Genomic DNA, 72,089 nt, shown 5'->3' with positions numbered 1-72,089 from the left:
CTACTTCCCATTCTATAAATTGCAGTGCATTCGCAAAATTCAGCCGGCAGGATCCATATCATCATCCTTTGATAACTACATGCTTCGCAGACTCTAGAGGTACAAATGTATGATAGGGCGTGCATTGTTTGGTTGCTAGTTTCTGGAAACAGAAGACGTAAAAAAAAACCACAAAATTACAATGGGACATAGTATATTGATATTCTTTATGCAATATAGTGAACTATCAAACTAAAACAAAAAAGAGTTGAAGTCGCAATTATCTGATTGTTTTATGAAGGTTCGATAGTCCAGAGCATACACAAACTGAACAGCACAGCAGCATTCAGATTTGCCCAGTGTAAAGCATACAGATATAAAACAGAAGATGCATTTACTTAGGAAAGACCAATTTGCTATCAGTTGCACCGAAGCATGTAGGCTGCTGAAAGGGGAAAATAAAAGAGAGAGAGGTGAGGTGACTGATGCCTGGCACCTCACATACCTATTAACTCCTTCAACACAGTATCCCAACAGACGAACCAGATTCTTATGGCGTACATGGCCAATAGCCTCAACCTCCACTCTGAATTCCTTCTCAGCTTGCCCCCTGTAAACCCAACGATGACGCAAATGAGGCAAACAAGCATAAAGATGAGAGCAGTAGCTAAACGCTGAAAGTGAGCATACATATTGTTGAAGATCTTCTTGATGGCAACTTCAGTTCCATTGACTAGACGGCCACGATAAACCACCCCGTAGCCACCCTCTCCAAGCACATTCTCCTTTGAGAAACGGTTGGTTGCAAACTCAAGGTCACGGAGAGTAAACCAGTGTCCCCATCCAAGATGAGAGAACTCGGGCAGGCCGACCAGGGGCGACGCCGACACGAACGCCGCGGGAGAATACGGTTTCCTGGCATGCCCCGAGCTGCCATCCTCGCCGGAATGCACGCTGCCGACACGGTCCACATTGCAGACCGAGCTCCCCTGGCTCACGTTGTCATGATCCGAGGACTTGCTCAGCGCCACGTGCCCCGGCGTCTTCCCGGGCTCCCGGCTCGCGTGCTTGCTGTCCTGCGGCGGGAAGCTCGGGTGGTCGCGCTCGTGCATCGTCTGCGCGAGGCTGCGCCCGCCGCCGCCCACCCTGTCGACGGGGATCTCCTTGGAGTAGATGGGGATCTGCGTCTGGCTCAGGGTGTCCATGGTCCTCTTGGTCCTGCGACGGGACGCCGCCCAGATACATATCATGAGCAGGATGGCCACCAGGAGAGCGACCACGCCGATTGCGATCCAGACCCAGAGTGTCAGGCCAAGAACCTTCCTCAGCATCTCCGCACTCAGATCACTCATGGCGGCTGCTGTGTGCAGAACTTTCGGAGTATGATTCAGTGGCGCCGAGTGGAAGTAGATCCCCTGCTACGCATCAGCAGCAAGCGTCGATGAATTCTTCTCCCTGGAGAAGGACAGTGACGCAGTTAGATACCATTCTCGGTTGCTGATGCATTGAAGCAATCAACACATCTTGTGTATAAACAAACTGGTCTTTCCTAGCAAGAAGAAGAACAAGAAAAATCCGGCTCTGAACTACTACGCATGATTTCTGCTCCGTACCCCCAATAATTGCTCCCAAGAGAAAGGCACAAGTTTTTTTCTTTCCATGTATGTAAGTAAGATGCATCGAAATCGACAGCCAAGTGGGCTGGAAAGAAGATGTTTGATCCTAGCATGGCAGTGCCGCCACTTGAGAAGGAAATTAAGGCTCACCTGTTTCTGCAACAGAGCCTCCATCCGCTCATCCCTCAAGCAAAGAAGCTGAAAGAAAGGAAAGAACCAAGAACGGGGCGAAATTAAGACCCGTAACGTACAGCTGATGAAGCTAGAAACCTGAGATGTGAAAATGCAAGCAAAGAAAAAGCCAACCTGGAATCCAACCTGCAGCACCAATGGAGATGGGGAACCCCAGGGAGAGAGAAATGTGATGTGAGTAGAAGAGGGGAGGTGGAGGATGATGCAGGTTGTGGCATTGAAGGCTGGATCGGGAAGAAGAAGTGAGGGAAGAAACGGGTGAGGGAGGCAATTAAAGAAACGACGTGGTAGTAGTAGTAGAGTGGTGAAATGGTGAGAGCGAGAGGAGATGGAAGAAGATGGGTGAGATCAGCAGGCAGCGTGGTGGTCTGCAGGATAAGGTCAACTGACAGAATATAATAACTGCATGTATTGGCATGACAAAGAAACAGGGTTCGTGGATTCAGGCTGGCTCTGCGACAGCCTTGTCCACTATCTTTTGCTTCCCCGCCGGCCCACGCCGAGCTCTCGCCAAGTTCTGTGTTGTTTTGCGGAAAACTATTCCCGCCGGGTCTGCAAAATTCTTGGTGCATGCCGGGACACAGCTGTCGCTGCTCATCAAATTCTCCCCGGATCCTCTGCGGCGGCCTTTATTTAGCCTCGGTGTTGGAGTTCACATAAGACGTGCACTTATACAGAAAGGACCTGAAAATAAAATTAAAACACAACCCGGTCCTTCTTCACCGCAGCAATGAGATGACCTCCACGGCCGAGCCAACAATGGGTGTTGCCGGGAACAAACCACTTGGAGCGGCTCCTCCAAAATAGCCTGGAGACACGACGAGGAACAACCACCATCATGTGTATAAGGAGTGGCACCTCTCAGGCAGAAGAAGCATAGGAAAGAACACGCAGGGCTGTGAGGACTCAACTACAATGGAAAACCGATGAATACCTATAGCCAGAGATCCTGCAACACAGATCAAAGATCAAAGCTAGTGTTAGTTCCATCCCATTGGCCATTCTCCTCCAAAACGGTACCTCTCGAGCCGCACGCGAGGCAACTCGGGAGGTGATCACATCAGCGCCGCTAGGCATCTCTCTCTGGCACACATGTCGTCGTTGTCGATGGACCCATCAGCAATGGGGGCAGACCTAGCTCCCAAGGGAGGTGGGGACTCTCGATTGTTTTATAGTGGCCGATCTCGGGGAGACTGAAAGAATATTTTTCCTACGTTATGTTTTTGTGTGTTAGATAACAACATTAGTGATGATATAATGATATCTTAAGTGGTGCATGATGGGTGTATAAGTTTTTCTTGTCAGCATGGAACCTGAAAAATTCTGGAATTATATGTTCCTGATGAAAAGGGTGGGGATTTCAACTCCACACCAGATTATCCTGTTATTTGGAGGGCCGGATTATTTGCAATAACCCAGCCTTCGAAAAATGGCTAAGGACTTTAGCATGACGAAATGGGCGAGCCCAGTATACACCCAGGATATTTGGCCGATATTTTGTTTTGGGCCGGATTTTTTTAATAAGTCGGATTATCCACCTCCCTACTTGGGCTGGATAATCCGCCCCTGGTTTTCCCAACGGATTTATTTCTGGAGGCGTATATATCCCTCCCCTTTTCAACCCAGAGATGCTCAATTTGCTCAAGAAGAAACCCTAAAGTTGAGCCATAGAATTCACTAGATCTCCTCCCTCAACCACTAAATGCTCTTGATCTTTGGAGAATTGAAGGAGAAGACCAAGATCTACATCCTCACGAAAGCGGTTTGATTTTCCCCCTCATTCACTTGAGGGCCCTTTGGCTAGAGTTTCATTTTGAAACCCTAGTTGTTGTTTACTCCATTGATAACTTGTTATTCTGTTGTAACAGCCTTGGGAGCCTCCAATTTGGTCGTGGATGCATGCCCCAAGAACCTTCTAAAGACCTGGTTTCCATCTCGAGGAAATCCCTTACTGGACAAGTGAGCTAGGCCTTTGTGGCGGTGCTCACTTGAGAATAGGATGAGGCCTTCGTGGCATTGGTTAGGCCTTCATGGCATCGGTTAGGCCTTCGTGGCAACTACACCCCTCCAACGAAGACGTACTTCCCCTCAAAAGAAAGAACTATGGGAATCATCCCTTGTATCTCCGTGTGCTCCACTCTCGGTTACCTCTATCTTTTATTGTGTTTATTACATCTTGCTTAGTGGTAGCTTGCTTAGTTGTGTAGCTTGTAAGGTAAATGCACTTAGTTGCATATCTAGAGAATTTGCCTTTTCTACCAAGTGTAAATTGAAAAGGAATTAAAAACTTGGTTGCACCTATTCACCCCCTCTAGGTGCGGCGTACGATCCTTTCAACGACGACCCTGAATCAGCGGTTGTGACACGACTACCTTGTGGTAGTGTCTCGTATCCCTCGGCTATATCGTCGGCACTGTCGCTGTGTGGTGCTAGATGCATTTGTTGACTTTGGGCTTCTCCTATAGCGGTGGTGACAGTTTGCATCGAAGTCACGAGTCTCTGGGGAAACCCCATATCCTTCGGGCAATCGATGGTGGCGCACTGAGCGTCACTCCCCTCTATGGGGGCATCATCTAGGAGCTCGTATCTTAGTTGCATCTGATGCATCTCGTCTCCTTGCTCTGGATGCTCCTAGGGGAAAACCTATATCTCGTTCTCCCGGGTCAAATGATGACATCGCCTAGTGACGTTCTTCCTCCTTGGAAGTCAATTTGGAGAAGTTGTTGGCTAGAGGATCAAGAGGTGGTGTGGCGTGGCATCTACATCATAGATGACGTGTCTAGCTAGGCGACGTGGGGAGTCGGGGAAGCATAATCTCGTTCTCCCGGGTCAAATCATGACATCGCCTAGTGACGTGTGCAAGGAAGTGGGCTATCTAGAGTTGTGGCGATGTCTATCACAAGCCTAGGAAGGTCAACACGTTGATCCCTGTCTTGAAGATGGCTGGTGAAAGACGGCGGCGATTACTTCTGGAGAGTGGGCATGCCGTGCGCACCCAGTCTGCTGGACCGATTATGCTTCCAGCTCGCCATTGGGTGGCTTGGCAAGGCCTCCAAATTAAAATGATGTGTGTAGGTGTGAGGTCCTGATCATGGCCACTTGTTTATGAAGAGCTTGTAGGTGTTGCATTAGGTGTTGAGGATTGTGGCTTTGGGTTGATAAATATATTCGTTTTTGTTAGGTTCTCTTGAACATTATAATAAAGAAGACCGGGTACATCATTTTTATGTAGAGGTCGGGGGTTTCAAACTCCTTTTAAAAGTAGTTTTGGTAGTTATCATACAGTCGGATCCTAGACCATTAGATTTGCATTGTGATTCGTGTGTTCTATGACTTGCAGGTTTGGATGCAATTGGGATTATTTTTTTTGTCTCAATTGCAATTTGGTCTGCAATTGAAATTTTTCAGTTTCAAGTGGGTTTGTAGCTAAGTTATTTTTAGTTACAAGTTGAATTACAACAGTCTTTCAAGTTGCAAGTCAAGTTAGAACTGAGACTTTTAAATAGGAAAGTGACACCATTAATTCTATGTCAACCGAGAATTAATCACAGCTTCAAAAAATATCAAAGGCCAGATTCTTCATCGCCGCCAAGCTTATTCGGATTGCTATACCAAAGAGGGGAGCTGGCTAGCTGATACCTCCATGTCTAGACCACTACCGAGCTTATTTGGATTGTTGTCATCCAGTCCCACCCGCCGTCCAAGTGGATAAGAGCATCCCCACTCGTTGGCGCTCCCCACGTCCAAATCCGGCGAAATTTTCGTCCGGATTGGATGAAGTTTTGGCGTGGGGAGCGCTAGTTTCCCAGCCGCGTGCCCAGGCGAAGTCGACGATGCGAATTTAAAAAACGGAAACTTGACAAACTTCGGCTAAAATTCGGGTGAATATAGACTAAATTTAATGATATTTAGACTAAAACGGGCGGAGTTCATACATAGAGGCCGAATTCGACTATATTTCGAATTCGGCTAGGGGAATTCAAACGCTAATTTTAAAACACGGCGCTCTACATGCCCATACGGCGGTAGAACACCGTGTAGTCGTCGCCGCCGTCGTCGGAGCCGTCGTCCTCGACCTTCGGCACCTTCGGCTGCGCGGCCTGGCTGCTGCTGCCCTGGCCGGCGTCTCCCCACCCCGGGGATGGCTTGTACCAGTCGTCGTCGGAGGACTCGAGGTCGACGACGGGGACAGCGACGCCGGATGGAGGTGTCGCAGGACGGCGGTACCGCGCGACATCGTCGTTGGCGGTTGGAGCGGCGCGGGCGGCGAGTTGGCGTGCGGCGGCCGAGTCCGGCGGCCGCCGGCTGGCGCTCCGCCTCCCGGCGCCGCCGCGCGATCGCGCTGGCCCGATCCGATGCGGCGTCGTCCGCGCGCTTCTCCTCCTCCATGTCGGCAAGCGACCTGGCGATCGCCTCCGCCATCGCGGCCTCCTCCGCGCGCTTCGCCTCCTCCTCGGCGAGGCGGCTTGCGGCGGCCTCTTTCTTCGTCTTCTTCCGCCGCTCTGCGGCGCGGAGGCTGTTCTCGGATGACGAGGGCGCCGCCGCTGCGCCTACGGTCGCCGGCGGAGACGCCGGCTCCTTCTTGACGCGCACCGGCGTCGAAGGCGACGTCGCCTCCTCCTCTTCACCGGCGCCAAGGATGACCTTGACGCCGATCCGAAGACGACGAGCCGGCAGCCATGCGCCGTGGCTGCCGGGACGCTTCCCCGACGGCGGCTCGCCGATGCCCTCGATGCCGATAGAGGGGGCATCGTGAGCACCGGGGAGTTGCCGCCCTCGATGTGCTCGATGACGGCCTCGAGTGTCCGGCCGGCGCGCCCACCACCGTCGGCGGCCCGCGGCGTTGTTGCGCGCGCAGCGGAGGCGGCGGCCGTCGTAGGCCGCCAGCTCCCGCTCCCACCGCTGGAGGACGTAGGAGTTCCACCGCGGGTAGTGGTCGGGGTGGTGGCGCGGGTCGGCGCGCTCCTCGTCGGTCATCGTCATCCTCGCCTCCTCGATGGCGACGTCGAGGGCATGGCCCCGCGGCGGCGGCGGGATTGGAACGCCGCCAGCACTTAGCCGCCAGCCGCCTCCGGGAGGCCTCGTGTCCGGCGGGCAGGGGTACCCCGCCTGGTGGAGGAGGTGCCCCTCCCACGCGTGGAGAGACCGGCGGGCGAAGCCGTTGTTGGCTGCGCCGTCGTCGTCGTAGAACGCCATCTTGAGAGTAGAGGGAGAATGGAGGGAGAGTGGAGCACGGGGTACGCCTCGCGGCGAGCGGACCGGCGGATATAGGCTGGGCGGCGCGGGATTAAATGCCGCGTGGATCGCGGCGAGCCGACCGGCGGCGGCCTTTAGTGCGCGCGGAAGACGATGCGTGCGCGGAAGACGAAGACATTAACTCGCCGCGTGGCCGGCGGCGAATGCATGCCGGCGGCAGCTTTACGGCGCGCGGAAGACGACGACATTAACTCGCCGCGTGGCGGCGAATGCGGCACGGCGGCGAGCTTTACGAGCGCGCGGAAGACGATGCGATGAGGACGACGATCGGTTTCTCTCGCCGACAAGTTGGGGCCACCAGACGCGCGGGAAGTTTCCTCGCCGTTTCGCGCGCTTTCGTTTCGTCCGGAGTCCCCGAGCGCTCCCCGGGGCCGGGGGCGTGGGATCGCCGGATGAATTTAGGCCCAAATCCGGACGAAAACGAGGAACCGGGGGCGCGACTGGGCCGAATTTCGCCGTCCGGATGGAAAAAACGCTCGCCGGGGGCCTGTTCGGGGGGACGAGTGGAGATGCTCTAACTACCGGAAGAGAAAGAGAATAAGAATCTTACCCCACTAGAATATACAGTAATATAGTTGTTTTTACTTCGATGGCTCTCCCTGTGGACGGTTAGGATTTCGTGATACTCGTTTGTGGACTAACTTATTCCTCCAATTTTAATGGTGGGGAGCGGAGGGAAAACACTAAAGCACACCTCATATAATACATTTTCAGAAAAAAAAAAAGACAACGTATTATAACGAACAGAACGTAAATATTAAACTGTTCTAAGAAGAAGAAAATTGCTACCTGCACTGTGCACTCCCGCAGAAGAGTCACCTGAATTTGACTCCGTGAGAGTGGCAGCCCCTGGCAACATATAAATTTGTAAAAGAAAAACCTAGAGCTGGATGAGCAACCAATAAACAACTGTGTACCACAAGAACTGGTGAGCAGATATCTGCGCTAGATCGTGCATGCGCAAGGCAGAGAGAGATGCATCGCCGACCACCACCCCCGGAGCCGGAAAGCAGATCCGGCCTGGAGTGCGGGACCGTGGCTACCCGGGTAATAATGCGATCGTGCCAGACTTGCATGTCTACGGGCTACACCCAAGCAGAGCAGCTGGTACTGATAGCCGCGGCAGCATCGACGGTCGAACACAAGAGGCACGACGGAGAGCGTAGGCTCGCAGCATGAAGAAGAAAGTACGGCGCGGCGGGGTCGAGCCAGCAGCCCGAGGCACCCACGGCCACGGGACGGAACAGCGGCTGATCCCGAAATCATTGGCGCGGCCCGGGCGGCGCCCTCTCGGCCCGGCGGGCGGCCGTGGTCCAAGCGCAAGCGGCCTGAGCTCTGATTGAGATCGAGGCGGGCGCGCCGCTTTTGGGTTGGCTGGCTGTCTGGCGTTATCGCCTGCGACGGCGTGGGTCACCGCCTTGCCTGTTGTCGCCACTCCAAGATCCGCAGCAGCTTGCTTCCCAAGAACCCACCGTGCTAGAATTTGTAACTGTCCATGTCTCGACGCGTATATTTTTTCTGTGAAAATTACGCCCATCGGTTAATAACAATCATCATTGAGTTTTCATAATAGTAAAATAGACAAACGACTACATGAGCGGAATAAGCGCAGCCCTCCTCGCATCTCGATCACCGGAGCCAAAGCTTGTTGTTTAGGGCTTATTGTAGCCAATATATGAAAGTCGTCGTGCTAAGAACCTTAAGAACAAATGCACCGGAGCAGCAACCATATCAACCAGGACAACCGAAGAGGGGAGCAGATGGACTAAAGACCACGCCAACAAACACGATTTTCTTTGCTCAAGCCTTCTGTCTAAAAAAACAAACACGAATACCGACCGGATTCCAGGAGATACGCCGAACATGCAACTCCACACGCCCTTCGTTGGAGCTAGACGCACCATTAGAGAGAGGATAGGGGGCCTTATTTTGACTTTAGCATGTTGCAGTCGCATCACCATCCCCAAGAAGAAACTGAAAAACAACATAAAGAAAAAAAGCATAAATCCCCAATCCGAGGGGCCATGGTCCGCCACGACTGCACGATCACCGGAGGCGGAACAGACTGATAACGTCGTGAGTGAAGAGACGGAACCATGAAACCTAGATGGGTTTTGCCCGACCGCCTCCCGATGTGGCTCGCGAGCGTACATGTTCGGTTAGGTCTTTAGGGAGCATCCTTAGAATTGGCACCGCTAGTACCGAAATCTTAAGGGCCTATCTGATTTGCATGAGAGGAAATATGTTAGAACAAAAAAATGCAGAATTGTAATGACATACCAACTAATCCTATAGGAATTCATATGAATCAAAAGTTTGTTTGATTTCACAACAGAAAAGCAAAGAATTCTCAAAAAAGAAAAATGTAAAAGTGGGTGATTTCCTACGAAATCTGGTGCAAAGGATTGCTTAGAAAAAATTCCTATGAAAATCAATACTGCCAATCAAACAACCATCATAGAATTTATTTCTTATACAATTTAATCCTACACATTTTCCATGCAAACTCTTTGAATCAAACATGTCCTACTTAAAAGAAATAAAATATATTTTAAATTCTATATAATTCAACTGGTCGTGACATTCTAATCTGCAGTTTTCCATTACTGCATTCTAAAATCCTACGAATCAAAATAGGTCCTAGCTCAACGAAGACTTAGCAGCGGGTACAAATCAAGGGCCGCTGTGAGCCTGTGACCTCGCCGCGGTGTCATGTCCATGTGCTGGCTGGCCGCGGCACGATGCTGGAGCGAACAGTATCGGCTGCCTGTGGACGGTGGTACTCCGTACCACGTATGTATAGTGCCGTCCGAGTGGTTGCGGGACAATTTGGTCATAGGGCATCTCGAGGGGCGCGATGGCGATCGTTTGCGTCCGCTTTGACCGAAAATGCGTCTGGTCCCTTCTCCAGCGGCGCGACGCAAAGTGACCGAACCGTCCGTGGAGACGCAAACTTGGTCCAAATATGCGCCAGGTTTGCGTCTCGGCGGACGTTCAGCGGACGCGCAAAGTGTCCGCTCGCTTCCCCACCGGCCCCGCCTGGCAGCGAGTCTGCATCGAGGGCATCGATTCAGGCGGTCAGTGCTTCCGCGTCTGCGCCGCAGCTTTCGCCATCAATGGCGCGACTTCCTGTTCTGCACGCGCACTGGCAGGCGGCGGCTGGGCTTCTGCGGCGCCTTCAATGGCATCGTATCCCGCGCGCGGCCGCCCTTAAAAGTCCACCGGCCGCGTCGCTCCTTCGCCCACACCTCCACTCGCACCACCACTGCCGCAGCGCCATGGGGAAAAATAATGACTTCGAGGCCTTCGGCTGCGGCAGCAAGAAGATCCCGCTCCCCATCTCGGTGGGGAGGCTTATGCACGGCAAATGGATGTCGTGCGGCGACGCTCTGATCCCGTGCGTGCGTGCACTGGCGGCTCGGCTGCCGCCGGGTGCCCATCCCTCCAGTACCTGCGCGCGAGCCTGATCGCACCGCGGAAATCCGGCGCAGGAGGCGGTATCTGCTGGCGGACCTCCGCGCCGATCCGGCGTACGCCATCGACTCAGAGCTTTGGCGTACGTACCTGACCACGGAGACGGACAGGAGACGAAGGGCTGGCTTCATGGGCGACAGGGATTATCCCTTCGGCCCTGCACCGCCGGCTCGTCGTCAGCAGGCGCCGACGCGTCGTCAGCAGGCGTCGACGCGACGTTAGCAGACGCAGCACAACGACGTCGACGACCGCGAGGATATGATGACGAATCCTACGCCGCGTTCGACGACGATGACTACATCGAGGCGCTCGCGTACCATAGCGAGGAGGTGAAGGATGACAGTGTAATGTCCCAGGTTTAGAGACGATCGAGGGGTAGATTTTAGAAAGGGATGTGCATTTCCTAGTAAATTCTGGGGAAATTTCGCGCTTTTAAACAAAAACTGCATCGAAGGGGAACAAGTTTCTCTCTCGACACCTTACAGGGTTAGGGTTTCGAGAGTGCGACAAACTTGCAACTCACCTAATTAAATTAGGGTTTTGAGAAGAGAGGAGAGTATTGCATTACAACTTAAGTTGCATGATTGAATTCAAACACAAGAACTTTTGAATTTCAAATTTAAACATCATATGAATATCTCATAATTCAAAATTGAGGTAATTCATTAAACAAATATTAATAATCAAGAATATAAACATTACATTTATTTAGTAAAGCTCATTAAGGAAACTTTGAGCTTTATTAATAATCACACAAGATACATTGTCTTTACAATATCCAGAATTGAAATCTAAAATATTACAACACATCACAAGAATTGAATAAATAAAAAAATAGAAAATGAAAATTACAAAGATATTGTAAATGGCTAAACTAGATAAGAAAATCTTCATGATTTTCTTGGACATCACTTGATTGAACTTCTTGAACATTTCCTTAAACCTGCATAGTAAGACAACAAAGACAAGAAAATAGGGATTATGCCAAGTGGTAAAACCACTTGGCAGGTTAGCAAATATGATCAAATTGAGAGGATAACTCAAACACTGCCGGGGTGTCAAGCCAAAGGACCAAGTCCCAACCTATGAAGCACACAGGCAGCTCACGAGGATAGCTGCATGTCTCACAACACACACAGACCGGGGAGAGTCACCTAAGTGACATGGTTGTCTTGTCGACCAATGAAGCGAAGTCTTGGATGGTATAAAAGCTTTTCCACCAGCAAACCCTAGCTGATCATCGGCAGAATCTCCCAGGGTAAGAACTCAAGAACAGGAAGAACACATAGCTAGCCAAAACCACCAGAGACAGTTCCACCAAGAACTGCTTACTGCTAAGCAACAAATCATGGAATAGATCAAGCATCAGCTAGCCAGGAGGAGCAGGGCAAGCAACTCAACCAGCAGATCAACATCAAGAAAAACCTCTACACCAACATCATAATCTAGGAGCTGGTGTGAGGTCTACAACTAAACATGAACAACCCGGATGGTGTTGTTCATATATCAGCATGTGCATCAAACACACGAAGCAAAAGGGTGTGAGTACCCTGTTTGTGTCATCATCTGGCTACTAAGCCATATGGTGCAAGCTAGAGTAGAGAGGCCACTGGTTAATCATCTAAAGGGAACAACAGCTATGACACTTATTGCATAACTGAAGGAATCCAGCAAGAGATGAGAGCACAAGTTAGCCTAGATACACACTTAGCACCTACAGCTATTCAAAGCCATCGAGACTTAGACAAATCATTGTCTAATTTTGATTTCAACATCAAGAGCTACGGTAATAATCCACTAAATGGATCACCCAGAAAGCATTTGGTGAGCCACGGCAAGCCAACAAGAGGGGAGCTACCACAGGGCAGCACATGACTACTGCCAGGGTCACCTCAAACCCTAAAACAGCCAAACCATCAAGTCAAGCACAAATATCATCACCCAGAATGGGTTCAAAGTGGAGCTAGGGTCCCCAACTAATGTTGGCATCCCTCTAGCTCAATTAAACAAATTATAAGAGTCATCACTGCAAGCAGTTCATCTCATTTATCCAATAAACAAGGATAAGCTTTACAGATAAATGAAAGAGATAGATCACCAGTAACTGGAACACTTACTCATGATCCAATAGATCACTGGAAGCAACAACAATTGCTTGAGCCAACCACAGCACACACCAGCACAAGGCCTAGTGATGCACAGTCACCAGACTAAGCCAGACAGGCAGAGGTAGTAAATAAAGCAAGCATTGATCAAGCAGCTGTTGATCACTGGATCACCAGAGCTTGCTAACGCATGCTAGAACCCAATTCTAAGCATTATATTGACCATATAAAATAAACAGACACATTGCCTAAGGAATTGTATCACAGATAATCAATCAATAACCTTATAATTGTATCCAGAAGCACATCAAAGGTTTGATGAACCACCTGGATCATAATAAACAAATAAACCACTTAGTGCTCATCCTTTAATCATACCGATGTAAGCCAACAAAGAATGCCCAGATGAGTATGCTCATGAATTTGAGCACAAGAATTAGCCACGATGGCTCGTGCACTTGCAATTATGCAAGAACTATACACTATAATCAAGCCATAGCAATTGAAATTAACACACTTGAGGATCCGGCAAGATTATCAACAAGAACAGAGGCACAAGAATGGAATTAAGCAAGCAGTACTAGCACAGCAAGTGCTTAGGCTAGAAATTCTTACACAGAGATAGCAGTAGCACTTAGCAGCATGTGCATCGCAACCGCAAGCACAGCTAGCTAGGCGCAGCAGCAGCGCAGCAGCCATCTCCACGAGATGGAGTAGCCGTGGCCAGAGCTAGAGGATGGAGAAGAAGGACAGTAGAGAGAGAAAGATAGAGAGAGAGAGAGAGTGGCGCACGTACCCGAGGCGAGCAGACAATAATCGCGGCCATGGCGGCCACGGCGGCGCGTGCCGAGTGCACGGTAGCACCTGGCCAGGCCAGGCCACGCTCAGACAAGCGCCGCAGCACCCCGCACCACTGCGGCGAGGCCCACGGCGGCGCCATCACGCCTGGAACCTCTGGAAGCAGCGAGATCGCCACGGAGCCCGTAACCCTAGCCACGGCGAGGGGGTCGGGGACGAGCTGGAGCAACGCCAGTTCCAGATCGACGCGGATGAGAAAGACCGGCGTCACGAGGCGGTTCGATCGCGCCCCATGGCGAGGGCCATGACGGTCGGAGTTCGCCGGAATCAGCCGGCGGCGACGGCGAGGGCGACACAGTCGCCGAGAGAGAAGGGATTAGGGTTCGTCGAGGCGGCGTGGTGGGAAAGGGAGTGAGCGACCGCTCGGGTCGGTTGGACCCGAGCTGGTCGAACCCAACCCACCGGGCTCCAGCGACAGTGGGCCCGGGGGCAAATTTGGTATTTCACAAATTCTATAAATACCGAAACTTTGAAAATTCATACTAAATGTTTAAAAGCTCCAAAAAAATAATTAAAAATATGAAAACCACTCAGTATAAAAATCTCTATCATAATAAAATATGAAATAGAATTTTTGAAGTTAAACAAGAATAAGTTCAAATTTGATGATTTAAATAATCATTTAAATCACACCTTTTATTTTCAATAATGAAAATAAGTACATAAAGTATTTTGGACTAGAAAAACACCTTGACAACATTTCAAGGTTGTATTTACTCTAAATATAATATCTCCCAATTATTCTTAGTATTAACCTCTCACATGAAATAATAACGACATCGGAAGGGGGGAACAAACCCTAAAAATGGAATCATGCATAATTGCTTCTTTAACCATTGCCCTTATCGGACAATGATACTATTTTTCAGAACAAGAGGACAAGGGTCAGTCCATACCTTCCAAAGCTGCCAGAACTTTGCGGTGTTCGTGCAAGTTCATCACTTGCTCATGTCATTTGAGTATTTTTATCAAATTACTTGCAAAGTATTATGGTTATCACTATTGCACAAAAATCAAAACCACTACTTTCATAACTATGAATATGACTATGTGGTGGGCAATGGAACCATGGATTGTGTTGATATGGTGGAGGTTCCATTGCATGGGCTTATATCCATCTAGGATTAAACAACAAATGTCGCCAGTGATTCTTGTGCCGTAATATCCGTGTTAACCATAAGATCCGGAGTGGGACGGAGTAGTCAAAAGTGTTTCCACCTCTCGTTCATCAACGGATGCGCTTTACCGTAGACACTTGTATCTGTCAGGGCAAGCGGTAGGCTGGGGAAGCCTTAAGTCCCCACGGCATAGTCCGTAGACACTTGTCGCTCGAAGTACAAGCGGTGGGCTGGGGAAGCCTTAAGTCCCCACGGTATTGCGGTCTATGATGGGTTGCAGCTACCGGCGAAGGAGTTTGGTTAACGAGTCCCAAACTGTTGTCGTGGTCGGGGTCCATCCTTAAGTGGTATAAGAGGACCGACGAGGACCCAGGGTCGGGGTATGCAACAAAGGGTGGGTGTTCGAGGTAGCGGAGGAACATGATTGGCTAGACCTTATACCGGGCCTCACACCTAAGGAAGTGTGGACGGGAAAGCTGCCCGGTTGGCACCAAGGTTAAGATCTCTTATGGGTAAAGCAACACACCTCTGCAGAGCGTAAGAACTGTGACCTGTCACTCCCTGTTCCGGGATTAAGGAACTGCGAACGCGGCCGGAAAGGAGCTCCATGAAGTTCTAGTAAACCGGTGAAGGCTGACGGACATAGCTCTTTGAAATAAAAGCAATCTCTTGAAGAAATGTTTATCAAAATTTGCATTGGTATTAGACTTTCTGGTTTAATATCGTAGCTAGTGCATAAAACACCTCTTATCTATAATGAACTTGTTGAGTACGCTCGTACTCATACCACTCTTAAATCCCATGCTTAGATTGTCTGAACCATCTGGAGGAGGACAACGACAACCATGATGGAGCCGAGATCATCGGCTACGAGGAACCAGACCTCTCAGGAGGTGTTGAAGGCGTAGACTACATCATAGTCTACGGATCCGGGGAGGCTTCCGGAGGAGAACAAGCCTAAGGATATCAGGAGGAGTAGTAGTAGCCGAGCAGCGCGAACTCTTACTATTTAGCTGCTCGTTTAAATAAATGTTTAGTTTAATGAGACAATGGTATTGTAAGTTAAGTTGGGTTCGCCTCGAACCCAGGAGTTATCCTCTCAGAACCCAAGAGGAGCTCCGAGACGACTTGTGTATGATGATTGTAATAATATGTGAATGAGTTATGGACCCTGCTATGTTCTGTTGTACTACTCTGAGAGATGTAATATTTGCGGAATGGTACTTCGCGAATGTTATATCAACGACTGACATACTACAACATGCAGTGGTATGCAGGGTCACCACAGTTGGTATCAGAGCAAAAGCTTTGACCTTAGGTTGGAACCTAGTAAATGGGACTAAACGTTAGGAGTCAAATAGGATTAGTAAAGAATTCTCTAAAAATATGGTGTATATTCAATTGAGAATACAACAATCATATCTTTTAGTGCGATAATTCTTTATTATCTCTATTATGATGCATTATTACTAATCTTATAATCTTTCTATTTCTACAGCCAACATGGCAAGTGCACGACCGGGAAGAAACGTGAAAGTTATGGATTCCACACTGAACGAATACCAAGGAGGACTTGCTGATATCCTACGAGCCATGTTGCTGGAATTTGGGTGTGATCCCCAGATTCCAGTAAAGAAGTACATGTTCTATGATGGACCGGTGTTGGCCAAGTGCAGAGTAGGACTGCGACTTCCCGAATCTTTGGGAATGAGCGTAGTCATGCCAGCTGGAGAAGCTAGGACAACCAACACAGCCTATCATATAGCTGTTATGAGAGCCATAACCGACATACGGGAACATAAGACAAAAGAGCTTATGGATTCCGAGTTCTCCCATATTCCCCATAATCAGGAGGAAGAAGATCCCATGCTCAACCACTACAAATACGCCAAACGCAAACCCATAGCAGCGGCAAAATATATGGATAATAGCCGTAACTTCATATCACTACTCTTTCATTGAACCATCATCTGATAGGAGCTATTGATACGATGCTAGAGGAATTTACCGAACCCAAGGAGGAGAGTAGGGGGAAAGAACCTATGGAGAATGTAGTGCACACACCAGTTTATTCAGCTGGTGACTACATCAGCTTTGATCCACTTGCACGTGAACCTACACTGCTACACAGGAACTACCTGAATAGTTCCTATGGGGGATACGAAGGCGGAGCGGAATCCGGAAACAACCAGCATTCCGAGACTCCGATCGAGAATTCTAGGGGTTGGCGTTGGGGTAGTGATACTGGAACCCATAGTACTACTGAGTACTATGATGGAGAGATGAACGATGATGCAACAACCCAGAACCAGAGCTACCCTAGTAATGAAGGAGTGGATGGAGGATATCCGACACAGGTTGAGTCGGGTATGGGTTTTGGTAACCCTTATGGTGGGGCTACAGGAGAGTACACCCGATGGGTGGACTATGATGCACTCAACGATCAGTTTGTGAATACTGATTTCTCCTTAGGGTCATCATCGGATTCGGACTACAAGCCAACGGGGAGACCCTATGTTCCAGGGTCTATCAGGAGGACGACACGTTCGACCGGATGGAAGCCTGGAATGTATCGGGAGTGAAGACCGATTAGAAGTCCACCAAGGGAGGCGTAGCTATAATACACAAGTACCACGTGTATTATAGTTTGTAATATCTGTATAAATTTGTACATATACTTTAATAAGTGAGTTTGCATACTCACATCGACTCGAGTATTGTAATAAGACCACTTATGTATGTATATACAGGGTATATGTTTTGTATGATTTGGATTTGCTTCTTGATTTCCATTGCGTGACTAGTTCTGTGCACAAAGTTGAGCTCAGAAAACTTGCGCATGGAGTAATTATGAGAATCATCTTGTGTTGCAGAACTAGGGGGATTATGTCGGGAACGTTAGGAAACGAGACGGAAGCACAGCGCATGGAGCGCGAAGCAAAGGAAAAGGAAGAGGCTGAGGGTGCAGCCAGAGATCAGTTTCCACCACCACCACCCCCCATGACGCAGCAAAATTTTATCCAGTACATGCAACTTGCGGAAGAGAGGCAGCGTGTAACACTGGAGCTGCAGAACAAATTCCTTCGAGGATCGATGCGACGAGAATAGGGTGGAGAGACCTGAGAACCAGGGAGTCACATTAGCAGACTTCCAAAACACCAAGCCGATATCTTTCGCATACGCGCCCGAGCCGATGGACGCGGAAGATTGGTTGATGGATACTGAGCGCAAGCTCAACACTGTTGGATGCAATGACCAAGAGAAGGTCCGATATGCTACCCATCTGCTATGTGGACCTGCCGCATCATGGTGGGACAACATTGTAGCCGTGTATCTGGCAGGAAAGGTATTCACCTGGGAGGAGTTTGCAAGGAAGTTCAGGGAATCCAATGTCCCTGAAAGTATTGTGGAGGCCCCGAAGCGTCGAGAGTTTGAGAGTCTCGAGCGAAGGATAAGGCAATCCCGACTTATGTCGGGAGTTTTCAAAGCTGTCCCGGTATCTTTGTTGAGGAAGTCAATACCGAGGACAAGAAGAAGAAGAGATTTCTGAGGGGGTTAAGTCCCCAGTTTAAGGTGCAGCTACGGATGATGAGAGCAACGGAATTCCAAGAGTTGGTGGATGCAGCCATCACTCTTGAAGATGACTTTAAACAACTGCAAGAAGAGAAGAGGAAGAAGGCCAAGTATGAGCCTAAGAGGTTTGTTAGTAACAAGCCCAATACCAGCTTGAGTTTCAAGCCACGGTATAACAACAACAACAACAACAACAAGAATCGAGAGGAGGAACCAAGGATATCGATCATAAATCAGATTATATGCCATTCTGTGGTTTAAAAGGACATGTCATGAAGGATTGTAAGAAACCCAAGATCATATGCTTTGGGTGTCGTCAGAGGGGCACATCTTGAAGGACTGCCCCAAGAAGAATAGTGGAGGAGGAGGAAATCGAGGAAACACCGGAGGGAATTGGAAGAATAAGAAGCCCTTCGGCAAGCTGAACTGGTACCCGGTCTGGAGGAGGTGGTCAACTCGACCAGGCGGTGATAGGTACGCTCAGGATACTCACTCATCCTGGCAAAGTACTTTTTGATACCGTGCAACCACATCATTCATTTCTCAACAATTCATCATCAAACATGGGATTAGTTGCACTAAGTTAGATACACCCATAACCATACTTTCTGCGGGGGGAACGATATTAGTAACCCATGCCAAACAAAAACAAGTCATTATGATCAATAAGTACGCGTTTGACGCGGACCTGTTCATTTTACCGATGAAAGACATTGATGTCATTCTTGGTATGAACTGGTTAGAAGCTAATGGAGCATTGATCGACTGTGTAAACAAGACGGTGTCATTAAAAAGTCCCGATGGAAGTAGAATGATCTACCAAGGCGACAAACATACACAGATTGAAGTGGAGCTACAGCTGAATAGCATGAAGGAGGTGAAGTTAGAAAATATACCTGTAGTAAATGAATTCCAGGATGTGTTTCCTGCGGAATTACCTGGTATGCCACCAGATAGGGAGATAGAATTCACTATCGACCTAATCCCAGGAACAGCTCCGATTGCTAAAGCACCATATAAAATGGGGCCTAAGGAACTGAAGGAACTTAAGGAGCAATTGGATGACTTAGAACAAAAGGGATTCATTCAGGAGAGTGTTTCACCATGGGGATCACCTGTGATCTTCGTAGATAAAAGGGATGGAGGAAGAAGGATGTGCGGAGACTACAGGAATCTAAACAACGTCACAATCAAGAACAAGTATCCACTTCCAAGGATACAAGATCTATTTGATCAGGTTAGAGGAGCGGGAGTCTTTTCCAAGATTGATCTAAGATCGGGTTATCACCAGATAAAGATCAAGAAGGAGGACGTTCCGAAAACTGCCTTTGTCTCAAGGTATGGACACCATGAATACCTTGTAGTACCTTTTGGATTGACCAATGCCCCAAAGAATATTCATGAATCTCATGAATAAGATTTTCATGCCATATCTAGACAAGTTTGTCATCGTATTCATCGATGATATCTTGATATATTCCAAGAACAAGGCAGAACATGCCGATCATTTGAGGTTAGTATTGCAAACACTAAGGGAACACCAACTTTATGCCAAACTCAGTAAGTGTGAATTTTGGCTAGATCAAGTGGAATTTCTTGGTCATGTCATTAGTAAAGATGGAATCGTCACAACCCGAGCAAGGTAGCAGCAGTTATAGAATGGGAAGCACCCAAGAATGTCAAGGAAATCCGAGGATTCCTTGGAATGGCAGGATATTATCGGAGATTCATTGAAGGATTCTCCAAGATAGCAGGACCAATGACAAAGCTGTTAAGAAAGAACACACCATTCGTGTGGTCAGAGGAATGTGAGAAGAGTTTTCAAACTCTGAAGGAGAAACTCACTACGGCACCGGTGTTAGCAGTTCCGGAAGTTGGCAAGGATTACACCGTGTACTGTGACGCATCCAAACATGGATTGGGTTGCGTACTCATGCAAGATCGGAAAGTGATATCCTATGGATCGAGGCAACTCAGACCTCATGAAGTGAACTATCCAACACATGACTTGGAATTAGCAGCGGTCGTGTTTGCATTAAAAACTTGGAGACATTTTCTCTATGGAGCTAAGTGTGAGCTCTATACAGATCATAAAAGCCTCAAATATTTCTTCACTCAGAAGGAACTCAACATGAGGCAGAAAAGATGGCTAGAATTGATCAAGGATTATGATCTGACAATCAATTACACACCAGGGAAGGCTAATGTAGTAGCAGATGCCCTGAGTAGGAAGAGTACCGGAGGAGTGGAACAAGAAATATCACCGGAGCTGAGGAAGGAAATAAGCCAAGCCCAAATACAACTTTGGGAGAAGGAAGCCCATGAAGGATTATCGGCGTTGCAAGTAGCCGATGAACTTAATGTTAACTTGAAGAATGAGATAATGATGGGTCAGATGGACGATCCATTCATTGTAGAGGAGATGAGGAGAATAGATGAGGGAAGACCATCAGAATTTCACCGTGGAGAATCTGGATCTTTGTGGTTCCAGAAGAGGATTTGCGTTCCGGATATTGCTGAAATTAAGGAAGTAATACTCCGGGAAGCTCATCAAACACCCTATTCCATACATCCGGGAAGTACAAAGATGTACATGGATTTAAAGGAACTATTTTGGTGGAATAACATGAAGAGGGAGGTAGCACAATATGTGGCAGAATGCCATACCTGTCAGAGAGTGAAAGCAGAACACCAGAGTCCGGCAGGGAAGTTACAACCTTTACCTATTCCAGAGTGGAAATGGGAAGAGATAGGGATGGATTTCATCACCGGACTACCCATGACTAATAAAAAGAAGGACATGATATGGGTAATCGTGGACCGGTTGACGAAAAGTGCACACTTTTTAGCGGTAAACCAGCAGGATAAAGGAGAGAAACTTATCGATCTTTACATCAAAGAGATCGTGAGTAAGCATGGAGTGCCTAAGAAGATAGTGTCGGATCAAGGATCCGTGTTCACATCAGCATTCTGGAAGCAACTTCACGAAGCTTTAGGATCCAAGTTGGATTATAGTACCGCGTATCATCCACAAACAGGTGGACAAACTGAGAGAACCAATCAGATCTTAGAAGATATGCTTAGGGCTTGTGCCCTAGACTTCGGAGGATCATGGGAGGAGCATCTACCTTTAGCAGAGTTTTCATACAACAATAGTTACCAAAGCAGCATCAAGATGGCACCATTTGAAGCTCTGTATGGGAGGAAGTGTAGATCACCAATATGTTGGTATGAAGCCGGAGCAAGCAAAGAGTTCAACCCTGATTATGTCAAGGAAAAACAACAAATCATTGACATTATCAGAGACAGGCTCAAGATAGCCTAGAGTCGGCAAAAGAGTTATGCCGATCAGAAGAGAAGGACATGGGAGCCACAAGTTGGAGACATGGTTTATCTTAAGGTAAGCCCGATGAAAGGACTCCAGAGGTTCGGAGTAAAAGGAAAGCTCAGTCCTAGATATATAGGACCTTTCAAGATACTGAGTCAGAATCGAGGTTTAGCCTTTGAATTGGATTTACCCGGAAGGCTAGATCAAGTTCATAATGTATTCCATGTGTCACAACTTCGGAAATGTTTGAAGACCCCAGATGAACCAATATCACATGAGGAGCTCGAGTTACAACCAGACTTGACATACATCGAGAAGCCAGCCAAGATTCTCGAGGAAAGCTGGAAACAACTCAGAAATAAGGCGATCAAGTATTGCAAGATACAATGGAAGCACCACCCCGAGAGGGAAGCCACCTGGGAAAAAGAGGAAGACCTGAGGAAAACATACCCCGAACTGTTCAGGTATTACAACCACAACTTCGGGACGAAGTTTTCTTTAAGGGGGAAAGGCTGTAATGTCCCAGGTTTAGAGACGATCGAGGGGTAGATTTTAGAAAGGGATGTGCATTTCCTAGTAAATTCTGGGGAAATTTCGCGCTTTTAAACAAAAACTGCATCGAAGGGGAACAAGTTTCTCTCTCGACACCTTACAGGGTTAGGGTTTCGAGAGTGCGACAAACTTGCAACTCACCTAATTAAATTAGGGTTTTGAGAAGAGAGGAGAGTATTGCATTACAACTTAAGTTGCATGATTGAATTCAAACACAAGAACTTTTGAATTTCAAATTTAAACATCATATGAATATCTCATAATTCAAAATTGAGGTAATTCATTAAACAAATATTAATAATCAAGAATATAAACATTACATTTATTTAGTAAAGCTCATTAAGGAAACTTTGAGCTTTATTAATAATCACACAAGATACATTGTCTTTACAATATCCAGAATTGAAATCTAAAATATTACAACACATCACAAGAATTGAATAAATAAAAAAATAGAAAATGAAAATTACAAAGATATTGTAAATGGCTAAACTAGATAAGAAAATCTTCATGATTTTCTTGGACATCACTTGATTGAACTTCTTGAACATTTCCTTAAACCTGCATAGTAAGACAACAAAGACAAGAAAATAGGGATTATGCCAAGTGGTAAAACCACTTGGCAGGTTAGCAAATATGATCAAATTGAGAGGATAACTCAAACACTGCCGGGTGTCAAGCCAAAGGACCAAGTCCCAACCTATGAAGCACACAGCAGCTCACGGGGATAGCCGCATGTCTCACAACACACACAGACCGGGGAGAGTCACCTAAGTGACATGGTTGTGCTTTGTCGACCAATGAAGCGAGGTCTTGGATGGTATAAAAGCTTTTCCACCGACAAACCCTAGCTGATCATCGGCGAGAATCTCCCGGGGTAAGAACTCAAGAACAGGAAGAACACATAGCTAGCCAAAACCACCAGAGACAGTTCCACCAAGAACTGCCATCGCTAAGCAACAAATCATGGAATAGATCAAGCATCGACTAGCCGGGAGGAGCAGGCAAGCAACTCAACCAGCAGATCAACACTGAAGAAAAACCTCTACACCAACATCAAAATCTAGGAGCTGGAGTGAGGTATACAACTCAACATGAACAAACCAGATGGTTTTGTTCATAAATAAGCATGTGCATCAAACACACAGAAGCAAAAGGGTGTGAGTACCCTGTTTGTGTCATCATCTGGCTACTAAGCCATATGGTGCAAGCTAGAGTAGAGAGGCCACCTTAATCATCTAAAGGGAACAACAGCTATGACACTTATTGCATAACTGAAGGAATCCAGCAAGAGATGAGAGCACAAGTTAGCCTAGATACACACTTAGCACCTACAGCTATTCAGGCCATCAGACTTAGACAAATCATTGTCTAATTTTGATTTCAACATCAAGAGCTACTGGTAATAATCCACTAAATGGATCACCCAGAAAGCATTTGGTGAGCCACAGCAAGCCAACAAGAGGGGAGCTACCCTGGGCAGCACATGACTACTGCCAGGGTCACCTCAAACCCTAAAACAGCCAAACCATCAAGTCAAGCACAAATATCATCACCCAGAATGGGTTCAAAGTGGAGCTAGGGTCCCCAACTAATGTTGGCATCCCTCTAGCTCAATTAAACAAATTATAAGAGTCATCATCGCAGCGGTTCATCTCATTTATCCAATAAACAAGGATAAGCTTTACAGATAAATGAAAGAGATAGATCACCAGTAACTGGAACACTTACTCATGATCCAATAGATCACTGGAAGCAACAACAATTGCTTGAGCCAACCACAGCACACACCAGCACAAGGCCTGGTGATGCACAGTCACCAGACTAAGCCAGACAGGCAGAGGCAGTAAATAAAGCAAGCATTGATCAAGCAGCTGTTGATCACTGGATCACCAGAGCTTGCTAACGCATGCTAGAACCCAATTCTAAGCATTATATTGACCATATAAAATAAACAGACACATTGCCTAAGGAATTGTATCACAGATAATCAATCAATAACCTTATAATTGTATCCAGAAGCACATCAAAGGTTTGATGAACCACTGGATCATAATAAACAAATAAACCACTTAGTGCTCATCCTTTAATCATACCAGTAAGCCAACAGCAATGCCCAGATGAGTATGCTCATGAATTTGAGCACAAGAATTAGCCACGATGGCTCGTGCACTTGCAATTATGCAAGAACTATACACTATAATCAAGCCATAGCAATTGAAATTAACACACTTGAGGATCTGGCAAGATTATCAACAAGAACAGAGGCACAAGAATGGAATTAAGCAAGCAGTACTAGCACAGCAAGTGCTTAGGCTAGAAATTCTTACACAGAGATAGCGATGGCACTTAGCAGCATGTGCATCGCAACCGCAAGCACAGCTAGCTAGGCGCAGCAGCAGCGCAGCAGCACGGCAGGCATCTCCACGAGATGGAGTAGCCGTGGCCAGAGCTAGAGGATGGAGAAGAAGGACAGTAGAGAGAGAAAGATAGAGAGAGAGAGAGAGTGGCGCACGTACCCGAGGCGAGCAGACAATAGTCGCGGCCATGGCGGCCACTGCGGCGCGTGCCGAGTGCACGGTAGCACCTGGCCAGGCCAGGCCACGCTCAGACAAGCGCCGCAGCACCCCGCACCACTGCGGCGAGGCCCACGGCGGCGCCATCACGCCCTGGAACCTCAGAAGCAGCGAGATCGCCACGGAGCCCGTAACCCTAGCCACGGCGAGGGGGTCGGGGACGAGCTGGAGCAACGCCAGTTCCAGATCGACGCGGATGAGAAAGAGCGGCGTCACGAGGCGGTTCGATCGCGCCCCATGGCGAGGGCCATGACGGTCGGAGTTCGCCGGAATCGGCCCGGCGGCAGCGAGGCGACACAGTCGCCAGAGAGAAGGGGATTAGGGTTCGTCGAGGCGGCGTGGTGGGAAAGGGAGTGAGCCACCGCGCGGGTCGGTCGGCCCCGAGCGGGTCGAACGAACCCACCGGGCTCCACCGAGGTGGGCCCGGGGCAAATTTGGTATTTCACAAATTCTATAAATACTGAAACTTTGAAAATTCATACTAAATGTTTAAAAGCTCCAAAAAAATAATTAAAAATATGAAAACCACTCAGTATAAAAATCTCTATCATAATAAAATATGAAATAGAATTTTTGAAGTTAAACAAGAATAAGTTCAAATTTGATGATTTAAATAATCATTTAAATCACACCTTTTATTTTCAATAATGAAAATAAGTACATAAAGTATTTTGGACTAGAAAAACACCTTGACAACATTTCAAGGTTGTATTTACTCTAAATATAATATCTCCCAATTATTCTTAGTATTAACCTCTCACATGAAATAATAACGACATCGGAAGGGGGGAACAAACCCTAAAAATGGAATCATGCATAATTGCTTCTTTAACCATTGCCCTTATCGGACAATGATACTATTTTTCAGAACAAGAGGACAAGGGTCAGTCCATACCTTCCAACCGCTGAGAACTTTGCAGTGTTCAGGCAAGTTCATCACTTGCTCATGTCATTTGAGTATTTTTATCAAATTACTTGCAAAGTATTATGGTTATCACTATTGCACAAAAATCAAAACCACTACTTTCATAACTATGAATATGACTATGTGGTGGGCAATGGAACCATGGATTGTGTTGATATGGTGGAGGTTCCATTGCATGGGCTTATATCCATCTAGGATTAAACAACAAATGTCGCCAGTGATTCTTGTGCCGTAATATCCGTGTTAACCATAAGATCCGGAGTGGGACGGAGTAGTCAAAAGTGTTTCCACCTCTCGTTCATCAACGGATGCGCTTTACCGTAGACACTTGTATCTGTCAGGGCAAGCGGTAGGCTGGGGAAGCCTTAAGTCCCCACGGCATAGTCCGTAGACACTTGTCGCTCGAAGTACAAGCGGTGGGCTGGGGAAGCCTTAAGTCCCCACGGTATTGCGGTCTATGATGGGTTGCAGCTACCGGCGAAGGAGTTTGGTTAACGAGTCCCAAACTGTTGTCGTGGTCGGGGTCCATCCTTAAGTGGTATAAGAGGACCGACGAGGACCCAGGGTCGGGGTATGCAACAAAGGGTGGGTGTTCGAGGTAGCGGAGGAACATGATTGGCTAGACCTTATACCGGGCCTCACACCTAAGGAAGTGTGGACGGGAAAGCTGCCCGGTTGGCACCAAGGTTAAGATCTCTTATGGGTAAAGCAACACACCTCTGCAGAGCGTAAGAACTGTGACCTGTCACTCCCTGTTCCGGGATTAAGGAACTGCGAACGCGGCCGGAAAGGAGCTCCATGAAGTTCTAGTAAACCGGTGAAGGCTGACGGACATAGCTCTTTGAAATAAAAGCAATCTCTTGAAGAAATGTTTATCAAAATTTGCATTGGTATTAGACTTTCTGGTTTAATATCGTAGCTAGTGCATAAAACACCTCTTATCTATAATGAACTTGTTGAGTACGCTCGTACTCATACCACTCTTAAATCCCATGCTTAGATTGTCTGAACCATCTGGAGGAGGACAACGACAACCATGATGGAGCCGAGATCATCGGCTACGAGGAACCAGACCTCTCAGGAGGTGTTGAAGGCGTAGACTACATCATAGTCTACGGATCCGGGGAGGCTTCCGGAGGAGAACAAGCCTAAGGATATCAGGAGGAGTAGTAGTAGCCGAGCAGCGCGAACTCTTACTATTTAGCTGCTCGTTTAAATAAATGTTTAGTTTAATGAGACAATGGTATTGTAAGTTAAGTTGGGTTCGCCTCGAACCCAGGAGTTATCCTCTCAGAACCCAAGAGGAGCTCCGAGACGACTTGTGTATGATGATTGTAATAATATGTGAATGAGTTATGGACCCTGCTATGTTCTGTTGTACTACTCTGAGGGATGTAATATTTGCGGAATGGTACTTCGCGAATGTTATATCAACGACTGGCATACTACAACATGCAGTGGTATGCAGGGTCACCACAGACAGCGACGACTACGTCGATGTCGTCTTCCACGAATGGCAGCAGACCATGGCGGAGGGCCAGAACTTCGAGTTCCCGGAGAACATGACGGATGACGAGATGGCAAAGGTCGCCGTCCTCGTTTCCGAGTACGACGCGCCTGTGCAGCCGCCGCTGCCCCGCTACGCCACCGCCGTCATGCCGCCGGGCCTGTCGGGGGATGAAGCACTTCGACAAGCGCTCCTGGAGTCGGCGGCGCCTCCTCCACCGCCGCCACCGCCGCCACAGCCTTATCCCTGGGCGCCTCCTCCACCGCCGCCACAGCCTTATGTCTGGGCGCCTCCACCGCCGCCACAGCCGCAGCCCTGGGCGCCTCCACCGCCGCCACAGCCGCAGCCTCCTCAACCTCGAGCACCGGCGGCGCGCCCGGCGTACGCTCCCCCGGATGGCTACTGGCCGTGGCTCATACCGGAGCTTATCGTGCTCGACAGCGACGAGGAGCAGCAGCACAGCGACAATGAGCAGCAGTAGGCGTTTAGTTTTTTTTTAATGTTTTACGTATGTAAATTATGTTTCATGCTAAAAAAAGGATTCGTCCTAAAAATGCGTCGTGCTGCTGGAGCCACCCCGACGCAAACGGGCGCGCGATCGATTTCGATCAAAAGGGCCAATGCAAACGGACGCACGCGGACGCTAAAATGCGTCGCGCCGCTGGAGATGCCCTTAAGCACCATGCATCTTATGTTTCGACACACATTATTGTACGCCTAGGAGTCTAGGAACGCTGCCTGCTGTCTCACCACCTGTCAGGAAGGTTGGCCGAAAGTCGACACACATAAATTCCTCAGGAAAGAAGTTGACGCTCACCTGAATTTTTGAAAACGAAGTTGACAAATAATAAGTTGCTACGGGCTTGAACCAGGCCGATGGATCTAGACTAGAGCGGTCGTAATTCGCAGGCTGGTATGCATGCTGGCATCTGTCTACTGTCTACAGCCGGATATACTGATACCAACCCGACGTCGCCAACATGAGGCAGACATATTATTGTCTTTCTTCATCTTATTGGTTTCTTTTCTTTACTATCCTATAATTTCGTGCTTCATTTGTATGGTTTCAGCTTAGGCCTCGTTCGTTTAAACTCATGTGGGGTACGGATTGGAATATGGATTGTGGGTTGTGGCCCGTTCCTGGATGTCCAGCCCGGCGAGGTATTTGCTCCAGATAGATGAAATCTTGGTCTTTGTTTACTCCCCGACCGTATTATTTACCCGACCAATCCGATCCATCTTGTATAGCTCGGTCTGGAAAATAATAGGGCAAACGGAAGACATGGATTAGATGGGATCAGTGAAAGTGAATTACCCGGGATTGGGTGAGAACTCTGGATCAACCCAATCCCTGTCTGGATCATGTCCATGCTAGGATTGAATCCCTTGCAATCGAACATGCCCTTAGGTTCTGCTCCTGTGCTCTCTCCTCGACAAAACTCTAGCTGCAATAAAAATAAGGGTGGTGGAGATCTTCTCATATCCCTTCGTAAGCGGAGCATAACCGTAAAACTAAAAAAATCTGACATGTACATACAACCCTATGGTGGCCCTGACCCGCGTTGTCTTGTACAAGTAATTTCTGTATGTATGACGTATTAATACGGTCACGTGCGTGTCTCAGCCATGATATCACCGGCGATGGCTGAGAAGTCGGCACGCGTAGCACCCTTAATTAATAGGATCCCTGCGGGCGTAATGATTCTGTTGTCCGGTGACGCCGTCGTCAGATCCCAACGGATGTGTACTCAGCTAGCAGGTTTCAAAATCACGCATGCACGATGTGGGGCGGTAGTTAGGCAACTGTGATGGTTACCTGCTCACATGACCTCTTTTTTTCTACCGTGACGTATAGATACCAATTGTATACATATGGGTATACATGAGGTTGTATATGGATTTCGGCGGGTCTAAGGTAGGGGAAAAAACCCAAATATAATCCCTCAACTTTGGTTGGGGAGGAGCACTGAGGCAGGGCTCATCTTTGCCGGGATCATGTCTCGAAATAAGACCAAACAGATTAATGGGAATAAGATTTCTGCCTTTTTATGGAAACGGTGAGAGCGATAGGCAGGGCACATGCTGGCCTTCTAAATTATTATTTAGCAAAGTAGAAAATACATGCATGTACGTTGTCACAGGTTAAATACACTTTATAGCTATTTCGTTTCATTTATATCAATTGCATAATAGGAAGATAACTTTTGCTATTCCAATTTAGTTTTGCTGTTTCACATGATGACCTTCATGTTGATGCCCCCGTGTGTGCATGTTTGGATGTATGTGCTCGTGTCACCTTAGATGTTTGTGATGTAACAATAGACCTTTAAGGCTCCTTTGATTTATAGCATAGAAAAAGTATAGGAATAGGAAAATCATATGATTAGGATGTCATAACTACTTGAATTCTATGGAAAGAAGAAGTGTGTTTGATGGTAGAAAAGGAAATTTTCCATGAGGTATGATCTAATATTTTTTCCTATAGGATTTGCACTACAAAATTCGTATAGGATTCGTTTCTAGAGGATATGTTCCTATGAATCAAACAACTTGTATAGGAAATTTTCCATAAGATCTAAGTCCTACTAAATTCCTATACAAATCCAATGAATCAAATGAGCCCTCAGATTTCATGATTTGGGACTAAATTGGGACTTGTAACAATCCTAGTTGACATGTCATCCATGGTGTTTTGTGATATTTGCATGTCGTGAAAATGGACATTTGATCTGCATCCATTGACATGTTCGCGGTATGCTTGCATGCCGGAGGTGGATATGATTGGCAATGGCGGAGTTATGCACAGCGCAGGGGGCGCAGCCCCCCCACCCCCACCCCCACCCCCACCCCCACCCCCTTTTCTCACTATGTACTGGTATAAAACTAGTACAAGGAAATACTATTGGTACTAACAACATAGTTGCAACTATATGACTTCTCCCCTACCTATGCTTGTAGAACACATACTATATGACCTCTCCCTACCTATGCTTGTAGAACACATATGATGGGGGCAATGATACAGCACCCGCTATCGCGGTTCAAGTCATGGGGGACCGTGTGGCCTTCTACGATAGCGGGTTCGTGTGAGTGCATGGCACTCTGAGTGACCTCACTGTAAGCACCGCTACAAAGATTGTTAACTAGAGGTTGCAATCGATTTCATTTTTAGCTACGGGTCCACTTCCAGGTAAAACTACACCCATTCAACATAGAATTTTGTAAGACTGAGTAGTACTCCCTCTATCACAATATAGGATGCCTATAATATTTGGATAAAGTCAAACTTCTTAAAGTCTGACCAACTATATAGAAAAAAGTGTCAACATTTATAATCCCGAAATAATATTTTAAAACAATCATGAATCTACTTTTACATTATGTGCATTTAAAATTTTATATGTTGATATTTTTTTGCACATAGTTGCTTAAACTTTAATTTTTTTGACTTTGACTGAAAACTATAGGCATCCTAATTTGGAAATGAGGGAGTAATATTCTGTTATGACCCAACATCTTGCTTGTTCATGAGAAATAATACCATCCTCTGTCATCTTCAAATACTGCATTGGGGACTGCATCACACCGGTGTACCAGGGGCGTGTGTGGCGTCCATTCGCCCACGTCTTCTTCTACCGGACAATGATATCCAACGTTATCGTCCCCTAGGGATGGGACGCCTGGAATGACAATATATAAGTGAGTACTAGTTCATGGACGTGTTTCTCGACAATGATTACATATTGATTTAATGATCTGTCTCAACAAAGCTATGGTATGAATCTGGTCGAGTCCGATGTACTAGTCGAGGTTCAGATCGTTCAGGATGCGTGCCCTGGCCGAAGGGGTTCAACCACACCGACCCGATAGTCCTGCAGTATGTCGATCCAACTTATACTGAAACGATTTTCACTGACCACATCTAGTGTAGGAGGTGCAAAAGATTGGCAGTTGCAGAGGTACAGTTCATGTGGGGGGCAGCCCTCCCCCCCCCCCCCCGCCCACCCCACCGGACCTTCATCATTTTGTGAATTATCCTTGTTTTAATAACCCACTCCCTCCCCCCCCCCCCCCCCCCCCACACACACACACACACACAAACTTGCCAAAGACAACGTATTCCAAATTTTCCTCTAAGATGATAAGTGTGCCGGTCCTAATTTTCGAGTGAGTGCAGTGATCTACAACAAAAATGCAGAAAGTCTACGTAAAAAATTAAGGCATTAGGCACGATATGGCAAGCTAAACTTGTCATCTTATGGCTGGGAGTAAAAACCTATTAATTGGTTGCCTATGAGTCCACCTATCATTTTGTTGATTCGGTTCAAGATTAGTTCATCTAATCAATGTTTCCTCGGATAAAAGTTGATTTACTCAAGCTTCCTTACCTTTAATAAAATTTACTTATGCAATCATCTTTGCTTTGGATGTGAGATTGGTTCATATTGACATCCGACATTCATTGGTCGGAATTTAGAATGGTTTAATTAACAGATCTATGCACTAAGCGTCTTAAAAGTTTCGAGTTAAAGGGCTCCTTAACAGGGTAATTACCTTTAGGTCCTTGAGCTCGTTGCCACACACCAAGTTAAGTGTAACTGATTATAAGGAACAAAGAAGGCAGTCACAATGGCCTAGAGGCGAGACCAAGCCACGTCGCCGCCATGAGGCAAGTATCCTTGTCTTTTCTTCTTCTTGATCTGTTTTCTTTAGTGTATTGATGCGCGTGGTTGACGTATTGTCTTTTCGTTCGACACGCGTCCGTTGGGAACCCCAAGAGGAAGGTGTGATGCGCACAGCGGCAAGTTTCCCTCAGTAGAAACCAAGGTTTATCGAACCAGTAGGAGTCAAGAAGCACGTTGAAGGTTGATGGCGGCGAGATGTAGTGCGGCGCAACACCAGGGATTCCGGCGCCAACGTGGAACCTGCACAACACAAACCAAGTACTTTGCCCCAACGAAACAGCAAGGTTGTCAATCTCACCGGCTTGCTGTAACAAAGGATTAGATGTATAGTGTGGATGATGATTGTTTGCAGAAAACAGTAGAACGAGTATTGCAGTAGATTGTATTTCAGTATAGAGAATTGGACCGGGGTCCACAGTTCACTAGAGGTGTCTCTCCCATAAGATAAACAACATGTTGGGTGAACAAATTACAGTTGGGCAATTGATAAATAGAGAGGGCATGACCATGCACATACATATTATGATGAGTATAGTGAGATTTAATTGGGCATTACGACAAAGTACATAGACCGCTATCCAGCATGCATCTATGCCTAAAAAGTCCACCTTCAGGTTATCATCCGAACCCCCTCCAGTATTAAGTTGCTAACAACAGACAATTGCATTAAGTATTGCAAGTAATGTAATCAATAACTACATCCTCGGACATAGCATCAATGTTTTATCCCTAGTGGAAACAACACATCCATAATCTTAGAGGTTTCTCTCACTCCCCCAGATTCACGGAGACATGAACCCACTATCGAGCATAAATACTCCCTCTTGGAGTTACTAGCATCAACTTGGCCAGAGCATCTACTAATAACGGAGAGCATGCAAGATCATAAACAACACATAGATATAAATTGATAATCAACATAACATGGTATTCTCTATTCATCGGATCCCAACAAACACAACATATAGAATTACAGATAGATGATCTTGATCATGTTCGGCAGCTCACAAGACCCGACAATTAAGCACAATGAGTAGAAGACAACCATCTAGCTACTGCTATGGACCCATAGTCCAGGGGTAGACTACTCAAACATCACTCCGGAGGCGACCATGGCGGCGTAGAGTCCTCCGGGAGATGATTCCCCTCTCCGGCAGGGTGCCGGAGGTGATCTCCTGAATCCCCCGAGATGGGATTGGCGGCGGCGGCGTCTCTGGAAGGTTTTCCGTATCGTGGCTCTCGGTACTGGGGGTTTCGCGACGAAGGCTATTTGTAGGCGGAAGGGTAGGTCAGGGGGCGTCGCGAGGGACCCAGGAGACAGGTCGGCGCGGCCAAGGGTGGGGCCGCGCCGCCTACCCTCCTGGCCACCTCGTGGCCCCACTTCGTTGACTCTTCGGTCTTCTGGAAGCTTCGTGGCAAAATAGGACCCTGGGCGTTGATTTCGTCCAATTCCGAGAATATTTCCTTACTAGGATTTCTGAAACCAAAAACAGTGAAAACAAGAATGGCACTTCAGCATCTTGTTAATAGGTTAGTTCCAGAAAATGCATAAATATGACATAAAGTGTGCATAAAACATGTAGATATCATCAATAATGTGGCATGGAACATAAGAAATTATCGATACATCGGAGACGTATCAGCATCCCCAAGCTTAGTTTCTGCTCGTCCCGAGCAGGTAAACGATAAACAAAGATAATTTCTGGAGTGACATGCCATCATAACCTTGATCATACTATTGTAAGCATATGTAATGAATGCAGCGATCAAAACAATGTAAATGACATGAGTAAACAAATGAATCATAAAGCAAAGACTTTTCATGAATAGTACTTCAAGACAAGCATCAATAAGTCCTGCATAAGAGTTAACTCATAAAGCAATAATTCAAAGTAGAGGTATTGAAGCAACACAAAGGAAGATTAAGTTTCAGCGGTTGCTTTCAACTTGTAACATATATCTCATGGATATTGTCAACATAGAGTAATATAACAAGTGCAATATGCAAGTATGTAGGAATCAATGCACAGTTCACACAAGTGTTTGCTTCTTGAGGTGGAGAGAGATAGGTGAACTGACTCAACATAAAAGTAAAAGAAAGGTCCTTCAAAGAGGAAAGCATCGATTGCTATATTTGTGCTAGAGCTTTGATTTTGAAAACATATAGAGAGCAATAAAAGTAAAATTTTGAGAGGTGTTTGTTGTTGTCAACGAATGGTAGTGGGTACTCTAACCCCCTTGCCAGACAAACCTTCAAAGAGCGGCTCCCATTTTATTTTATTTTTGTGTGGCACTCCTTCCAACCTTTCTTTCACAAACCATGGCTAACTGAATCCTTCGGGTGCCTGCCAACAATCTCATACCATGAAGGAGTGCCTTTTTTATTTTAGTTTTATTATGATGACACTCCTCCCCACCTTTGCTTTCTCAAGCCATGGCTAACCGAATCCTTCGGGTGCCGTCCAACAATCACATACCATGGAGGAGTGTCTATTTTTATTAATTAATTTGGGACTGGGAATCCCATTGCCAGCTCTTTTTGCAAAATTATTGGATAAGCGGATGAAGCCACTAGTCCATTGGTGAAAGTTGCCCAACAAGATTGAAAGATTAACACCACATACTTCCTCATGAGCTATAAAATATTGACACAAATCAGAGGTAATAAATTTTGAATTGTTTAAAGGTAGCACTCAAGCAATTTACTTTGGAATGGCGGAGAAATACCATGTAGTAGGTAGGTATGGTGGACACAAATGGCATAGTGGTTGGCTCAAGTATTTTGGATGTATGAGAAGTATTCCCTCTCGATACAAGGTTTAGGCTAGCAAGGCTATTTGAAACAAACACAAGGATGAAGCGGTGCAGCAAAACTCACATAAAAGACATATTGTAAACATTATAAGACTCTACACCGTCTTCCTTGTTGTTCAAACTCAATACTAGAAATTATCTAGACTTTAGAGAGACCAAATATGCAAACCAAATTTTAGCATGCTCTATGTATTTCTTCATTAATGGGTGCAAAGTATATGATGCAAGAGCTTAAACATGAGCACAACAATTGCCAAGTATCACATTATCCAAGACATTTTAGCAATTACTACATGTAGCATTTTCCAATTCCAACCATATAACAATTTAACGAAGAAGAAACTTCGCCATGAATATTATGAGTAAAGCCTAAGGACATACTTGTCCATATGCTACAGCGGACCGTGTCTCTCTCCCACACAATGAATGCTAGGATCCATTTTATTCAAACAAAACAAAAACAAAAACAAACCGACGCTCCAAGCAAAGCACATAAGATGTGATGGAATAAAAATATAGTTTCAGGGGAGGAACCTGATAATGTTGTCGATGAAGAGCCCAAGCTTAGACGCTTGAGTCTTCTTGATATATGCAGGGGTGAACCACCGGGGCATCCTCAAGCTTAGAGCTTTCACTCTCCTTGATCATGTCGTATCATCTCCCTCTCTTGATCCTTGAAAACTTACTCCACACCAAACTCAAAACAACTCATTAGAGGGTTAGTGCACAATCAAAATATACATGTTCAGAGGTGATATAATCATTCTTAACACTTCTGGACATTGCACAAAGCTACTGAAAGTCAATGGAATCGAAATATCCATCGAACATAACAAAACAGGCAATGCGAAATAAAAGGCAGAATCTGTCAAAACAGAACAGTTCGTAATGACGAATTTTATTGAGGCACCAGACTTGCTCAAATGAAAATTCTCAAATTGAATGAAAGTTGCGTACATATCTGAGGATCACTCACGTAAATTGGCATAATTTTCTGAGTTACCTATAGAGAATTTTGCCCAGATTCGTGACAGCAAAGAAATCTGTTTCTGCGCAGTAATCCAAATCTAGTATGAACCTTACTATCAACGACTTTACTTGGCACAACAAAACACAAAACTAAGATAAGGAGAGGTTGCTACAGTAGTAAACAACTTCCAAGACACAAAATAAAAACAAAATACTGTAGTAAAAAAAACATGGGTTGTCTCCCATAAGCGTTTTTCTTTAACGCCTTTCAGCTAGGCGCAGAAAGTGTGTATCAAGTATTATCAAGAGACGAAGTGTCAACATCATAATTTGTTCTAATAATAGAATCAAAAGGTAACTCCATTCTCTTTCTAGGGAAGTGTTCCATACCTTTCTTGAGAGGAAACTGATATTTAATATTACCTTCCTTCATATCAATGATAGAACCAACAGTTCGAAGAAAAGGTCTTCCCAATATAATGGGACAAGATGCATTGCATTCAATATCCAAGACAACAAAATCAATGGAGACAAGGTTATTGTTAACGGTAATGCGAACATTATCAACTTTCCCCAAAGGTTTTTTTGTAGAATGATCAGCAAGATTAACATCCAAATAACAATTTTTCAATGGTGGCAAGTCAAGCATATTATAAATTTTCTTAGACATAACAGAAATACTTGCACCAAGATCACATAAAGCATTACAATCAAAGTCATTGACCTTCATCTTAATGATGGGCTCCCAACCATCCTCGAGCTTTCTAGGAATAGAAGCTTCGCGTTCTAATTTCTCTTCTCTAGCTTTTATGAGAGCATTTGTAATATGTTTCGTGAAAGCCAAATTTATAGCACTAGCATTAGGACTCTTAGCAAGTTTTTGTAAGAACTTTATAACTTCAGAGATGTGGCAATCATCAAAATTCAAACCATTATAATCTAAAGCAATGGGATCATCATCCCCAATGTTGGAAAAAATTTCAGCAGCTTTATCACGAGGCGGTTTCAATGCTTTTAACGGTTTGAGCGGTTTTAGCTTTGCATTAGAAGTGGAAACATTGCTAACACCAATTATTTTACCATTAATAGTAGGAGGTGCAGCAACTTGTGTAGCATTAGCATTACTAGTGGTGGTAATAGTCCAAACTTTAGCTATATTATCTTCTTTTTCATTTTCTTCTCTTTCCCATCTAGCACGCAATTCGGCCATCAATCTTATATTCTCATTAATTCTAACTTGGATGGCATTTGCTGTAGTAACAATTTTATTATGATGATTTTCATTAGGTATAACTTTCGATTTCAAAAGATCAACATCAGCAACAAGACTATCGACTTTAGAAGCAAGTATATCAATTTTTCCAAGCTTTTCTTCAACAGATTTGTTAAAAGCAGTTTGTGTACTAATAAATTCTTTAAGCATGGCTTCAAGTCCAGGGGGTGAATTCCTATTATTGTTGTAAGAATTCCCATAAGAATTACCATAGCCGTTGCCATTATTATAAGGATATGGCCTATAGTTGTTACTAGAATTGTTCCGGTAAGTATTGTTGTTGAAATTATTATTTTTAATGAAGTTTACATCAACATGTTCTTCTTGAGCAACCAATGAAGCTAACGGAACATTATTAGGATCAACATTAGTCCTATCATTCACAAGCATAGACATAATAGAATCAATCTTATCACTCAAGGAAGAGGTTTCTTCGACAGAATTTACCTTCTTACCTTGTGGAACTCTTTCCGTGTGCCATTCAGAGTAATTAATCATCATATTATCAAAAAGCTTTGTTGCTTCACCAAGAGTGATGGACATAAAGGTACCTCCAGCAGCTGAATCCAATAGGTTCCGCGAAGAAAAATTCAGTCCTGCATAAAAGGTTTGGATGATCATCCAAGTAGTCAGTCCATGGGTTGGGCAATTTTTAACCAAAGATTTCATTCTTTTCCATGCTTGTGCAACATGCTCAGTATCCAATTGTTTAAAATTCATTATGCTACTCCTCAAAGATATAATTTTAGCAGGGGGATAATATCTACCAATAAAAGCATCCTTACATTTAGTCCATGAATCAATACTATTCTTAGGCAGAGATAGCAACCAATCTTTAGCTCTTCCTCTTAATGAGAATGGAAACAATTTTAATTTTATAATGTCACCATCTACATCTTTATACTTTTGCATTTCACATAGTTCAACAAAATTATTGAGATGGGCAGCAGCATCATCAGAACTAACACCAGAAAATTGCTCTCATATAACAAGATTCAGTAAAGCAGGTTTAATTTCAAAGAATTCTGCTGTAGTAGCAGGTGGAGCAATGGGTGTGCATAAGAAATCATTATTATTTGTGGTTGTGAAGTCACACAACTTAGTATTTTCAGGAGTACCCATTTTAGCAACAGTAAATAAAGCAAACTAGATAAAGTAAATGCAAGTAACTAATTTTTTTGTGTTTTTGATATAGCAAACAAGATAGTAAATAAAGTAAAACTAGCAACTAATTTTTTTGTATTTTGATTTAGTGCATCAAACAAAGTAGTAAATAAAACTAAGCAAGACAAAAACAAAGTAAAGAGATTGGGATGTGGAGACTCCCCTTGCAGCGTGTCTTGATCTCCCCGGCAACAGCGCCAGAAATTTGCTTGATGCGCGTGGTTGACGTATTGTCTTTTCGTTCGACACGCGTCCGTTGGGAACCCCAAGAGGAAGGTGTGATGCGCACAGCGGCAAGTTTCCCTCAGTAGAAACCAAGGTTTATCGAACCAGTAGGAGTCAAGAAGCACGTTGAAGGTTGATGGCGGCGAGATGTAGTGCGGCGCAACACCAGGGATTCCGGTGCCAATGTGGAACCTGCACAACACAAACCAAGTACTTTGCCCCACCGAAACAGCGAGGTTGTCAATCTCACCGGCTTGCTGTAACAAAGGATTAGATGTATAGTGTGGATGATGATTGTTTGCAGAAAACAGTAGAACGAGTATTGCAGTAGATTGTATTTCAGTATAGAGAATTGGACCGGGGTCCACAGTTCACTAGAGGTGTCTCTCCCATAAGATAAACAGCATGTTGGGTGAACAAATTACAGTTGGGCAATTGATAAATAGAGAGGGCATGACCATGCACATACATATTATGATGAGTATAGTGAGATTTAATTGGGCATTACGACAAAGTACATAGACCGCTATCCAGCATGCATCTATGCCTAAAAAGTCCACCTTCAGGTTATCATCCGAACCCCCTCCAGTATTAAGTTGCTAACAACAGACAATTGCATTAAGTATTGCGCGTAATGTAATCAATAACTACATCCTCGGACATAGCATCAATGTTTTATCCCTAGTGGCAACAGCACATCCATAATCTTAGAGGTTTCTCTCACTCCCCCAGATTCACGGAGACATGAACCCACTATCGAGCATAAATACTCCCTCTTGGAGTTACTAGCATCAACTTGGCCAGAGCATCTACTAATAACGGAGAGCATGCAAGATCATAAACAACACATAGATATAAATTGATAATCAACATAACATGGTATTCTCTATTCATCGGATCCCAACAAACACAACATATAGAATTACAGATAGATGATCTTGATCATGTTCGGCAGCTCACAAGACCCGACAATTAAGCACAATGAGGAGAAGACAACCATCTAGCTACTGCTATGGACCCATAGTCCAGGGGTAGACTACTCACACATCACTCCGGAGGCGACCATGGCGGCGTAGAGTCCTCCGGGAGATGATTCCCCTCTCCGGCAGGGTGCCGGAGGCTATCTCCTGAATCTCCCGAGATGAGATTGGCGGCGGCGGCGTCTCTGGAAGGTTTTCCGTATCGTGGCTCTCGGTACTGGGGGTTTCGCGACGAAGGCTATTTGTAGGTGGAAGGGTAGGTCAGGGGTCGTCGCGAGGGGCCCAGGAGACAGGTCGGCGCGGCCAAGGGTGGGGCCGCGCCGCCTACCCTCCTGGCCACCTCGTGGCCCCACTTCGTTGACTCTTCGGTCTTCTGGAAGCTTCGTGGCAAAATAGGACCCTGGGCGTTGATTTCGTCCAATTCCGAGAATATTTCCTTACTAGGATTTCTGAAACCAAAAACAGCAGAAAACAGCAACTGGCACTTCGGCATCTTGTTAATAGGTTAGTTCCAGAAAATGCATAAATATGACATAAAGTGTGCATAAAACATGTAGATATCATCAATAATGTGGCATGGAACATAAGAAATTATCGATACGTCGGAGACGTATCATGTATCCTTTTATGTTTGAACTGTATGATTTCGCTAGCTGGCCAGTGTTCGTCCGGATCTCTCAAAAGGAGACCAAACGGAATATTGTTTAGGGTAATATAGACGTTTCTTTTGTTTGGGCAGCGGGTGTGTGTTTTTTGTGAGCTGCTATAGTAATACATTTATCTTTACTATTAAATAGGAGTTAGTCGTTTGACACTCAATGAGTTTGATGGTCGTCATTGAAAGCATCTTCTTCGTCCAATCAACCCACCTCAACATCTAGCTCACCTAAACTGTCCGATCGTTTTTTTTGCTAACCAGCCCAGGCCCCGCTTCACAATGAAAATCGGAACAAAATCCCAACCTTCCTATAAGGCCCAATCTGAAATAATGACGTGATTCCTGGATGCAGATTACGTGGAATAATCTCATTATTACTCGCTCCCCTTCGTTGTGTTTCCCTACACAAAGAAAGTTAATGGAGTACCAAGAACATTGCGAGATAGAGGCGCCTGGCGACGAGCGACGAGAGCAGCTGGGGCAATGGGTGGCGTCTTGCTTCCGATATGTGACTGGAGGAAGAGATGGAGGGGGGTAGTTGGAGCTCGGCCATGGGGACGGGTTGGAGAGATGAAGTAGGCTCGATGGAGGATAGCCATGGTGGCAGGGACGTGCCTCGGGGTTCGTGAACGCGAGTTCTCTTCCCCCTTTCTCGATTCCGTCTAGATCAACCAAATCAACCTTAGCGCTGGCCTTTGTCCGAATGCAGGGTGGAAGCCCCCAAGATCATGATCAAGCAGAAGTGACGACGTTGGTGGCAGGGATGATCCATCGTAGACGCCATCGGCCGCCGCCGCGGCGAACGAGCCCACCATGTCGGGGCTGAACCAGGAGGGGCTGAGGGGAGCCGCGATGGCTACCTTCTTGAATTTTGATGGAGGTGCGGCCACGAGCTCTTGCCCTCAACACTCAACAGCATCGTCCCAATCCTGCGCGCCGCCTGCCTCTGAGATCGAACACGAGAGTGTTGGCGCTGTCCACGGTCATTTTGGGCGATTTTGGTCGCGGTTTTTGTACAGCTTGGTGTGATTCAAATCCGGGACGTTTGGTGGAGTGATGCTGCTCTATAATATACCTCAGGTATTTGGCTATTTTCAGTAAAACTTACAAGTGAAACCTGCAGTTTACTAAACCATTAATGTTTATTTCTTCTTCACATCTTCTGCAGTTTACGAATCTGGGAGGTTTGGTGGAGGGATGCTGCTCTATTATGTAGTAAATTATCTGCATTTTATCATTAATGTTGGTAATTCACAAGGTCGGCTTTTTGAGGAACTTCATTCGGACACTGCCAATTCATTCATGTAAGATTTGGCAATTTAACTCCAATGCATTATTTAGTGAGAACGTACTCTCATTGATGGTTTTACTCATGATAGAAAAATGTAGCAAATTATACTGCTCCTAGGATCGTTCTTGCAACAATCAGTTGGTTTCAATTGCGGAGCCCCCTCTTTCAGAACTTCCTGGTGTGACATCATGAAGAATCAAAATCAATGTATTTGGGAGGGGATGCTCCTAAGGTAATGCTAATGAGGTAATGATGTTGGTGAAGAATCTAATTCAGATAATGTGGGAGATTCAAAGTGAGTATAACATCTCGATTCTTTAATGAATTAAGTTCTTTTCGTGCCTCATCTTTTAACCTGCACAGAAGATGAAGCAAGAAGATAGGGTCCTCAGTGTGTTTGATACAAGCAAAGGATGAAAGGGGCGAGGTGGTAGAGTCGAGGGCGGTGGTGCTATTCGACTGTGCATGCCAGTCACTTCCTGATCTGAGTGGCACCGCAGCCGCGGTATGCAAGCACCTCAGGTGTATCTACGTTCCTCAACATTTTCATTGATGCCCGCCTTGATGTCTGCATTGATACATGTCATTTCTTGGTTGTGCATATGATTGAAATTATATTATCAAGCATGCGAATTTATCACGCGCTATTTCAATAATCCCATATTTAGTGCTTCTAACTTAGCTTTCTTAGCTATTTGATGCATGTATAAATGGATTTCATTGAATTGTTTTCCTGGGTTTTGTAGATGGTAAATACACTTTAAAACCGATCCCTTTTTAAAGATAATCTGTAATACAGTTTACCACTGATCCTTTTCGAATGGAAGTGTGCAAAGTAGAAGCAGTAAATTACCATGATCTGTGCTTGTGCATGAATACGTTCATGCGAAAATTTAGTTTCATGCATGTTATTTGAGTTACTATTTTTCCTTTCATTTATTTTCCATCCAAACCAATCTGAAATTATTTTTATGTGCGTTTGATGAAGAATGTCTGAATGTGGTAATGTAAAAGGAAATGGATTTGATTATCATTAGATTTGTCTCTTATGTAATAGTCTATGGAGTTATGCAACAATATTTGGCAACGAATTAGACATTATATCAAATATCAACCATACATAAAAAATTAAAGACGAGCTGAAGATGAGTTACCTGACCAGATATAACTCCATACTACAAGATGCTATTATGCTATATCTTTATAAGAGTAGTTTTAGTCTCTTCAGTTTCAGTCCATGCTTTATCAGATAAACGTAGTTTTCAGGAATTGTTGTTCCTTTGTTGCTGTGAACATTCCAGCCGTCCTAGACCATAGTGGACCACTCCTACGATGCGTTGAGGCGCAAGGCTACCAACGGTGACTGGGTTCACAGAACACAAATGTTTTCATAGTTATTCAGTTGAACAACAAAATTATTACATAGTATATATCGCACTAATCCGGCAAATATGGTTGTCCTTTCTGTCCTATATCCACTTAACATTTTGTCTCTTGTAATAACGAGAGGCCTCCAGGCTCGCTCCAGCCTCCAATGAATGATTCACTGGCGGTGGCCACTGCAGCAACCCAATCGGCAAGGGCCGGCAGGAAGCCGATTTTTTAAACTTTGGATACCCATTTTCAGAATCTTGTGCCTACCCATGACACGTCTTCAACACCAGCTGCATCGCCAAGATCTTCCCCATGCGGTGACACGCTGTTGCGGCGCATGTAAGATTATCATCACAATTCATGGTTATATCTTCACAATGACATCAAGCTAGACAACTTCCTTATGGGCTTAAGCTGAAAAGTTAATCAGGTGTGCTTTATCGAAAAGGTTATCGGATTCATGTTATCTACTAGAGTTATTTTCGGCATAAATTCGACATCAGTGTTAGTTATTTAATATGCAACATCTAACAAAACCAAGTTCTTTATCCAGACATGAGCAGAACTGAACGACTTGTGCTCTTTTTCATTTGTAGGTCTATATAGTTGAATATGGGCTTGCTAAGAAATACAAGGATCTCCATACTCATAAACACATACCTTACAGGTGATATACTGATTCATGAAGTTTGATTGAAAATTTTACGTGAAGCTATCTTAGAAGTCAAATTTGACATAGATTTTATTGTATTAAATATTTTTGTGGTACCGTATTAAATTTTCCCATGTGCTTATCCTATAATTCTACTAAAATGAATTTTGCCGCAGGAGCTGCTAATTAAAACATGGACTTTGATTGATAATTATGCCCAATGAAGATTGTATATGTATATTTCTGTTGTTGCAGCTTTAGAAGTACCAAGTCATCAAAAACTCAGATGAGATGACAGGCTTGAACGAAGGTGAGAACTGAAACAGGCTTGAAGGAAGGTGACAATTGAACTAATATATATCCCTTCATGAATTTTGTACATATAGTTAAATCCACTAACCAAATGCACAAACATAATATGTATTGCCCAAGTGGAACCCATGGGCCAATTTCTTCTTCCAATTAAAAAGGTTCACTTATTCTAACGTCTAGATCCAGTATGGAAGAGATTTCACAGAAGATCTACGTATTATGAGAGCTTAAAGTACCCCTTAAAGGAACTCTATGGAGTAGGATGTGCCGAAGATAATATCTACATTGGTCCTGGATTTGTGAGTGTGATCTTGCTTTGCACAGGTAATGAGGTGATCACTACGACATCATCTAACCACATGCTCCTTCTACTGCGAGTTCATGTCAACATGCATCCCAGGGAGAGCATCCCACCGATGAAGTTCAAGTCAACTGACTATGTTTCGTTGAAATTGAGTTTGATTGTTGCCTATGAAAGATATGTGCATTTTGTTTGAACTATTGGCTGGTATAAAATAAATCTTTTGTGATCACATTTGAATTGTTAGGTTGTTGACTTAGACCGATGTTGATTACAGTACATGCTAATAGATCTCTGCTCAAAATTTGGACAATGATGATTGATATGCACGAGAATCCTACATGCTTAACAGTATTAGAATATATATGCTCCGTAGCAACGCACGGGCATTCAACTAGTTTTAGCAAATTACGAGTAGATTCTACTTCAGCTTCTTGGGCTGTGTAGGACCTGCGTAAGTAAATTGAACTGAATTTGGGCTCTATCAGTGGGCCTTTTTGCTAATTAGGTCTGCCTCACTTGCACACCACAGCCATAGATACTGTTTGGTTCGCTGTTTTGATCTTGTGTCCAGCCGGAGACATGTAAGCTCTGTCCAATCTATGATAAAAATCTTTTGGTTCAGGGCATAACTAGCTGCTATGCAATTGAGGAGCCACTATATTAACTCGTACTTTTTTCTTGGTACCTGCTATTTGAGATTGTGACCTTATACTACCTCCATCCTAAAATTTAAGGTTTATATTATTTTTAGAAAGTTAAACTATGTCAAGTTTAACTAAGCTTTTATCAAAAATCATTAAACATGCAAAACACAAAACTAGTATCATTAAATAAATAATAAAATATATTTTTGTATGGTATCTATAAAATATTATATTTATTAATAGATTGTTTTAAAAGTTTGATCAAACTTTATTTGGTTTAACTTTTCAAGAAAAATATAAGCCTTAGCTAGTGAGTATCTAGTTTCGCACATACGACTGTAATGCAGGAATATGCTTATTACCTGCCCACAGAATCTTGGTAGTAGTCATGTTCCGTAGCCATATGCAGGGTCTTAACTGCCTTTCCGAAGAAAAATCTAATGACATGAGCGCATCTCACAACCAAATAGAATAAACTCTCTAACCTGCACAATAGGTAGGCAACAAGATTTTATCCCTCAGACTTTTTTTTTTGAACAATATCCCTCAGACATGTTATGCGTGGACTTTTGTAGCGTGAGCTGCATGTAGCTTTTTTTTTTTCAAAATTCGAAACGGTATTTTAGATTTTTTAAAAATATGAAGAAAATCTAGATCTAGATAATGTTGTGTTCTACCGTGCAAAATTATATTTGAGATACCTTACGTTTGGGGCTGCACAAAAATGACAAAATGTGAAAAAAAATTCAGGTTGTGAAATTATGCACCATTCACTACTATAGATTCCACATTTTGTCATTTTTTCACAGCCCAGAATGTATGGTATATTTCAAGTTTAAATTTTGCACATTGGTAGAACACAACATCATCTAAATCTATATTTACTCTCAGATTTTTTTGAAACTTTAAAATGGCGTTTTTGAATTTTTTTTTTAAAGAGCTGCGTCTAGCTTGGGCTACATTTGTGGTTTCCGTTAACATGTTGGCTAACAAAGCAGGTGCAAGAATACATGATAGTTTGGTATTTTGAAATGGGGAGAGACTTGTGTATGTCTAGTATTGCGTGAGGCAAGCAGTAGATATGGCTGAATCATCACCATCACCAAGTCCCAGTTTAGTAGTAAAGAAAAGAGAAGAAAGATTGAGCTTGCAGGAGATGGAATGTCTATACAATATAATACAATAGAAAGGATTGTGTACTTACAAAATTTGAAAATATGTACATGTTTATACTTAAGCGTACCGCTTGTGTTACTCTGCACCTTTTTTTTCTTTTTTTTTTTTGTTCTTAAGATTTCTCGAATGGTAACACGGCTGCTTTTTTTTATGTATTGGTCAGCTGACTGTATTCTGTTCAGAGACCATAGTATCAGTGAATTGAGACGAAACTTTCCCAAAAAATTCAGAGTTCTCGAAGGGTAAGACGGCTGGGTTGTTGTTATATTGGTCAGCTGACTGTATTCCGCTCAGAGATCATAGCAAATAAGTGAACTGAAACGAAACTTCCCAATAAATTTCTAAGTACAGTAGAAGTATAATCGGCAATATAAACATCTGCTGTCCCCACTAGAACTAGGGCGGGGCTAGAAGCTGCATCAGCATATGCTTCTGATTTCTGACGATACTAAACAAATGGGGCACCTCTGCTTTGCAAAGTGTTGCTGCAGGGAGGTTTTGCGGTGCAAGTTTGCGCTCATATGGCAGCATCCTGCGGCGAGCACCTCTCTGCATTCTTGAACTTCTTCGACTGCTGCATAGGATTGCCATCTGGAAATATATATCTTTAAATGCGCGTATTCTTCATGTAGCCATGCTCAAATATATCGTGGCGGCAAGGATGGATACGAGGGCCAACGCCGCCCTGCCCATCGCCGTGGGTGGGGCGGCGCCGACGTCGTTGTAATCCGGTGGTGAATCTGATCCTAAGCCAGAGCCAGGAGGGGACGACGACCCAAAGTCTGGTGGACTCATTCCAAACGTAGGCGTTCCGGTGGTACCGGTGTCCGGCGTCATTGGCGTCATCGGGAACGGACTCATCGGCGTCGTTGGGGTCATCGGGAACGGACTCATCGGCGTCAGAGTGGTCGGTGACGGCGGGGGCATCATGTTTCCCTGAGCGCCGCCGCTGCCATTTCACATCAGGACAACAAATATATCAGCTCTTGTGTTCCAGGAATGTAATAACAAATCTTTCGATTGCATTTTCGTTTGGATTGGCAAGAACTTACCTTGAAGCTGGATACTGGCAAGACCCTGAACCTGCAAGGTTGGAAAGAATTCGTGTGAGAACAGAAATACTTTACCGAGAATCACTGAAGTTCAGAGATGGGCAAGAGATGTATGATCGTGTCTCATTGGGCTTACTCGGATCAGTGGTGGTGATGGTGGCCGTGCCGCCGAAGTCGCAGCTGGTGGGGAGAGGGTTCTTCTGGTAGTAGCTGTTGAAGGCGTAGGACGCATGATCGTGGATGGTGTCCGGGTTGAAGCAGCTCCCGCCTGTCTGGATCGCCGAGCAGTCCACGCCGCTGTAGCCGCACGCGTAGTCCAGCGCCACCTGCAGCGCGGACGCGCTCGCGCTCTGGCTCGCCACGCACCACGTCCCGCCGCCGCCGCCACCGACACCGCCTCCTGCACCACCGCCGACGGCACCTCCACCGCCACCGCCGACAGCACCGCCACCGCCGACGCCACCTCCACCGACGCCGCCTCCCGCAGCACCGCCTCCGCCGATGCCACCTCCGGCGACGCCACCGCCACCGTTCGCGTCCGCCAGAGAAGGAAACATCGAGGACGGATCCATCGGCGTCGACGCCGGCATTGCGTACGATGCGGAGGTGGGCGTGGTGACCGTCGGGTAGGATGGCTTCATCACCGAGACGGTGGTCAGGATCCTGTTTCGTTTCGTCCCATGGGCTGGGTGTTCCGCGAGTCGGTTGGATGCTTCCGCTCTCTGGTGCCCTGTTCCTCCTGGGATCGGATGAATGAAACGTATGAGGTGAAAAGATTTCTGACGAGTCCTCTGACAAATGTCAAGTCACTTTCTCTCCCACCGCTCATGCACAATTCCTCATGCAGCATGTAGCTAGATCTGCGTTTGTTCAAGTACCAATCGCAGAGACTTTTACAAGAACAAGGGAGTATGCTTTACAGGTAGAAAAATGCGAGCATATATAAAACACTATCACATCCCCTATCATATCATACCTCAGGCACACACCGCGCATTGGAGAAAGTAGAAAGCTAGCACAGAATTCATGAAGAAGGGCACGCAACTCACCGCAGCATAAGGCAAGGATGACAAGAAGGTAGCCCATGCAGTTCGACGTCCTAAGAAGACGACCCATGTCGATCTCCCCCTCCCTCAAGATCGAGCTCGCTCTCTGCTTCAAACAAAGTCAGGGATCGATGGACCGATAGCTACCTGACGAACTGAGAAGTGTAAAGTAGGACCTTGCTGTCCCTCCGACAGTGCATATATACCAGGCGCAATCTCGCCGAATCATAGGTTTCTTCCCCAACAGGAGAGGGGCAGAGAGGGAGGGAATAAGAGGAAACTTGGGAGTGGAGGCTGGGTCTGGGAGCTTTGCAGGAGCACGCAAGCGGGAGGACACCGAAATATGGCAAAGAAACTCGTGGGAAAGTGAAAGGCTTCGATCAGGGGGGAGATCTACCGGGAGGGATAAAGCTGGACGAGGAGTACTTTGGAGGTGAAAGAATTCTTCATGTCGGGTGCATTCGTCGAGTGAGCGCATCGGGATTGCGGCAAATGTTTGGCTTTGCGGGTATTTTTATGTGCAGGTTTCGTACGAGGTTAGGATATGTTAAGGTGATTTCGCAAAGTATATGCTGGAAAAATGGCCGATACTTAGCAGTTATCTCTTTTTTAGATGAATCTTTGGCTAGTTGGTTCATCGTAAATCGTTGCCATTATGTAGTAGTAGTCAAAACTTGGCCCACCTTAATGCTGGAATGGTGATTATTATCGATATAAAACCAAGCAAAATGCATAAATTAGGACGCCTTCCTTGGCGTGCAGTAATCTAATATGAACTTCAGTTCTGTTAATTTGGGCCATCTTTTGCCTACAATCATAGTTTTTTCTCTGTAATATGTGTGGCATGGTCAAATCTTTTAATCGTGTTGTTCATACCTTTTTTTTGGGTACGTTACCAAGTACCAAAGAACATATTGGAGACAGAGAAGGGACATCTAATGGGTAAAGTTGGGTGATGAATGCACATGTTTTTTTTTCACACAAGTGCAACAATTAGTTACAGACAAAACCACATTGCAATGCTTTGTAATAATAATCAGGAGGAAGTACTCATGATGATAAATCATCTATCATCTGGGAAGCCTTCCACTAGTGGAAAAACGCTGATCAATACCGGTTCCAGAGGGCCATTTGCACCGGTTTAGCAACCGGTATAAAATATCCGGTGCAAAAGGCCCCCCCCCTTTCCTACCGGTTCCTTACGAACCGGTATAGATGGCCCTCCACGTGGGCGCCCAGGAGAGCGCACGTCGATGGACCTTTCGTACCGGTTTGTACTACAAACCGGTGGCAAAGGTAGGCTGCCTCGGCAGGAAAAATTCGAGAATCTCTGCCGCGGCAGAGAATTCAGGGTTTAGGGTTTCTGTAGGGGTTTAGGGGTATCGGAGCGTTTCATATCGCGTCGATGCACCGGAAATGCGTTTGGGTTTACGTAGTACATGAAGATCAAGGTGATGCATATAAAGTTGGTGCATATAATATAACACACATGTAATTGCATAAGTAGTACTCTCCGATGCAAATCAAGTCGATGCACCATAGTACAAGCATGAAGATCGATCTATTACACACATGTACCATAGTGGTACACTCCGAGTCAAACTATATATACACACAAAGCAATCGAGGAGCTGGAGAAGATCTTTATGCATAGTGGTACTCTCCGGATGGTGGTATGACTTCCCGAAGGAAAAATCCCGCCAATTCATCGCCGATTGCTTTGAAGCGCTCCTCGATTCCGATCTTCTCCCGCTTTCTTCTCAACTGTAAAAGAATAAGATGAATACATGAGCTATGTGTGTTATATCAAATCACAAATCAAACAATTATTACTGAAACTCAGCACAACTTATGGTAAGAAAATAAATTTGTGAATATTATTTTCGTACCTCTCTATTTCTTTCATTATTCGCTCTCTCGCTGACAATTCTGTGGATGTACTCGCAAACGTAGTATCCACATAGATTAGTCCCCGGTGGTTGTTTTGCGCATTTCTGTACAAGAATATAATTCAGTCAAACAATAATGAAGTATGATAAAGGTGTGTGGACCTAGGTAGTACTACTTACTTTGTTCGCACGCCATATCAGCTTCGGTTTCCAATCATGGGACTGATCTTCCTTGATGAAAGTTTCCCATACGCTGCCCGACAAAAGAAAATGCACAAAAGAGTTATCAATCAGTTGATATCAGGAAACTAACAAAAAAACCGATAAGAATTTGAATTACCTTTTGAGCATAAGAAAACAAGACTTGTATTGTATAGGCTCTTTGGTTAGTGAGTCAAAGACTTCAACTTCTCCTTCGTACATTTTAATGACGATAAGAATAAAGTGAAACCTGCGCACGTTTAAATATGTAGTGTCATATATATAAGTGAGCAAAATAGAATGTGTTATAAGAGAGTAACACTCACTGGAAGTTGTAAGGCCAAAGTATTGTCTTTTTGTCACGTTGTCGCTTCAAAAACCTTAGCAAAGTCTCCGGTGTATCCCTGTTATAGAGGGGTTCTTCTATGGTCTTGACATGCATTGTGTCCGGGTCAATGAACCCAATGTCCTTGATTTCATCCCTTTTGCATTCGAGCATCTTCAATCTGCATAACATAGCGCACAAAAGATTATAATTTGCAGATAATCAAGGAGCTGAGCTAAAGACTTCTCAAATTATATAAATAAATCACTTACAGACAATAGCAACTGACGATAGATTTGTCGAGGGCCCGAAGATTGTATAAGCTGGAAAAGCTCGGAGAAGTCAACGCTCACGAGTATTCTTGGAAGTAGTGCTCTTCCTTAACTCGCACCATGATAGTCTCCATCCCTCCCTTTGCGGCAACACCGTACCACGTATGCAAGTTACGCATACTTGTTGGTAGCTTGCTGAGATTCTCGACCAAATCTTTCCCTTGAACATATTGATATACTACCTTAGCCATGGCGTAATCGGTTGAGATTTGTCGAGAACTTTGAACGGCCTTCTCGTCAAACACCTTTAGAGGGGGGACCGATTTAACGGGTTGTTCTCCGAGCTGGTAGACTTGGTGTATCCCTTTTATCTCCCTGATACCCGAGCTGGTAGTGGGGTTTTTCGCCTCCATCATTTGGTCGTACGACCTTTCAATAGAACGCCTATAGTCAGATGGCGGCGATGGTTCAGGGTTATACAGATTCTCGACTGTACGATAAACCTTCACCGGATCTAGTGTCTTCTCAAAAGGTATCTCTGGCTCTTTCTTAGCAAAAAGGCCCTCCGGGGACTCAACGGCTTCTGGTTTTCCTCGGGAGTTTTTTCCCAAGGTAACTTCTCAATAGGCGGCGGTGGTTTCTCCTTTCTAGATCTCTTCTTAGGCGGCGTACCATTCCGCTTACCGGGCGCTGTCTTACGCGGAGGATCTCGAGGTGGTGGACTCATGCGGGGTCCCTCTCGGGTAGGTATGGACTTTGCTGCTCATGTGGACTGCTAGGAGGAGGAGTCGAAGGCCTTTGATGCTCATGTGGACTGCTATGAGGAGTCGGTGGCCTTTGCGTAAGGACGACGTACTTCTTCGGCCATAGGGCGAAACCGTGCTTGACATCGGCAAGTGTCCTCTCATCGTCACCTCTAGGAATATCAAGCTCCACTGATTCAAAAGCCGGAACAACTTCATCCACCCCGACACGAACACAGCCAGGTGGAATGGGCATATGGTGGTGCGTTGCTCCTTCTTCACTTGGGTAAACATAACCGACCGCCACCTTAACAGACGCGGTTCTGAATAACATATAGAGCTCGCAATCTGTCTTCTCCGTGACATAATCCACGGGGTAGCTTCCTCCACATCCGTCAAGATGCGTGGAACCCACACTGCTTCTTCGCTGAGATGGGGCGGCATCGGCTTGAGGATCCTGTAGGAACATCGGCTGGTCAGGTGGCCTCTGATTTTTCTCAAGCGCCTCCACCCTAGTTAACAATTCCGTTACAATGTCGGCATCCTTCTTCTTCTTCCGCGAACGGCTTCTATAAGTGTCAGCGGACTGCGAACGCTTCCTTCATGGTGAGACCTGGGCGAGCTCGTACCCGTCCAACGTGTTCGGGATTCCCCGGAGCGAGTGTCGGCTCGTCATTCTCTCTATCGGGAATGTACTCTCCCTTTCGAACCTGTTCAATTGCAGCTACAAGCTTCGGTACGATTTGCTCAATCTTTTCCTTCCATTTTCCCTCCGCAACGATCAGCCCTGTCTTTGGGTCCAACCCTGCCCCATGCGCGAACAACCGAACTTGGACCGTTCGGGCCGGTCCATGTCTCGTGGAGTGATTCCTGCAGCCATCGGTTCATTTTCATACGCTATCCACCTCGGAATGGCAGTCTTGTAGCCACCTGACCCCATATGATGCCAAATTGTCTTCTTTGCAGCATTTTTCTTATTTGTGACCGATCGAGACACAAAAGTAGACGATTGCTTATACCTCTTAAATTCTTGCCAGTGATCCTTTATCTTCACTAGATTATCATCGAATACTGGATCTTCATTCTTATATTTGTCCCATAAATTTTTCTTCCAAGTCTGGAATTGTATGGCCATCTTCTTGAGAGTCCATTCCTTGACTTTATTCTTCTGGCCTTCCGTCATGTCTTCCGGTAGGCTGAAGCGTGTCAGCAGAGTTTCCCAAAGAAACTTTTTCATCGCGTCGTTGACATAACTAGCTTCATTGTCCGCTTTCTTCGGCTTATGCCACTCTCGAATGCTGATCGGTACATGGTCCCTAACAAGAACTCCAGCTTGACTTGTAAATTTGGTGCAGTGATCTTTGGGATGCACCGGTTCACCATTATCCTTAAATGCCGTGAGGGCTAACCTACCCTCGCCCTTTAGAACTCGCGTCGGGCCTCGTTTTGTTTTAACAGACTTGCTCGATGTTCCAGAAGGCTAATAGAAAAATTATTCGTTAATAAGTGAAATACAAATAAATGAATGCATCTAGTGATATGAACATAGACTTGATACATAAATATACACCTCGGCGGAGTTTGTTATGGAAACTTCGTTGTCTCTTCTAACTTGTTCGGACTCAAGTCCCTCGCCGAAATCATTCAGAAAGTCGGCAAAATCTGTTTCATCTCCATCAGCCCCACGGGCACTCTCATATATCAATTTCTGCACCGCTTCTTCCCCCTCCTCATCTCGGACGAAGGTGCCGTCCGCCATAGCTCAATGTCACTACAAAATTAAGAAAGCAATTATATTTCATTCATCTTGTCATGATCATATAACAGATTGCTAGATGGATAACAATTGAAATGAAGAAAGCAATAACCCTAACCCTAACCCACGGACTCGGCGTTCCTCCATGGACTCGGTGTTCCTCCATGGACTCGGTGTTCCTCCTCTCGCTCTTCTTTCTCTTAATCTACTACGGTGGTCCTATTTTTTCTTTCCCTAAATCTACGACGGCGGTGACCATCGACTCGTGCTCCGGCGTGCGGGTGCGCAGCCTCCACATCCAGAACGCGCTCGTCGGCCGCGTCCGCCCCTACCGCACTTCATCAGTAACTCCTCAATTTTATTTTCAAATGGCCCACATTTGCATGTGTTCTTCCACCACTCTATATTTCTAAAAAATGTTTCGTTGTTCATCGATTGTTTTCTCCGGAATTAATACTAATGCATGTTTGTCAAAAAATATTTATTTTTTCGAGAACACATACTACTCTTTTCTTTTACATTGACTTAGGAAAATAGGTACTCTAATATTCGCTGCCCCTTTTAACTCTTCAAACTCAACGGCGTCTCCTTCAGCCTCGACGACGCCGGCGGCGGGAGGGACGCGTCCATGGCCGCGGGAGCGGGACCGGGCAAGGCCAGCGCCGACTTCGAGTTCTTCCTCGCCGGGTGCTCCGCGGTGTCCACCATTCTCCCCGCCGACCAGCTCTTCTCCGGCGGCAAGCTCGTGCCGCTCCGCATCCCCACGACCTCGTCTACCAGCTCGACCGCTGACGGGGTGCCGACGCGGACCTAGACGGAGCACGGCCTCCCTCGATCTCCCTGGCGCACGGCCTCCACCACCGCGCACGCGCGGCTCGGCATTGGGTCGAACACCCTGCGGGCGTGACCTGGCCGGCGCCGAGGCGGAGGCCGGGAGCGCACAGCGAGACGCCGACCTAGACGGAGCAGCAGCGAGGCAGCGTGCAGCGCGCGGGCGAGGGCAGGACAAGGGGAGAGGGACGCCGACGGCGCCATGGTGCGGCGGCCGGCGTGGAGGACGTACGTACCTGCCGGCGCGCGCGAGAGAGAGAGGAGTTCGACGGCGCGGTGCTCGACGGCGTGGACGACGGCGAGCGCGCGGACGATGGCAACGGCGACGGCGCGGAGTTCGACGGCGTGGTGCTCGACGGCGGCGACGTCGTGGTGCTCGACGGCGTGGACGACGGCGAGCGCGCGCGCGGCAGTACTGTGAAGATTTTGGGGGATTTGGGGGAGATTTGGCCGCGCGGCTAAGTCAAAATGCCTGGGAACGACCTTTGGCACCGGTTGGTGCCACCAGCTCACGAAAGGCCTTTCAGGTTGGTGGCACCAACCGGTGCCAAAGGTTTTTTTTTGTTTTTCTTTTTTCTTTTTCTGTTTTCTTTTCTTTTCTTTGTTTCTTTTTCTTTTCTGTTTATTTTTCTTCTCTGTTTCTTTTCTTTTCTTTTCTTTTCAATTTATTATTTTCTTTTATTTTCTTTTCTATTTATATTTTCTATTGCTTTTATTTTTTCTTTTCTTTTCGATTGCTTTTATTGTTTCTCTTGCTTTTCTTTTTCTTTTCTTTTTCTTTTCTTTTCTTTTCCTGTTTCCTTTTCTTTTATTTTCTATTTATTTTTTCCTTTTCTTTTCTTTCTGTTTCTTTTCTATTTCTTTTCTTTACTCCCGCCATGACGCCGTCCGCGGGAAAGTTTCCGCCACGTACGACGTCGCGCGGAAACTTTCCCGCCACGACGCCGCGCGTGGGAGAAAAAAGGCGGGAAAGAAAGGGCGGGAATGAAATTTTATTACGATTGAACTCGAATTAAAAGTACATAGCTTAACTGAAAATTAAAGATACATGACCAAATTCTCTTGGGAGTCATTCGGTCATACTCCTGCCTAGCCCTGTAGTACTCGCCACCGTAGTCGTCGTAGTCGCCGTCATCATCGTCGCGGCATCGGGGTCGCGGTACTCGAACGTCGGCGGGTGAGCACGCGTGGGCTGGGACCGAGGGTAGCGCAGCGGGGGCCACGGTAGGCCATGACGCCCTGGAGAGTCCGGCCGCGCCACCACGGCCGACGGCCGGCCTCGTTGAAGTTCGGAGGAGGCGGGCCGCCCTCCTCGTGCACAGCAAGCGCCCTCTCACGCCGATTGATGAAGAAGCTTTCCCAAGTCGGGCTGTAGTCGGGATGCCACCGGGGATTCCTCCGCCTGCTGGCGTGAGCTCGAAGTAGTAGTGGTTCGTGATGGCCATCTCGCGCGCCCCACCTAGAGGGACGGGAGGGACCGGTACGCCTCCGACGCTTAGCAACCATCCGGTCGGGACGCGGTAGCCCGGCGGTCAGGGGTAGTTCGAGGCGCACAGCGCCTCCGCCTCCCGGGGGGTTAGAGATGCGATGGAAGCCATGGGAGAGAATGATGAGGTTTGCGAGATATGAGTCTAGATGTGATATGTAAATGGTGGCCAAGCCTACATATATATAGTGAAAAAATGGCGGGAAGACGAGAGGCGGGAACCGGTGGAAAGCGCGGGAAGAAAATAGGCGGGAAGACAGATCGAGGCAAACCTTTAGTACCGGTTGGTGGGTGCAACCGGTACTAAAGCTGTCGGCGAGATAAGGACGCCCTGCTCGATGAGATAAAGTATGTAGCGCCACGACGCCCGTCGGTGGGATAAGGACGCGTGGGTAACCTTTAGTACCGGTTGGTGGGTGCAACCGGTACTAAAGCTGTCGGCAGGATAAGAACGCTCCGCTCGATGAGATAAAGTATGTAGCGCACGACGCCCGTCGGTGGAAATCTCCCGTGGCGGAACTTCTCGAATATGCCCTTGGTGCACATGCCCTATATTAATATCTTACATACAAGCCCGTGACTTAACTAGTAAAACAAGCCAACCATCTCCATTGTTAATATCTTACATACAAGAACATCATTACACAAAAGTGATTTCCATATTGAGATACACAAGTTATGATCCCTATATGTAGCTAGCTAGTCTTCGAGTTTTCTTCGCTCGTTTCCCTTTCTTCTTACTGCGACGCAACCATGGACAATCTTCATTGTTTAAGATGATGCTTGGGTCAATTTTTACCTTGAAGGGTGGAATATCGTCAAACTTATTATAATCTTCGACATGTCTGTCTTGTCCTCTACTCCCACGATGTTTCTTTTTCCTGAAAGAACTATGTGCCGCTTTGGCTCATCGTATGATGTGTCCTCTTGCCTTTCTTTTCTTTTTTTCGGTTTGCTAGACATATCCTTCACATAAAAAACCTGAGCCACTTCACCGGCTGGGACGAATGGTTCGGTGTCGTACCCAAGATTCTTGAAATCCACCGTAGTCATTCCGTATCGCGGGTCTACCTGTACCCGTCTTTCAGGTTGAACCATTTACACGAACAAAGGGACCTTGAAATTAGGTCCATAGTCAAGTTCCCATATCTCCTCTATGTACCCATAATATGTGACCTTGTTCCCATTGCCATCTTCTGCATCAAAGCGGACACCACTGTTTTGGTTGGTGCTCTTTTTGTCTTGGGCCAAAGTGTAAAATGTGTTCCCATTAATCTCGTACCCTTGAAAAGTCGATATAGTAGAAGATGGTTGCTTGGCCAACAAGTACAGCTGCTCGTCATCGGTGACATTCATGAGACGTGTTTGCAACCAACCGCCGAAAGTCTTCATGTGTTCTCCATCAATCCAATCTTCACGTTGCTCCGGGTATTTAGAGCGTAAGATCTCCTTGTGTTCCTCTTTGTACGGAGCCACCAAGATGGAATTAAGTAGAAGCTGTGTAGTGTGCTTGAGTGAAAGAATGTCCGTCCATACACGTTGCTGATTTCTTTCCTAGCGTGCCTTTTCCACGCAGTCTCCCCTCATAGCGCGATTCAGAACACCGATCGGCTTAAGGTCAGGAATAAAGTCAACACAAAACTCAATGACCTCCTCTGTTCCATAGCCCTTGGAGATGCTTCCTTCGGCCTAGCACGGTTATGAACGTACTTCTTTAAGACTCCCATGAATCTCTCAAAGGGGAACATGTTGTGTAGAAATACAGGACCGAGAACGCCAATCTCTTCGACCAGGTGAACTAGGAGATGTGTCATAATATTGAAGAAGGATGGTGGGAACACCAACTCGAAGCTGACTAGACATTGGACCACATCCTTCTGTAAATTTTGTAGAGTAAGTGGATTGATCACCTTCTCGAGAAATTGCATTGAGGAACGCACATAGCTTCACAATGGGTACTCGAACATTTTCCGGCAGAAGCCCCCTCAATGCAACCGGAAGTAATTGTGTCATAATCACGTGGCAGTCATGAGACTTTAGGTTTTGAAACTTTTTCTCCGACATGTTTATTATTCCCTTTATATTCGACGAGAAGCCGACGGGACCTTGATGCTACTCAGGACTTCAAAAAGATCTCCTTCTCCTCTTTGGTAAGAGCATAGCTGGCAGGACCTTGATACTTCTCTCTGGATTCAGGTTGTTTCCTTCGTGGATACTTTGCTGGTCCTGCCGTGCATCCGGTGTATCTTTTGTCTTCCCATACACGCCCAAGAAGTTTAGCAGGTTCACGCAAAGATTTTTCGTCACGTGCATCACGTCGATTGCAGAGTGAACCTCTAAGAATTTCCAGTAGGGTAGCTCCCAAAATATCGACTTCTTCTTCCACATGGGTACGTGTCCGTCAACATCATGCGGAACAGATTGTCCGCCGGGACCCTTTCCAAAGATCACTTCTAAATCCTTGACCATATCATATATAACTTCCCCATTAGGGCGGGTAGGCTTGGTTCGGTTATCTGCCTCACCTCCGAAATGCTTTCCTCTCTTTCTTACGTGATGTTGTTTTGGAAGAAATCGACGATGCCCAGTACACATTCTTGTTTCCCAAATAAATACTATCAGTCTCACCTAAACAGTGTGTGCATGCATTGTATCCCTTGTTTGACTGCCCTGAAATGTTACCAAGAGCAGGCCAATCATTGATGGTTACAAATAACAACGCTCGTAGGTTAAATTCCTTTTGTTCGTGCTCATCCCACACGGGTACACCTTCGTCACGCCACAACTCTAAAAGTTCTTCAACCAATGGCCTCGGGTACACATCAATGTCGTTGCCGGGTTGCTTCGGGCCCCTGGATGAGCACCGGCATCATAATGAACTTCCGCTTCATGCACAACCAAGGAGGAAGGTTATAGATACATAGAGTCACCGGCCAGGTGCTATGTAGACTGAGCTCTGCTCCCTAAAGGATTAAAGCCATCTGTACTTAGACCAAATCTTAAGTTCCTTGCGTCATCTGAAAATGACTTGAACTCTCTGTCGATTTTTCTCCACTGCGACCCGTCAGCGGGGTGTCTCAGCATCACATCTTTCTTACGGTCCTCTTTGTGCCATCGCAACAACTTGGCATGCTCTTTGTTCTGGAACAAACGTTTCAACCGTGGTATTATAGGAGCATACCACATCACCTTCGCAGGAACCCTCTTCCTGGGGGTGGACTCACCCTCAACATCGCCAGGGTCATCTCGCCTGATCTTATACCTCAATGCACTACATACCGGGCATGCATTCAAATTCTCGTACTCCCCGCGGTAGAGGATGCAGTCATTGATGCATGCATGTATCTTACGCACCTCTAATCCTAGAGGGCAGACAACCTTCTTTGCTTCGTACGTGCTAGAGGGCAACACGTTCTCCCCGGAAGCATCTTCTTTATTATTTTCAGCAACTTTTCAAATCCCTTGTCGAAGTACCATTCTCGCCTTCCATCGCAGCAATTCCAGCGTGGTACCCAAATTTTTTCGACCATTTTCGCAATTTGGGTACAACAGTTTGTTGTGATCCTCTAACATTTTCTCCAACTTCAACCTCTCCTTTTCATTTCCGCAGTTCATCTTCGCATCAAGAATGGCCCGACCCAAATCGTCATCCGGGTCATCAAAAATCGGCTCATCGAAAATGGGCTCTTCTTCAGCTTCGTCTTCCCCTATTCTACTACCACCGTCTTCAGTGAATAAGGGATAGTTGTCACTATCCTCTTCTTCTTCGTTGTCTTCCAATATAACCCCTCTTTCTCCGTGCTTGGTCCAACAATTATAGCTGGGCATGAAACCATTCTCCAGCAGGTGGACGTGAAGGGTCTTCGAGGTAGAGTAATCCTTCATATTCTTACAGGAACTACATGGACAATACATGAAACCATTCGACTGCCTGTTTGCCTCAGCCACGTTGAGAAAATAATGCATGCCAGTAATGAACTCGGGATGGACCCGGTCACCGTACATCCATTGTCGACTCATCTGCATTTTATATGTATATCAAAAATCATTAAGTACACAACATCATGGATATATGAGTGACCAACTTAATTAATATTCAAGTTCATCACATAAAACTAAGTTTTTTTTATAAAAAAGAAGAGGCTCACCGAGGTTGTACGGTGCCGGCTAGGGGACGACGCTAGCGATCGACGGCGGTGAGGACGGGGATGATACTAATTAAAACCTACAAAATATACCATAATTTCAGCTCAAATTGATTATAAAAAAAGTAAAATCCCTAACTTAGGCATTTCATCAAACACCTTGCTAGCACTAGAAAAATAGTACGAGTTAAACTACCAAAGAAATGAGCTAAATTAGGAACGCCGGAAGAAAGGATGATATTGCTAACCCTTGGATAGATGCATGCCGTTAATCTTGTTAAAATGGTGGAGAAAAAATAGAGATTTATTGGAGTGTGAGAGGTGCAAAAATTTTGTGTGTGAGAGGAAGAAGAGAAAAATGAGATGAAGAGAAGAGCCGGCCAGGGGACGGGCTCGAGACTTGATGATAATATAGGGGGCACCCTTTGGTACCGGTTCGTGTTAAAAACCGGTACCAAAGGTCCTACCCGAGCCCCACCACGCGTCTGACAAATGGCCGAAGACCTTTCGTACCGGTTCCTAACACGAACCGGTACGAAAGCCCCTCACGAACCGGTGCCATTGCTCCTCGCCCGCCTGAGCCCCCGAACCGGTGCAGATTGCCCCATTGGCACCGGTTCGTAAGGGAACCGGTACCAATGGCTTAGATGGATGCCCCATTTTCCACTAGTGTTCGGAAAAAGAATGGGACAATGTGCAAATCCTAAAATGTTGTTTGAACTGCAAAATATGTACAGAACACAAGAAAACCAAGAAATGTTTACTGAATTAGAGGTTCCTTTCACAGATGAAGAAACCGAGGCAGTAGTAGAAATCCCCTGGTCCACGTGGTTTTAAAAATGAGTTCATCAAGTGTAGTTGGTCAATTACTGGTAATGATTGCAAGAAGCTCATCCAATATTTTTATGATGATAAAGTATCTCTGGAAAGCATCGATTCCTCCTTCATCATTCTCATTCCAAAGATCAACAAACCGGTTAGTCCAAATGATTTTAGGCTGTCTTAACAGTGTCATAAAATTATCAGTAAACTACTGGCACATCACAGTGAGCAAAAAATTATATTGAAGATAGTCCACAAAACTAATATTGGGTTTCTTTGAAAAGCACACCATTCCAAGATTGCTTGCGGTGGACCTTTGAGTATTTTTTCCAATGCCAACAATCAAGAAATGAGATCATATTTTTCAAATTGGATTTTGAAAAGGCATTTGACAAGATTTAGCATTCTGCAATTATTAACATTCTAAAAGCCAAGGGGTTTCAAAAAAATAGATAAACTAGATCAAAATAATTTTGCAGTGCGGGAGGTTATCGGTTTTGCTCAACTGAGTTCGCGGGAAACTTTATTGTAGAAGTGGCGTAAACAAGGAGATCAGCTCTGCTCTTTGTACTTAATGCATATTTGCTTCAGTCCATTCTGAATAAAACCATGTTTGCAAGGATTGATGCATATGCCTCTTGTTGTGAAGATTTATGATGGTACACTTATCATTATGCAAGCAGATGCTTCCCAGCTTGCTTGCCTTAAAGCACTTTTGTATACCTCTATTGGACTAAAGTTTTTTTTTGAAATTTCGACAACTTTATTACTCAATCAACACACTGTCCTTAACGATTACAGGAATAATAAACGCAGGAGGGTCCAAAAACCAGAAAACTTTAACCCTCTCCAAAGAACCATGGCGTGCAAGCTCATGTGCGGCCTCATTAGCTTCTCGCGGGCAATACCGTATCGTTGCCTTGCCAAGCACCGTCAAAAGATGCCTACAATCATCAATAACCATTGCACTAGTGCCTCTGAACTCTGAAGGATCGAGGACAACTTGAACTACCTCCATCCAGTCAGATTCACCCATCAAAAGACGTGGTCCAAATTGTTCACCTAACTGGAGACCCGCTAACAAAGCCGAAGCCTCCATCGCTGCAACATCAATGGCACTATCAGTGAAGTCACAACAGGCAGCCATGCAATTCCCTCTAGAATCTCTAATAATAGCCCCTGTAGCTCCACGCCCCGTATCACTATCAAACACAGCATCCACGTTCAATTTGTACACACCAGACGTAGGTCTGTGCCAACCCTCCTGTCTAATCGATCACATTTCCTGTGCCCTTCAGCTTGACATCATTAGCCACAATACCCTGGATATTAATGATAGTCCTCTCCGGCGTTAGCACCGGCTCTTTGTTCTTTACTTGCCTTCTAGACCACCATAAGTACCAACATGTGGTCATGACCAACTCCATAAAATGTTGCTACTGGACTAAAGTTAATTATCATAAGTCAAGCATGGTCCTCATTAATATGGCTGATGACAGAGATGAGCATATTGTTACATATTGCAATGTCATCCTGGTCCAGTTTGATTCAAACTTTATAAATTGAGCATAACAACAAAGACTCAAGAAAGCTTCAATATTGCGTCAAGTCGTAAGTTGCTTAAACATTTGTAGTCGATTGTGCCACTATGACAATGGTCATTTATTTATAGGGATGTGGTGGCTGATAACAAAGGATGCTAAATATCACAAGTCCGGTAGAAGATGCTTCCATATAGAGGAGGAACTTCATGCAATTTGCAATATAGTGGAAATATACACTCAATTATAAGTTGATAAGCATATAACTTAGATCGTCTAAGTTAAGCAGGGTCTAGTTACACTACCCAAAACTTTACGGTGCTTGGGGCCCTTGATTGCTAGAATATAACCCAACTAGACCGTTGGGCGCAAACAAACGGTGTTTGGTTGCCCGTGCAACAAACTGGGTCATGCCTTGCAACAAAACCCACTGAGAACAATTGATTTGGTTTTTCTAGCAAGTCAGACCTAGCGGGCACATCATGGCTAGCTCGTGTTTGCACATGAGATAAGTACCAGATATGTATCGTCCTCGTCCATAACTACCTCCCTCACTCTTTTCCTCTCTCACTGCTCCACTATGTGTCACCGTTATCCATCGGTCCATCTAATGGAGGATTCACCTCGAGCCCCTCTACCACCCAAGCCGCGAGCGGGAAGGTGGATCTGACTAGCCCCGCCATCGCCGACCTTGAGGCCATTTAGTATGATCTTTTCAGCCACCCATATCGAAGCCAGCGACATCTGTAACAATGAGGCCAAGCACAACCATGATGGTAATATAAGTAGGGGTGGATTCCCTAGTGGGGACATGCGCAACAACATCATGCCTTCAACAATGGAAACATTAGCAACGATGCATGTGACATCCTCTCCACCCCTATGTAAGTATACTGATAACCAACATTGTTTTTCTTAGAGTTTGATTTGGTTGGTCCGGGTTAATGGTTAGGGTTTTACCTTGCATGTGTAGATTCTATCTTGTGTACATTTGTGCATTGTGTAGGCACTTATGTATGATTTGCATATTGACATCTGTTGATGCTTAGATTTGTTCGTTTGGGGGTAGTGGTTATGGTTTTATCATGATATGTATGAGGACTAAATTCAACATTGGCAAGGGTGATTAGTGCATGTCAAGTTGTGTTGGGAGTTTACATGACATGCCATACCCAACACAACATGACATGCACTAGCCACTCTTGTCACCGATCAACATGATTTCAATGATCACAAATGTCACTGGTCAACATGATTTCAGTTACTACAGGAATCTGGGGATATGTCGATGGCCGCCGGCCCTCGGCGTAGCACAGCGTTGCCCTCGGCACACGGTACGCCGACGGTGCCCCTCGGCGTAGCTCCTCGGGGAAGGTCGGCCTCGGCAGAGCACAGGTGACCCTCGGCGTAGACGTCGCCGTCGGCGTAGCCGCAGAGGGCCGACGGCTGGCCCCACCCGTCGGCGTAGCGGCGCTCGGCGTAGCACAGTGACCGGAGCCGTCCGTCTAACGGCCGTTTGTGCTACGCCGAGGGGCACACCGTCGGCATAGCGCACCACGTGGCGTGCCCGTGGCTTCCCTGGTGGCATCTACGCCGCGTCTACGCCGAGCGCCGCCCCGTCGGCATAGCGCGCCACGCGGCGTCTCCTGGCTCGCCTGGCGAGCGGCTACGCCGAGCGCCTCCCCGTCGGCATATCATGCCACGCGGCATCTCCTGGCTCGCCTGGCGCAAGCTACCCCGAGGGGTAAACCGTCGGCGTAGCCAGTACCATTTGGTCCATGTCGACGCTACCCCGAGGGGGAAGCCGTCGGCGTAGCTTGGACCATTTGGTCATTTTTTTTGGTTTTTTTGCTGTTTTCCAGATTTGGCAGATAATAAAAGCACATAAAATTCACATAAAATTCACAGGAACTTCGCATGAAGTGCAAATACACATAACATGAAGTGCATACATAGTGTCATAGTGGATACATAGTGCCATAATGTGCATACATGGTGCCATAGTGTGCATACATGGTGCCATAGTGTGCATAAGATACATGGGACAACTAGAGGAGCTCGTCGCCGCTAAACACCGGCCCGGTCGGATGCCTTCCAGTAGAAGCTGCGGAAGAACCACCAAGAGAAGTACCGGGAGAAGTACCGGGAGAAGCACCGGGAGAAGGACCACCATGATGAACCGGTGTCATCTCCCTCCCACCACCCTGGTTTCCGGAACATCCCGTTCCCTACACACATGTTCCCGAGATGTTAGCAATTTGCGAGGCAAAGGAAAGTCGTAGTATTCGGTTTGGTGAAGAACTTACCGCTGTTGGCACAGGAGGGGCGGGCGGCGGCTCTGGGAGGGGCGGGCGGCGGCTCAGCGAGGGGTGGGGACGGCGGGGGCCGGCGGGTGGCGGCGCGCGGGAGGAGCGGCGGGTGGCGGCGGCGCGGGTGAGAGCAGGGGCGCGGTGGCTGAGAGCAAGGGGCGCGGGTCGGGCTCGGGATGGGGAGCTCCGCGTGCGTGCGTTAAGTTAGGCTTAGGGGTCTATGCCGAGGGCCGGAGATACGCCGACGGTGGCCCTCGGCATAGCCCAAATTTTTTTTTTGTTTTTCATTTCATTTATTTTTCTGAATATAATCTTTACTATTAAATGGCGATGCGACCGTGGTACGTCTCATACATCGGTAAAAAAATTGTGTCGCGGCGATCGCAAAAGTAAACCGTAAAGAAAAACGCACGCGGACGTCGGTTATATTAAGTGTCCGAGCGATCTACGGAGTATTCGCTCGCGGGCCAGGAGATGCGAAAGAAAACGACCGGACTACAATTTCAGCTTGGCCTGCTAACCTGACTATTTTACTTAGCCTGCTAATCAGTTAAAGGTTATACACATTAAATATTTGTAGATCGATAAGTCAGACGCGCATGGGGCTATGCCGAGGACCAGATCTACCCCTTTGAACGGCATCCGATGACAGCTGACCCATGGTACCGTCTTTTGCAGTGGTTACTAGGACACATAAAATGATGCCACGCGGCTCCGCTCGAATTTTTGGCTCCGTTTACTTTGCCAACTGTGCAAAACGGGGCCGCCGGGACATGCGGTATGGCCGTACCGGGCGCGCGGTTGCACCCATCCGCCAACGCGCGAAACGGAAAACATTTAGCACATAAAATGATGCGTCCTCGACCTAAAAACATTTTCCCCTCCATTTATTGAGCGAAGGAAAGTGTCGCCCCAGTTCAAATCCGGTCAGTTTCCAGCGGATTCGGCGGGACACCGCGGGAAGCGGGAGGGATTCCCAGATGGCTACCGCGCGCATATGGCATGTGATAGGTGGTGCGTAGGAGGTATCCTACCGCTGCGCAGAGGTCCCGCGCGATACTGAAATGCGCACCATGTAGCTGCTTCACAAAAAAAAACCCTTCCGGCACCCCGAAAATGGAAAAACCGTCGCCCGTGGTTCGATTTGGAAATCCGCGACCGGGGCCTTGCTTCCCATCCTAAGGCCCACGCACGTGCCAAATATGGCCTCGTTCCGACAAACTATGTGGTGAAACGGGCCGTTTCCTACTCATTTCCCCTAAAAGCCATAGAACTCCGGACGAGATAGCCCTGTTCGTGAAGGGTTTTCCAAGATAATTGTCGTATCCCAGTTCCCTCTTTTGCAGTGGCTACTAGGACACATAAAATGACGCCACGCGGCTCCGCTCGAATTTTTGGCTCCGTTTACTTTGCCAACTGTGCAAAACGGGGCCGCCGGGACATGCGGTATGGCCGTACCGGGCGCGCGGTTGCACCCGTCCGCCAACGCGCGAAACGGAAAACATTTAGCACATAAAATGACGTGTCCTAGACCAAAAAACATTTTTCCCTCCATTTATTGAGCGAAGGAAAGTGTCGCCCCAGTTCAAATCCGGTCAGTTTCCAGCGAATTCGGCGGGGCACCGCAGGAAGCGGGTGGGTGATGCGTGTGGTTGGCACGTCCGTTGGGAACCCCAAGAGGAAGGTGTGATGCGCACAGCGGCAAGTTTCCCTCAGTAAGAAACCAAGGTTTAATCGGACCAGTAGGAGTCAAGAAGCACGTTGAAGGTTGATGGCGGCGAGATGTAGTGCGGCGCAACACCAGGGATTCCGGCGCCAACGTGGAACCTGCACAACACAACCAAAGTACTTTGCCCCAACGAAACAGTGAGGTTGTCAATCTCACCGGCTTGCTGTAACAAAGGATTAACCGTATTGTGTGGAAGATGATTGTTTGCAGAAAACAGTAGAACAAGTATTGCAGTAGATTGTATTTCAGTAAAGAGAATTGGACCGGGGTCCACAGTTCACTAGAGGTGTCTCTCCCATAAGATAAACAGCATGTTGGGTGAACAAATTACAGTTGGGCAATTGACAAATAAAGAGAGCATGACCATGCACATACATATTATGATGAGTATAGTGAGATTTAATTGGGCATTACGACAAAGTACATAGACCGCCATCCAACTGCATCTATGCCTAAAAAGTCCACCTTCAGGTTATCATCCGAACCCCCTCCAGTATTAAGTTGCAAAGCAACAGACAATTGCATTAAGTATGGTGCGTAATGTAATCAACAACTACATTCTTAGACATAGCATAAATGTTTTATCCCTAGTGGCAACAGACAACACAACCTTAGAACTTTCTCACATCGTCCCTGTGTCAATGCGAGGCATGAACCCACTATCGAGCATAAGTACTCCCTCTTGGAGTTACAAGCATCTACTTGGCCTGAGCATCTACTAGTAACGGAAAGCATGCAAGATCATAAACAACACGTAGATATAACTTTGATAATCAACATAACAAGTATTCTCTATTCATCGGATCCCAACAAACGCAACATATAGAATTACAGATAGATGATCTTGATCATGTTAGGCAGCTCACAAGATCCGACAATAATAGCACAATGGGGAGAAGACAACCATCTAGCTACTGCTATGGACCCATAGTCCAGGGGTAGACTACTCACACATCATACCGGAGGCGACCATGGCGGTGTAGAGTCCTCCGGGAGATGATTCCCCTCTCCGGCAAGGTGCCGGAGGCGATCTCCTGGATCCCCCGAGATGGGATCGGCGTTGGCGGCGTCTCTGGAAGGTTTTCCGTATCGTGGCTCTCGGTACTGGGGGTTTCGTCACGGAGGCTTTAAGTAGGCGGAAGGGCAAGTCAGGAGGCGGCACGGGGGCCCCACACCATAGGGCCGCGCGGCCAAGGGGGGCCGCGCCGCCCTAGGGTGTGGCCCCCTCGTGGCCCCTCTTCGTCTCTCCTTCGGACTTCTGGAAGCTTCGTGGAAAAATAGGCCCCTGGGCGATGATTTCGGCCAATTCCGAGAATAGGTCCTTACTAGGATTTCTGAAACAAACAACAGCAGAAAACAGCAACTGGAACTTCGGCATCTTGTTAAAAGGTTAGTTCCGTAAAATGCACGAATATGACATAAAGTGTGCATAAAACATGTAGATAACATCAATAATTTGGCATGTAACATATGAAATTATCTATTCGTCGTAGACGTATCAGCATCCCCAAGCTTAGTTCTGCTCGTCCCGAGCGATAAAACGATAACGTATAATTTCTGGAGTGACATGCCATCATAATCTTGATCATACTATTTGTAAAGCATATGTAGTGAATGCAGCGATCAAAACAATGTATATGACATGAGTAAACAAATGAATCATAAAGCAAAGACTTTTCATGAATAGCACTTCAAGACAAGCATCAATAAGTCTTGCATAAGAGTTAACTCATAAAGCAATAATTCATAGTAAAGGCATTGAAGCAACACAAAAGAAGATTAAGTTTCAGCGGTTGCTTTCAACTTGTAACATGTATATCTCATGGATATTGTCAACATAGAGTAGTATAATAAGTGCAATAAGCAAGTATGTAGGAATCAATGCATAGTTCACACAAGTGTTTGCTTCTTGAGGTGGAGAGAAATAGGTGAACTGACTCAACATTGAAAGTAAAAGAATGGTCCTCAATAGAGGAAAAGCATCGATTGCTATATTTGTGCTAGAGCTTTGATTTTGAAAACATGAAACAATTTTGTCAACGGTAGTAATAAAGCATATGCATCATGTAAATTATATCTTATAAGTTGCAAGCCTCATGCATAGTGTACTAATAGTGCCCGCACCTTGTCCTAATTAGCTTGGACTACCGGATCATCACAATGCACTGTTTTTACCAAGTGTCACAAAGGGGTACCTCTATGCCGCATGTACAAAGGTCTAAGGAGAAAGCTCGCATTGGATTTCTCGCTATTGATTATTCTTCAACTTAGACATCCATACCGGGACAACATAGACAACAGATAATTGACTCCTCTTTTATGCATAAGCATGTAACAACAATTAATAATTTTCTCATTTGAGATTGAGGATATATGTCCAAAACTGAAACTTTCACCATGGATCATGGCTTTAGTTAGCGGCCCAATGTTCTTCTCTAACATATGCATGCTTAACCATAAGGTGGTAGATCTCTCTTACTTCAGACAAGACGGACATGCATAGCAACTCACATGAAATTCAACAATGAATAGTTGATGGCGTCCCCAGTGAACATGGTTATCGCACAACAAGCAACTTAATAAGAGATAAAGTGCATAATTACATATTCAATACCACAATAGTTTTTAAGCTATTTGTCCCATGAGCTATATATTGCAAAGGTGAATGATGGAATTTTAAAGGTAGCACTCAAGCAATTTACTTTGGAATGGCGGGAAATACCATGTAGTAGGTAGGTATGGTGGACACAAATGGCATAGTGGTTGGCTCAAGTATTTTGGATGCATGAGAAGTATTCCCTCTCGATACAAGGTTTAGGCTAGCAAGGCTTATTTGAAACAAACACAAGGATGAACCGGTGCAGCAAAACTCACATAAAAGACATATTGAAAACATTATAAGACTCTACACCGTCTTCCTTGTTGTTCAAACTCAATACTAGAAATTATCTAGACCTTAGAGAAACCAAATGTGCAAACCAAATTTTAGCATGCTCTATGTATTTCTTCATTAATGGGTGCAAAGCATATGATGCAAGAGCTTAATCATGAGCACAACAATTGCCAAGTATCACATTACCCAAGACATTAATAGCAATTACTACATATATCATTTTCCAATTCCAACCATATAACAATTTAACGAAGAAGAAACTTCGCCATGAATACTATGAGTAGAAACCAAGGACATACTTGTCCATATGCTACAGCGGAGCGTGTCTCTCTCCCATAAAGTGAATGCTAGGATCCATTTTATTCAAACAAAACAAAAAACAAAAACAAACCGACGCTCCAAGCAAAGCACATAAGATGTGATGGAATAAAAATATAGTTTCAGGGGAGGAACTTGATAATGTTGTCGATGAAGAAGGGGATGCCTTGGGCATCCCCAAGCTTAGACGCTTGAGTCTTCTTAATATATGCAGGGGTGAACCACCGGGGCATCCCCAAGCTTAGAGCTTTCACTCTCCTTGATCATGTTGCATCATACTCCTCTCTTGATCCTTGAAAACTTCCTCCACACCAAACTCGAAACAACTCATTAGAGGGTTAGTGCACAATATAAATTAACATATTCAGAGGTGACACAATCATTCTTAACACTTCTGGACATTGCATAATGCTACTGGACATTAGTGGATCAAAGAAATTCATCCAACATAGCAAAAGAGGCAATGCGAAATAAAAGGCAGAATCTGTCAAAACAGAACAGTTCGTATTGACGAATTTTAAAATGGCACCAGACTTGCTCAAATGAAAATGCTCAAATTGAATGAAAGTTGCGTACATATCTGAGGATCATGCACGTAAATTGGCTTAATTTTCTGAGCTACCTACAGGGAGGTGGACCCAGATTCGTGACAGCAAAGAAATCTGGAACTGTGCAGTAATCCAAATCTAGTACTTACTTTTCTATCAACGGCTTAACTTGGCACAACAAAACACAAAACTAAGATAAGGAGAGGTTGCTACAGTAGTAAACAACTTCCAAGACACAAAATAAAAACAAAGTACTGTAGGTAAAAACATGGGTTGTCTCCCATAAGCGCTTTTCTTTAACGCCTTTCAGCTAGGCGCAGAAAGTGTGTATCAAGTATTATCGAAAGATGGTACATTCTCAGCGGGGTGTGGAGTTTTCTCAACCAGGCATAGTATATTAGATACATAAGTTTTAGCATCCCCCTTTTCATTAGTCTTAGGCGTGCTACTCTCATCAAACAAATTTTCAGGAACAAGCCAAGCATAGTTATTTTCTAGTGCATCATTCATAGCTAAGAGTTTACATGGTATTGGTGCTTTGATCTCCCCACCATCATCAATATTATTGGTGTATCTTATTCTATCCATGTCCATCTTTTCAAGGAGACTAACAAAATTAGTATGTGAACCAAGCATATTAAATTTAGCAAAGACCTTTCTAGCTTCTCTTGCTAGACCACCAAATTCTCTAAGAAGGGTTTCTAAAACAAAATCTTTCTTTTCCCCTTCTTCCATATCACCAAGTGTGAGAAACATGTGTTGGATTATAGGATTAAGATTAACAAATTTAGTTTCCAACAGGCGAACTAAATGCGCAGCAGCAATTTCATAAGTAGACGCAAGGTCTACCAAGTGTCTATCTTCAAAATTTTCAATGGTACTAACATGGTTGAAAAATTCTTCTATATTATTTCTCCCAACTATAGACCCATGTCCTACCGGTATGTCTTTTGTGGTAAAATTAAAAGGAAACATAATGAAATAAGTAAAGTAAATGCAAGTAAACTAATTTTTTTGTGTTTTTGATATAGCAAACAAGATAGCAAATAAAGTAAAACTAGCAACTAATTTTTTTGTATTTTGATTTAGTGCAGCAAACAAAGTAGTAAATAAAACTAAGCAAGACAAAAACAAAGTAAAGAGATTGAGAAGTGGAGACTCCCCTTGCAGCGTGTCTTGATCTCCCCGGCAACGGCGCCAGAAATTTGCTTGATGCGTGTGGTTGGCACGTCCGTTGGGAACCCCAAGAGGAAGGTGTGATGCGCACAGCGGCAAGTTTCCCTCAGTAAGAAACCAAGGTTTAATCGGACCAGTAGGAGTCAAGAAGCACGTTGAAGGTTGATGGCGGCGAGATGTAGTGCGGCGCAACACCAGGGATTCAGGCGCCAACGTGGAACCTGCACAACACAACCAAAGTACTTTGCCCCAACGAAACAGTGAGGTTGTCAATCTCACCGGCTTGCTGTAACAAAGGATTAACCGTATTGTGTGGAAGATGATTGTTTGCAGAAAACAGTAGAACAAGTATTGCGATGATTGTATTTCAAGAAAGAGAATTGGACCGGGGTCCACAGTTCACTAGAGGTGTCTCTCCCATAAGATAAACAGCATGTTGGGTGAACAAATTACAGTTGGGCAATTGACAAATAAAGAGAGCATGACCATGCACATACATATCATGATGAGTATAGTGAGATTTAATTGGGCATTACGACAAAGTACATAGACCGCCATCCAACTGCATCTATGCCTAAAAAGTCCACCTTCAGGTTATCATCCGAACCCCCTCCAGTATTAAGTTGCAAAGCAACAGACAATTGCATTAAGTATGGTGCGTAATGTAATCAACAACTACATCCTTAGACATAGCATCAATGTTTTATCCCTAGTGGCAACAGCACAACACAACCTTAGAACTTTCTCACATCGTCCCGGTGTCAATGCAGGCATGAACCCACTATCGAGCATAAGTACTCCATCTTGGAGTTACAAGCATCTACTTGGCCAGAGCATCTACTAGTAACGGAAAGCATGCAAGATCATAAACAACACGTAGATATAACTTTGAAAATCAACATAACAAGTATTCTCTATTCATCGGATCCCAACAAACGCAACATATAGAATTACAGATAGATGATCTTGATCATGTTAGGCAGCTCACAAGATCCGACAATGATAGCACAATGGGGAGAAGACAACCATCTAGCTACTGCTATGGACCCATAGTCCAGGGGTAGACTACTCACACATCACACCGGAGGCGACCATGGCGGCGTAGAGTCCTCCGGGAGATGATTCCCCTCTCCGGCAGGGTGCCGGAGGCGATCTCCTGGATCCCCCGAGATGGGATCGGCGTTGGCGGCGTCTCTGGAAGGTTTTCCGTATCGTGGCTCTCGGTACTGGGGTTTCGTCACGGAGGCTTTAAGTAGGCGGAAGGGCAAGTCAGGAGGCGGCACGGGGGCCCCACACCATAGGGCCGCGCGGCCAAGGGGGGGGCCGCACCGCCCTAGGGTGTGGCCCCCTCGTGGCCCCTCTTCGTCTCTCCTTCGGACTTCTGGAAGCTTCGTGGAAAAATAGGCCCCTGGGCTTTGATTTCGTCC

General features: G+C 45.7%; 3 protein-coding genes and 1 long non-coding RNA gene across 9 annotated transcripts in view; all 4 read right to left on the bottom strand.

The window, feature by feature from the left end:
• Positions 1-2,187, bottom strand: part of LOC127343046 (probable receptor-like protein kinase At2g42960) — a 5,201-nt gene extending 3,014 nt beyond the window's left edge. The window contains exons 1-4 of the mRNA XM_051369123.2: positions 1,902-2,187; positions 1,746-1,793; positions 670-1,434; positions 485-589 (exon numbers count right to left, since the gene is read on the bottom strand). Coding sequence (XP_051225083.1) covers positions 485-589; positions 670-1,331 — 767 coding nt within the window. The 5' untranslated portion in view covers positions 1,332-1,434; positions 1,746-1,793; positions 1,902-2,187. The remainder of the gene's footprint in view (positions 1-484; positions 590-669; positions 1,435-1,745; positions 1,794-1,901) is intronic.
• A 43,704-nt stretch (positions 2,188-45,891) lies between these two features.
• Positions 45,892-47,986, bottom strand: LOC127343045 (uncharacterized). 5 transcript variants are annotated; one of them, XM_071828287.1, is made up of 5 exons: positions 47,885-47,986; positions 47,682-47,784; positions 46,769-47,368; positions 46,633-46,663; positions 45,892-46,529 (listed from the first exon to the last, which is right to left on the bottom strand). In XM_071828287.1, the coding sequence occupies exons 2-5, from the start codon at positions 47,746-47,748 to the stop codon at positions 46,205-46,207; spliced, it is 1,023 nt and encodes a 340-aa protein (XP_071684388.1). In that variant the 5' UTR covers positions 47,749-47,784; positions 47,885-47,986; the 3' UTR covers positions 45,892-46,204. The 5 variants fall into 5 exon arrangements, with proteins under 5 accessions (XP_071684388.1, XP_071684387.1, XP_071684386.1 ...); XM_071828286.1 differs by having other exon boundaries at positions 46,769-47,371; positions 47,885-47,985; XM_071828285.1 differs by having other exon boundaries at positions 47,855-47,967.
• A 1,147-nt stretch (positions 47,987-49,133) lies between these two features.
• LOC127339756 (uncharacterized) lies at positions 49,134-50,407 on the bottom strand. The gene is made up of 6 exons (XM_051365570.2): positions 50,366-50,407; positions 50,095-50,274; positions 49,908-50,018; positions 49,748-49,820; positions 49,568-49,672; positions 49,134-49,442 (listed from the first exon to the last, which is right to left on the bottom strand). The coding sequence occupies exons 2-6, from the start codon at positions 50,265-50,267 to the stop codon at positions 49,323-49,325; spliced, it is 582 nt and encodes a 193-aa protein (XP_051221530.2). The 5' UTR covers positions 50,268-50,274; positions 50,366-50,407; the 3' UTR covers positions 49,134-49,322.
• Positions 50,408-52,010: 1,603 nt separating this feature from the next.
• Positions 52,011-59,989, bottom strand: LOC139838528 (uncharacterized). Of its 2 annotated transcripts, XR_011755649.1 has the most exons (3): positions 59,330-59,989; positions 52,679-52,879; positions 52,011-52,588 (listed from the first exon to the last, which is right to left on the bottom strand). It is a non-coding gene; the product is annotated as an uncharacterized lncRNA (long non-coding RNA). The 2 variants fall into 2 exon arrangements; XR_011755650.1 differs by lacking the exons at positions 52,011-52,588; positions 52,679-52,879 and adding an exon at positions 59,094-59,201.
• Between the last annotated feature and the right edge of the window lie 12,100 nt (positions 59,990-72,089).

This window comes from Lolium perenne, chromosome 3, assembly GCF_019359855.2.
Source record: "Lolium perenne isolate Kyuss_39 chromosome 3, Kyuss_2.0, whole genome shotgun sequence".
In the NCBI taxonomy this organism is placed as follows: domain Eukaryota; kingdom Viridiplantae; phylum Streptophyta; class Magnoliopsida; order Poales; family Poaceae; genus Lolium; species Lolium perenne.
This window is presented reverse-complemented; position numbering and strand designations above follow the sequence as displayed.

What these genes read in the sequence shown, in the direction of transcription:
- LOC127343045 (XM_071828284.1), bottom strand. Translation starts at nt 47,878, where the DNA reads ATGCACTGTCGGAGGGACAGCAAG. An exon ending in ACTGTCGGAGGGACAGCAAG is followed by an intron (nt 47,785 to 47,854) that starts GTCCTACTTTAC and finishes TGTTTGAAGCAG; the next exon opens with AGAGCGAGCTCGATCTTGAG. An exon ending in TGCCAGTATCCAGCTTCAAG is followed by an intron (nt 46,530 to 46,632) that starts GTAAGTTCTTGC and finishes GTGAAATGGCAG; the next exon opens with CGGCGGCGCTCAGGGAAACA.
- LOC127339756 (XM_051365570.2), bottom strand. Translation starts at nt 50,267, where the DNA reads ATGCTCGAATGCAAAAGGGATGAAATCAAGGACATTGGGTTCATTGAC. An exon ending in CTTTGGCCTTACAACTTCCA is followed by an intron (nt 50,019 to 50,094) that starts GTGAGTGTTACT and finishes AAACGTGCGCAG; the next exon opens with GTTTCACTTTATTCTTATCG. An exon ending in ATAATGAAAGAAATAGAGAG is followed by an intron (nt 49,443 to 49,567) that starts GTACGAAAATAA and finishes ATTCTTTTACAG; the next exon opens with TTGAGAAGAAAGCGGGAGAA.